Below are 72,089 nucleotides of genomic sequence, written 5' to 3'. Positions count from 1 at the left end.
TGGTTGTGCAAGTAATGTTGTTTTATTCCTAATCAAGGCATTGTAATCACATAAGGATTAGACACCTCAAATAATATGAAATAATTATGTGGAAATTGAGAATTTATGGATATGTTACCCAAAAGGGTTAACAAATAAATTGGAAAACTATCAACTATTTTTCCCATGGCATTCAGGGATCTTTATGGTCACCATGGGGGTATGCATACTTAGCCTTTGGCGACCCGAACAGGACGGGCAACGTCTTAGGTAGGTGGTTGCCTTGGGATTTGCTCTCCCAAGTGTATTCCACCAAAACAAATTTGGAATATGACTTGTACGACCCGAACAGGACGGGCAACGTTACAAGGTTTGGAAATAATGAATAAAGATTACATAATAGAGCCTTTGCATGCTAGGGTAAACACAATGCTTGTATTCAACCTGTTTTGTATATGTATGAAGTCTCTGACGTGTATTGGTTGTTCTTTGGAACCTGCTACGTGTTATCATATGACGTGCAGCAGGTTAACTGCAGGAGGGGGCTGGAGTGAGGATTCAGCTTAGAACCCTTAACTATCAAGTCTAGACTTACTTTGTAATGAGTCTAAATATCTCAGTTTATGTAAACAAAGTTTATGATGTTTTCTTTTTATTTCGTACAACTTTTAGCTAGTCTAAGAGGCCGGTGGGCTCTCGAGTTGTATGTAAAGACTTCCGCTGTTTTGTTTGGTTTTGTTTTGTTTGGCGCTGTTTTCTTTGTTGACCATATTCCTTTACCGTTGGAACGTTGACGATCCGAGTAAGGATGTGTTTATTTGTGTCCGTAAGTGAACCGGATTCATGTTTTCACATGATTTTCCGGGTCACTTTAACCGGGCCGTTACAGTAAGACATAATCTCCCTTTCCAATTTTTTGAATATGAAGGGATTAGGAGATTATGTAGTTATTTAAATCCCACGACTTAAACAATTTCACGTAATACATCTAAGTCTGATGTTGTTAAGATGTATGAAAGGGAGAAGGAGAATTTGAAATTTTTGTTAGGTTCAATTAGTAGTAGAATTTGCCTTACTTTTGATTGTTGGAGTTCAATAACCTCAGATGGATATATCACTTTAACTGTACATTATGTTGATGATAATTGGGTCTTAAAAAAGAAGTTGAATTTTTTGTTTATGCCTCCCCCTCATACGGGGGTCAACTTGAATTGTTATGTGCAAGAGAATTTTTTCACCTGAGGTGTTGTGCACATATCATGAACTTAATAGTTCAAGATGGATTGAAAGAAATTGATGATGTTGTCATTAAGGTGAGAGAATGTGTGAAATATTGTAAGGGATCACAAGCTACAAAACAATGTTTCTTAAGTTGTATTGAGCATGTAGGCCTTCAAAGCTCTAAAGGTTTAAAACAAGATGTCATAACACAATGGAATTCCACATATTTAATGCTTGAAAGTGCATTGTATTACAAGAAAGCTTTAATTCATTTTCAGAAAGTTGATGCTAACTATATTCCTGTGGAAGAATGGGCTAAAATCGAAAAAATTTTCAAGTTTTTAAAAGTTTTTTATGAAGCTACTCTTGCTTTTTCTTGGACTGAATATCCTACTGCTAACTTATACTTTCCTAATGTGTTGAGGGTGAGATTGCTTTTAAAAAGTGAGATGGAGAGTACGGATGGTTTTATGATGAAAATGGCTTGCAAGATGTATGGAAAATTTGAGAAATATTGGAGTGATTTTAGCATTATTATGGCAGTTGCTATTGTGTTAGATTCTAAGTTTAAGCTTCAATTTGTTCAATGGAGCATCAAAAACGTTTATGGTGATGGTCTTGAATATGAGGAAGAAGTGGCTAAGGTGAGGGCGAAAACACAAAAAGTTTATAATATCTATGCTCTTAAATTATCTGCAACTTCTCCAAGACAAAAATATGGAAGTTTACATGTTGGAAATGTTGAAGATGCTACCGATAAGTTTATGACCGTAAGTTTCTGATTTTTTTTCCATAATTATATAATTTTTTTTTTACCTTTTAAAGATTTTGATGTAAATGCTTGTTTTATAGAACTTTAATAGTTTCTCTAATGAGCATAGTATTGTGAGTATGAAATCTGATTAGGATATGTATTTTGAGGAGCAACTAGTGCCTCGTTCAGTTAATCTTGATATTCTTGCGCATTGGAAGGCAAATGCATCTCGTTATCCTATACTTTCTTTAATGGCTAGAGATATTCTTGTCATTCCTATATCTACCGTGGCTTCCGAATCTGCCTTTGGCATTGGTGGTCGGGTACTTGATTGCTATCGAAGTTCCATGAAGCCAAATATTGTCCAAGCTATTGTTTGTCTAAAGGATTGGACATTTGAACAAGGTAATTTTCTATATACTAATATGTCTAAGTTAATATTGGTTTTCGTTAGTTGCTTTTATTGGTGTTAATATTTTTGTTTGTTTGATAACTTATATTTTTGTTTATTAATGAAGCAAAAATGGAATCATAATTGGATGAGCTTTGTGGGATGGTGATGAAGATTAAAGTTGAAGAAGAAGAAGACATATCTTTCCCTAGTCTAAGTCTAAGTCCAAGTTTCGATCAACATGAATTCAGCTCAATAGCATCTTCCTCAGCCACCATATTTTAGATTATGATGATTTGTAGAAACTAATTATGATGCTTTTGGTTTTAGCTTGTCAACTTAAAAATTTGTTGTGATATTATGCTTGTTTGTTGACTTTTAAAGACTTTTAACTAGGAAGTATGCAGCCATCTAGCAAGATAGTATTATCTTGTTATGAATATAGTGAATGATGATAGTTGAACTTTGAAGCATGTTTATTATGAAATGTGAATGTTTATGTGTTTAATTTTTAAATTTTGAAAAAATGGGTCACATGACCTGAAGTATATGGGTCAAATGACCTGAAATATACGGGTTCAATGACCTGAAAAAACCAAATAAAATCAAACAAAAATAAGTTGGTTAAATGGGTATTTAGTAGGTTCGTTGACCAGACCTGTTACAAATCAGGTCTGAGTTTTAATTTCTGACCCATTTAATTAAACAGGTCAGGTTAAGGTAAAGGGTCAATGGACCCATTTATATATGACCCGAACCTGAAAATGACCCAACCCGATCTGTTTGACACCCCTACTCACTACTGCTTTAAAACATTCTGATTTGAAGAAGTTAATTGTCAAAATTGGGCCTGGCGAAACAATTTTTATTGAAATAAGCGCATAATAATGGCACAAATTCCATCTTGTCTTAGTTGGCTAGAGGTGTTGCATGTGCAACAGGTCTCAGGTTCGAATCCTCTTGGCATAATATATATATATATATATATATATATATATATATATATATATATATATATATATATATATATATATATATATATATATATATATATATATATATATATATATATATATATATATATATATATATATATATATATATATATATGACAAAAGTCACAATATTCACTAAACTGTAAGATAATTTAATAATTATAAGGGTTCGGGTCCGGTCTACGGGGCAGGTCCAAGGTCTCGGTCTAGAGGCCGAGTCTAGGTCCAGATCCGGATCCTGAGCCTTGGATCCGAACCCGAACCCACCAATTAATTTTTAGATCCATATCCGACCCGGATTATACGGGTTTGAAAAAATAAGGCTCACACCCTTATAAAAGGGGCGGGTCCAACAGGGTCTAGACCCATGACCATCCCTTGGAACGACAAATCATTGTTGTTGAATGACCACTCGTTCAACATTCTGACTCAAAAGCTCATTTAGGCTCAATTGTTGCCATTTTGGAAATATCATAACTTCTTCGTTACAACTCCGAATTTGACGTGTGACCAGTCGTTTGAAGCTGTTGAACCCAACTTTTAATATTTTTTCTCGGGTTGGACTACATTTCAACTCTTCCGTCATTGTTTCCTCGGTTTTGATCCATGTTTCCTCCAAGCCTTCGGGGGATATTAGACGACACCGCTGTAGCATGCTTTAAAGCTCGAAAATAGATAATCAATCTGCAAAAACAAGCAAGAAACATGCTACCCTACAAAAGGCGTAAAACCAACCAAAAGCAATGGATATGCACGGAAACCAATAAATTGATAAACAATATTATTCCCAAATAAATGGTAAAACGAGGTTTATCATGTCTTAAACATCCCTTAAAATGGCTAATTAACACGTAATTTTACATCTATGAATTTTTATGAAGCGTAAATTTTTAAAACTATAATAGTTACTGATAGTGCTTCATGCCAAGTTTCATGGTTTATGTATGTTAGTGGCTTAAAATCCTTAAAACGACCACTTAACAAGTAACACTAGTGGAAAAAAATGTATTTGCTGCTCATCATTTGCTGCGGTTTTTGTGTATTAGCAGCAAAAAGTAGGAAAATGTATTAGAAAAATATATATATATATATATAAATTGCTGCGGTTATACAGTTGACCGCAACAAATAAGCTTTCACATTGCACTAATTGCTCCGATTTATCCACAACCGCAGCAAATAACTCTTCAAAGTTTGATTAATTGCTCCGGTTATGCTTGAACTGCAGCAAATATATCTTCATGAAAATTCTAATTGCTCCGGTTATGCTTGAACCGCAGCCTTAACAAAATTTTTTATTGCTTCGGTTTTATTTTGAACCGCAGCAAATGATCGTTGGACATTTGATAAAATTAACCCGCCAGTTTCTTTTTTATTCGCATATCAACTTCTCAAATACGTTATACAGTTTGCTTTGTTCCTCATTGAAAAAACGCTTCATCTTCATCTTCATTTGCTTCGTTCCTCTTCTTCATCTTCACAAACGTATAAGATTAAGTATCAAGATTTGTGTTTGTTTCTTGTGTTCATCTTCATTTTCACAAACGGTCATTTGCTGTTGTTATTCATCATTCTTGTAGCTGTTCATCTTCACAAACGGTCATTTGCTGCTGTTCATCATTCTTAGCTTGTTGTTGTACATCTTCACAAACGGTTCATGAAGGTAAATCCTTGCTGCTGTTCTTGTTCATCATCAATCTTCGAATTTTCATAAACCCTACTATTCTTCTACTGTGTTCTTGTTCATCATCATCATCATTCTTCAATACTTAATGTGAATGGGATGTACGGGGCATAATGATAATAATAACATACATGATGCCTTAAAAATCACCTCTTTGTTCTAGTTTTTTTTACCGTCATTAACCCATAAAAATCAAATAATATCACAAAAATAAAAGATAAAAATTCATCTTCAAAACTCACGAATTTAGTAATTTAGCTAAAAATGTGGTTTGTTAATTAATTATTTGCATATTTAGTAATTATTTGTGAATGTGGTTTGTGTGTGGTTTGTAAATTAGGTTTAAATTTGTCATACTTTATGAATGTGTATGTTGTTGTTGTTTTTAAGTTTTAAATTTATCATATATATCATATTTTGTTATATTTTTAAGTAATTTCTTCATTTTATTTATGAATGTGTGGGGCTTTTAAGTTTTAAATTTATCGTAATTTTTTTTCTATTTTGTAAATTAGGTTTAATTAGGTTTGTTTATAGTTAAATGAATGCGTTGTTGATATGAATGTTAATTAGTTGTCCAAGTTTATGAATGTGATTTTATTTTTATTGTTTTTATATGAATATTAATTATGGTTACTACAATAAACATCATTTGGACAATTTAAAAAACATTGTGTTATTATTTGGGTTAATTAGTGTTAAATGAATGATTATTACTTAATTTTATGGTTAGTTAGAGTTCGTTAAGTATATATGTTTAAAAGTTGTGTATTAATTTTGTTTTAAATTAATTAATCACACTAATAAGGATGACAAAAGATCGTTCTTGGATGTATGAAAGCATTGAATCGTCGGAATTGATGGCGTATTAGAATTTTGTAGTATTACGGTTGAACATCAAGTTAGGACGGGGGGAGTTGGTTTTTATTGCCCATGTGTCAGTTGTGGCAATGTATCAAAGGTAGATAGTGTTGATATCCTTAGGGAGCACATACTTCGACGTGGGTTTAGGCCTCAATATCATGTTTGGGTTTGGCATGGTGAGGAGGGAGTTTTCAAAGAGAAAAGTGTTGTTGAGGACGTCAATAATGTGGCTGATGTCAATGAGGATGTAGTAGATCATGTTGATGGGTATGAGACAGATGAAGAGAATGTCAATGAGGATGTGGATCGTGTTGATGAGATGATGGAGGGAGTCGAGGATGAGTTAGGAAAACGTCCTCGTGTTTTTGACTTGTTGACAGAGGCTTCTCAAAAGCCTTTGTACCCTGGATGTACAAAGTTCACCAAACTAATAGCAGTGTTGACAATTTTCAACATTAAGTCAAAGTTCAATTGGAGTGACGCTAGTTTCAAAATGTTATTAGAAGCGTTAGGTGAGATTCTTCCTGAGGGAAATGAACTTCCAAAGTCGACATATTATGCCAAAAAGCTCATGTGTCCTTTCGGCTTAGAGTACCAGAAGATTCATGCGTGTTCGAATGATTGTGTGTTGTATCGGAATGAAAATGATAACATAGAAGAGTGTCCTAGGTGTGGGTTATCGAGCTACAAGCGTAAAGGGGCTCGCGATGCTAAAGGGCCCCCGGCTAAGGTATTGTGGTATCTTCCAATAATACCTAGATTCAAGCGCTTGTTTTCTATAAAGAAAGATGCGTTAAATTTGAGGTGGCATGCAGATAGGGTGAAGAAAGGTCACTTGCTCACACATCCATCTGATTCTCCGGAGTGGAAGAGTACTGATAGGTTCCATAAGACTTTTGGGGATGAGGTTCGTAATTTAAGGCTCGGACTGTGTACGAATGGAATGAACCCATTCGGCAATCTTAGTTCTCAACATAGTACTTGGCCGGTACTTTTAGTGATCTATAATTTGCCACCTTGGTTGTGTATGAAGTGTAAGTACATAATGCTTTCGCTTCTTATCTCGGGTCCTAAATAACCTGGCAATGACATAGATGTGTATCTTGCACCTCTCGTTGAGGATTTGAGAAAGATGTGGGATGAAGGCGTTTCAGTGTTTGATGCATATGCTAATGAGGAGTTCACCTTGCGTGCAATGCTTTTATACACCGTTAATGATTTTTCGGCATATGGAAACTTATCGGGGTATAAGAACAAAGGTAAGAAAGCATGCCCAATATGTATCGATGACATGGAATCCACGTGGATTCCTAAGTGCAAACACGTATTCATGCACCATCGAAAGTTCCTCCCACGAGACCACCAATATCGTAAGAAGAAGAAGTTGTTCAATGAGGAGGTTGAGGACCGTGTAGCTCATCGACCGTTGACCGGTTATGAGGTTTATGAACAGGTTAAGGGAGTTGAGACTGTATTTGGTTAAACGGGGCAAGTGCAAGGGGGTGAAGACCGATTATGGAAAAAAGAATCAATCTTTTGGAAGCTTCCATATTGGAGAGATCTACAGGTTAGGCATTGTCTTGACGTTATGCATATAGAGAAAAATGTATGCGATGCCATAATCGAGACTCTCATGAACATTCCGGGTAAGACAAAGGATATTAGGGCCGTGCGAGATTGGTTTGAATGTAAGGGTCTTCGTCCGGAGTTGTGGGCACATGTTAAGGTGAGTAAGAAAAGAAATAGAGCTGATGAAGTTGGTGGCAGTAAGAAGAAGATGAGTAACGACAAAGTTTATTTGCCTCCAGCTTGCTACACATTGTCCAAAGCAGAGAAGCGGACATTTTGTGAGTGTTTGTATGGCATTAAGAATCCGTCTAGGTACTCATCCAACATGAAGAGATTTGTGAGCCTAAATGGTGAGCTGAAGTTGGAAAGCATGAAATCTCACGATTGCCATGTAATGATGCAAGTGTTCTTACCAATTGCAATCCGTGGAATACTGCCAAAACATGTGAGATATGCTATTACCGAGCTCTGTTCGTTCTTCAACACAATTTGTAGTAAAGTTCTTAATCTCTTTAAACTTGATGCACTTCAACTCGACGTGATTGTAACTTTATGCAAGTTTGAGATGTATTTTCCACCTTCTTTCTTTGACATAATGGTTCATCTTATTGTCCATCTTGTTCGTGAGATCAAGCTTTTGGGTCCAGTTTTTTTAAGGTGGTGTTATCCTTTTGAAAGACACATGGGTGTTTTACAAAACAAGGTGAGGAATCCAGCACAACCCGAGGGGAGTATGATTCAAGGCACTGTGAGCGATGAGATTAGTAACTTTGTAGCCGAGTTTTTGGCCATGGCAAAGCCTATTGGACTTCCCACCTCTAGACATGAAGGGAGGCTTGAGGGAAAAGGAACAATTGGCTCCAAATCGGTCACACCTCCTCGAGAAAGCCTTCTACAAGCACACTTGTATGTGTTGCATCATATTCCGGAAGTTCATCCTTTTTTGAGTGAGCATTTTGATATCTTGCGCGCAAAACATCCTTCAAAAGGGGATAGGGCATTGATGCAGTTGCATAACAAGACGTTTGTTAATTGGTTTCATAATCGAGTAATATGCGAAGAACTCAAGGGTGTATCCGAAATTGTTAAGTGGTTAGCTTTTGGTCCTCGTGATAATGTCAACAAATATGAGGGTTACGATGTCAATGGCTTCACATTTTGGACTGAGGGTCAAGACAAGAAGTCATCGTATCTACAAAATAGTGGGGTTTCTATTTTGGCGTCATCTACATTTTACGCGAGTGCGAAGGATCAAGCGCCGGTTGATGCTAAATTGGTATACTACGGGCGGGTACATGAAATATGGGAGCTTGACTACTCTACTTTCAATATTGGTCTTTTCAAATGTAAGTGGGTAGATAATAATCGACGATGCATTAAAAATGACGACCCTTGTGGAATCACTCTTGTAGACTTAGCTCATTTGCGTGATAGTGAGGAGCCATTCATACTAGCTACACAAGCCAGGCAAGTATCTACATTGTCGACCCGTCTGATAAAAAATGGTCTATTGTTGTACCGGAAAAAAGAAGTATCCTTGGTATAGGTGATGTTGAGGATGAGGAAGAATATGATGCTTTTGAAGACTCCCCTCCCTTTATCAATCCAAAATCAGTGGATCAAGATGATGTAGATGTTGGTTATATACGTGTAGATCATACGGAAGGAATACATTTGAATTAAGTAATTCACAAGGTATAAATTTAAAGCTTTTTAAAGTTTTTTTGGCACTTGGTTTGTATAAATTGAAATAGCGAAAGAGTCCAAAGGGATCTTGGAGAGAGGTCGGTTCCTCAGCAAAGGTGTCGACTGGGTCAAAGTCGATGCCGAGCACTCCAATTTTGACTGATGAGGAGCTAAAAGATCTCTCTCAAGATTGCAAATGGCTGCATTATTGTGCATCTCGCATAAGTGAGGAGGACCCACTCATTCTAAATCTGCTAAAGGAGCAATACTGCTTTTTAGAGAGCCCGTTTGTAATTAATGGTCCTAGTGACATCGGGCAAGTTTTGAGAGGAGAGATGCTGAATGTAGCTTTTTTCCATGTCTACATGAGGTGATGTTCATTATCTTACAAGTTAGGCATTGTTGTTTAATTGTTTTAATAACCGAATTACTAACAAAATTTTCTTATTTGTGAGTTTAGTGCGGCTTATGAGGAGCTAAATTCTTGCGAACCTCCAATAAAAATTGGATGGTTTTGTCCAGAGTCGATTTCGGGTAGTAAATGTGTAAATGATCTAGATGACGTCAGAGCATACATTGAAACTGCTTTGACTAATTCCCTTGCATCTAAACACACATTCATTCTGGCTCCATATGTGGAATAGTAAGTTTTATTTTTTAAATTGAACTTATCTTTTGATTTTTAAAGTCACCTAAAATCTCTAATTTGTTGATTTTATATTTGCGTTTGTAGTTTGCATTGGATACTTTTGGTCATATGTCCTTTAACGAACATTGTGCACGTCTTCAACTCATTACAAAAACTTCAAATCCCACCTCGCAACACAAAATTCAAAGCGTTGTTGAATGTGTACGTAATATTAATTATTTTACCAATTTGATTTAATTAACTGTTATATATATATATATATATATATATATATATATATATATATATATATATATATATATATATATATATATATATATATATATATATATGTATATATATATATATATATATATATATATATATATATATATATATATATATATATATATATATATATATATATATATATATATATATATATAAATAGTATTACTTTTCCCATGCGTTTCAGCACAATGAAAAAAGTGCGTGGACAAATGGGATCTACATCCAGAGCCACATTTCCAAAATGGACATCAATAAAGGTACACATTCGATTTTATGCGTTTGTAAGCGTTTTTGTCAATTTCGCGCGTAAAGTAGGTCAAACTTGGTTTGTTATGCATGAAACTTGGCACACAACACTATTTGGCATATATTATTGTGTTGAAATGGTTAGAATTGAAAATAATAGTCATATGCTAGAAATTAGGTGTTAAGTTGCGATTTTAAGGAATTTTAAGCGTTTTTGTCAATTACGCGCGTAAAGTAGGTCAAACTTGGTTTGTTATGCACGAAACTTGGCACACAACACTATTTTGCATATATTATTGTGTTGAAATGGTTAGAATTGAAAATAATAATCATATGCTAGAAATTAGGTGTTAAGTTGCGATTTTAAGGGTTTTTAAGCGTTTTTGTCAATTTCGCGCGTAAAGTAGCTCAAACTTGGTTTTGATGCGAAACCGGGGATGATTAAGGCCTTGGTTATGCAAGGATTAATGTTGTGCGTAAGCTTTGATTAATGACACAGGGAAAACTAAAAATGATCATGAAAAGAACACGAAACAACCGCAAACACTTAAAGAATTCTTATCTAGCATACTGTCGAGCAGCCCTCCTTCAGCTCAGCTTCTAGGAGTCCACGAGGATTATTAGAATGGGTTTAGGACCATGATTGCTAGATCCAAGTACCAAGATTCCATTTCCACTTTAGCCTAGGTCCTGGATGCATAGGTTTGGTCTCCACGTGTCGTGCAAGGTGGTTTGGTCGCTAGTTTGCTGCTGTGTCAATTTCGCGCGTAAAGTAGGTCAAACTTGGTTTGTTATGCACGAAACATGGCACACAACACTATTTGGCATATATTATTTTTTTGAAATGGTTAGAATTGAAAATAATAGTCATATGCTAGAAATTACGTGTTAAGTTGCAATTTTAAGGGTTTTTAAGCGTTTTTGTCAATTTCGCGCGTAAAGTAGGTCAAACTTGGTTTGTTATGCACGAAACTTGGCACACTACACTATTTGGCATATATTATTGTGTTGAAATGGTTAGAAATTAAAATAATAGTCATATGCTAGAAATTAGGTGTTAAGTTGCGATTTTAAGGGTTTTTAAGCGTTTTTATCAATTTCTCGCGTAAAGTAGCTCAAACTTGGTTTTGATGCGAAACCGGGGCTGATTAAGGCCTTGGATATGCCAGGATTAATGTTGTGCGTAAGCTTTGATTAATGAAACAGAAAAAAACTAAAAATGATCATGAAAAGAACACGAAACAACCGCAAACACTTAAAGAATTCTGATTTAGCATACTGTCGAGCAGCCCTCCTTCAGCTCAGCTTCTAGGAGTCCACGGGGATTATTAGAATGGGTTTAGGATCTTGATAGCTAGATCCAAGTACCAAGATTCCATTTCCACTTTAGCCTAGGTCCTGGATGCATAGGTTTGGTCTCCACGTGTCGTGCAAGGTGGTCTGGTCGCTAGTTTGCTGCTATGTCAATTTCGCGTGTAAAGTAGGTCAAACTTGGTTTGTTATGCACGAAACTTGGCACACAACACTATTTGGCATATATTATTGTGTTGAAATGGTTAGAATTGAAAATAATAGTCATATGCTAGAAATTACGTGTTAAGTTGCGATTTTAAGGGTTTTTAAGCGTTTTTGTCAATTTCGCGCGTAAAGTAGCTCAAAATTGGTTTGTTTTGCACGAAACTTGGCACACAACACTATTTGGCATATATTATTGTGTTGAAATGGTTAGAATTGAAAATAATAGTCATATGCTAGAAATTAGGTGTTAAGTTGCGATTTTAAAGGTTTTTAAGCGTTTTTGTCAATTTCGCGCGTAAAGTAGCAACTTGGTTTGTTTTGCACGAAACTTGGCACAAAACACTATTTGGTATATATTAATGTGTTGAAGTGGTTAGAATTGAAAATCGTAGTCATATGCTAGAAATTACGTGTTAAGTTGCCATTTTATGCGTTTTAAACTGTTTTTTACACTAACATCTATTTTCTCTTAGTGCTTTCAACAACCTTTTTCTTCCGTTGACTGCGGCTACTACGCGCTGAAGTATATGGCCGATATTATACAATCCGTGAAGGAGTTTAGAGTCGAAAATATAGATGCCGTAAGTATTTGTTACGTTCTTAATTAAATATATTATTGGTAAAATATGTTTCTATATTAATATTTTATTTTTATATTATATTATAGGTTTTAAACGACATTCCGAGGGAAACACGCCCTTTGAGAAGTTGCGTGATGCGCGAATTAAAAGACAAGATTGCCGCGTATCTTGCTAATATTTGTCCTTGATAAATTGTAATTATTATAGATTATCTTTTATACTTTAATGTATATATATATATATATATATATATATATATATATATATATATATATATATATATATATATATATATATATATATATATATATATATATATATATATATATACATATATATATATATACATATATATATATATATATATATATATATATATATATATATATATATATATATACATATATATATATATATATATATATATATATATATATATATATATATATGTACGTACATAATATTATATTATATATATTTACGATCGAGAGTTTATTATTACAAAGAGATTATTGTTGATTATCTGTGATTATCATTGGATTAATCACTGTTATTACATTGTATTATTATTGGATTATTATAAGGATAAAACGGAAAAAGAAAAGAAAAATAGAAGTATTTGCTGCGGTCAGGGGCATAATCGCAGCAAATAATGCAACTTATTTGCTGCGGTTATGCCCCTGACCGCAGCAAATGCTACTCCTTATTTGCTGCGGTTTTGCCTCTGACCACAGCAAATATTGGTCTTATTTGCTGCGGTTTTTAACCGCAGCATTTGAAGTTGGACATTTGCTGCTATCACTATTGCTGGGGGCCAAAACCGCAGCAAAAAATGGCCAAAAAACCGCAGCAAACGAGGTTGTTTCCACTAGTGTAATATCATATATATGCCCATGTTTTCAAGGGTAAGCTTTTCAAAACTATAATAGTTACTTATTAGTGTTTCATGCCAAATTTTATGTAAAAAAAATCATGTTTGAACTAGTTTTTACAACTATAATGGATTAAAAAGCCTTTAAAATGGCAATTTAACACGTAATTTAACATATGGGCCCATTTTATCAAGCCTACAATTTCCAGCTTATAATAGTTACTAATTAGAGTTACATGTCAAATTTCATGTCAAAAAAATCAAGTTTAAACTAGTTTTTTCAATTTAGGGTTTTAAAAGTTCATAAAATTTCAACTTATAACGTAATTTAAAATCTATTCTATTTCTTCAAGTCTAACTATTTTAAAACTATATGTTGTACTAATTAGTGCTATATGTCAAGTTTTAAATCAAATAAATCAAGTTTCAACTATTTTTGCATGTATAGTAGCTTAAAAAGCACTTATAACTGCTGCTTAAATCGTAATTCCACATCTATGCTCTTTTTTTCACGCATAAAAATTGCAGAATTATAATACTAATTATTTAGTCTTTAATGTTAAATTTCATGTTAAACAAATCAACTTTGACTTAGATTTTGCAAGTTGGTGGCTCAATAAGCCCTTAAAACGTCTACATGATATGTAATGTCACACATATTCCCATTTTTTGACGCCTAACTATTTCAAAACTTTAGTAATTACTAATGAGTCGTTCTTGCCATGTTTCATGTCAAAAAAATTAAGTTTGACCTAGTTTTTTAAAGTGAGTGGTTTAAAACCACCATTAACCAGCTATTTAGCACTTAATTCTACATCTATGCCATTGTTCTCAAGCCTCATATATTCAAAACTATAATAGTATTAGTTAATATGCATAAATAGACTACTCACATGTTATTTGACTTCTATGCTCATTTTTTCAACCGTAGTATTTTGTAAACTATAATAGTTATTAATTTCATGAAAAAGAAATCAAGTTAATTAAATATTTCAAGTATATTGGATTAAAAAGCCCTTAAAATGACAACTTAACACGTAATGTCACATCTATACCCATTTTTCTAGCCTAACATTTTCAAAACTGTAATTGTTACTAATTAATTTCACATCTATTCCTATTTCTTCAAGCCTAACCATTTTAATCTATGTTAGAGATTAAAGTCTTTACTAGTTTTTGCAAGCTTAAATAGTGGCTTTTTAGACCCTTAAAACGGTTATTTAATACGTAATTTCACATCTATGCCTTTTGTTTTAACCCTAACCTTTTCAAAACTATAATATACTTACCAAACAATGTTGCAAGCCAAGCTTTATTTCACACAAATTAAGGTTGACGTAGAATTTTTATGTGCTTATTTATGAGCACATTTACGATTCCGTTATTGTGTCAAATCACATGTTTTCAGTTGATTCTATTCATATTATGCGTGATTTTACCTTATTCTTTTCCTGAGTTGTTTTGTGGTTATTTAAGATATTTCAAGAGCAACAAGGGTTGATTTCTGTGTATTCAAGACATTAGCATGTTTATCGAGACTTTCTCGGAAGCCTTGCTAGTTTTTGAAGTGCCCTTGGTGCCCCAAAGATGTAAGGAGGTTAGAAATGTGGTTGGCTCGTGCGAATGAGCTCCCACTTTGTCAAATGGGGCTCTTGGTAATACTCCAATGTTCTCCAATAGATGAATCTCTAAAGATTCGGTCAAATAGCCATCCATTCGTAATGGAAACCAATTCGGCCGAATGAACCTACTATTGGCAATGCTGCTGAAATGTTAAAATGAACATCTCATTTTGGTTGAATGACCCTTGGTTTAACCGAATGGGACTAAGACTCGACCGAATGGCCCCTATTTCGCAGCTCCAAGATTTAACACCTCATGTTGATAAAATGGTTTTAACTTTGAAACTTTAAAACTTTGTAAAAATGCATTATTAGCGATACCTGATTAACGTTAACTTTGACGTACCCATCAGGAACGTGTTTTCAATGACAATCCTTATGGGAATTTAATTTTATATATATATATATATATATATATATATATATATATATATATATATATATATATATATATATATATATATATATATATATGTGCGCGCGTCCTTGTCTATTTCCATATGTTTTCACTTTTAACAAACAATTATATCTAGAAAGGAAACATATTATAACCTAATTATATACATATAATAATACAGAAAAAGCTTGTCCATATGTCACACTATGAAAGAGTGTTTTTGGCACTCATTTTATGTTTTGCTTATTTTATTGTCATTGTCATTGTCATTAATGCTGAAATTTCATATTTAATTAGTTACTTTTAATTTCATCTATAAATTAAAGTTTTTTCATCTTCATATAATATAAGTTCATTATTTTGATGATTGTTGTGACTCTTGATCAACTTACGAATAAGATATGGTTTTCATCAAATCTAGTTATTATTTAAAGTTTAAAAGTATTATTGTTATTATTAAATAACATTGGAAGACTATTCCCGCAAAATTTTAAATAACAAGTCATTTGGTTACCTTTATTTAATTCAAACTCTACTATATATTAGGAGTATCAAGTTTCAAGACAAGAAGAAAGAACATTATCGATTTTAATAATAAGCCCTTTGGCTTACTAGATCTGGTTTTCGTGTTTATATAAAAATAAAGAAATCATAGTTTTGGTTATTGCATCAGTTTATTTTTTAAGTGGTACTTTTTTTTTTTACATTATTCTTCTTACTTCAATATACTAATTGTTTGATTGAGGTTAATCAATTTGCAGTTTGGTACAATTATTTCAAATGCACTCAAATACTTTCTTGATAAGTAGGAATTGGAATGCAGTTAAATACATCTAAAATAATATCGTATAACTGCATTTTGTTAAACATTGGAATATATTTTATGAAATTTAATAAGATAAAACGCAGTCTTATTCTTTGGATTAATGTGTAGCTAATTAAGTCAATAATCTTCTTGATGTATGATCTCTCATACGACAAAGATGAAGTTGTCCTTAAAGCAACCTTATTTATGGTCATCTCTACTATTAGGATGTGTTGCAAAGAAGTTATCTTTTGAAGAAATAAGATCATACATATACTTTGTACTTATAAAGTAATATTGAACATCAGTCTTTTCATTTTATATTATTAATATGATCGTATTAGGAGTATTTCTCAGAGAATATTCAAAACTTGCTTGAATGAGATTGTAATATAATATAGTATGCTGCTATTGACTATTTACATGTCATTCATAGAGGTCATGTTTGCCTTTTTGTTTAAAGATTACACTCTATTCAATATATTTTCAATCCTAAATATTTTTAATTGCATATAATTAAAAATTATAAAAATTATTATTAATAAATTTTTCATTGAGACGAATCAAAAGATATCCCACTTAACTATATTTTTTTATAAAGTAAAAGTGATTAGTAAATAATTTCATAAAATTAAATGAGACAAATCATTTTTTTATCTTTCCTACAGGTGAACTTTGTTATCATTTTTACATTAAGTTAATATACACATACAACCATTGTGTTTATTTACTATTATTATCTTTGTAAAATTATTAGTATAATAATAAAATGATAAATATAAGATTTTTTGGGGAATAATAAAATTTTACAATCTGATATTTTAATTTAAATATGTATTGTTACTTATATATATAGTAATATACATACATGTGTCGTTATTATTTATTCCGTTCGTAACTTAATTAAACCCCCTTTTTTGTAATTTAGCAAGATTGGTGAAAAATATATTATACATATGTTATAACAAAATTTTTTGGATACTTTGCATAGTACGGGTAAATACCTGATTATAATGTAATGGATAACATACACATATTAATATCCAAGGAATAATATAATGTTTATCCTCCCCTAAAAAAAGGTTTATCCTACCATATTTGATACTTTCTATTAGTGTTCCGCTTTTGTTTTTATTTTAAAAAATCGGTATATTCTGTTCAAAATTCCTCAGTATGACCACATCTCTTTACTACAAATACCAACCAACGAGGCTTAAAATTGTAGAGAGAGAAAGCTAGAGAATATCCTTAGAGTTTTAGAGAGAAAGAGAGAGAGAAACATAAATAATAAAAAAAAATCCAAAGGGAATACATAAAAAAGAAAAATGAGTGACGTAGAAGAAGAAGATCTATTACAAATGGTTCATGATTTTATGGAATCGTCAGACTCGACAATATCATCAACTTCATTACGTAAACATGATCACTATCTAATTCAATCTACTAGACACTTTACCTTACATGTAAGTCTTCCTTAAATTAAGACTTCTGAATTATTATTGGTTTTCAAAATTAAAATGATCAATTAACGGCCAAAATATGTTATTTCCTCGCTATTTGATTGCCATATTAAATGTGGCATCTGAATGAAATAGAAGTGTATAAAATTTTTATTTATTGACAGCGTAATTTTTTGGTTGAAGTGTAATATTCATCAATAACGTAATTTTATACTAGAATTTTGTTATATATTTTCTTTAGTTTGTTTTGTTTTAATTTTATATATTTTCTTCTAATGATTAGGAGATTTTAAGGAAGAAAACAGAAGGGGAAAAAGAGATTCTTGAGAAAATAAGTAAGTATATGAGAAAGAAAAAAGATTTGGAGAAAACAAGTGGATTGAAGAAGTGGATGGTTCAGTGCCTCAAATTAGAAGGACTTCGTGCTTCTTTTTGTCATACTTCTTGGGTCACTACCCCTTCTTGTCCAAGTGGTATTAATTACTCTCTTGTTAATTTTTGATTAGGAGTATTATTAATATTAGTAATTATTAATATAATCGGTTTAGAATCTCGTGTATATACACGCAGTTTAATACGGAGATACATATAAGTTAAATTCAAATAATGATGCAAGAAAAAATTAATTTTTTGTTTATATGTTTTTAATTGATATAAACGAATATGATTAAATTATGTAAATATTTTATTTCTCTAATTAAAAATTATAACGTAGATATTTTTAATCCTATCAAAAAATGACAAATAACACAATCATTCTAAGTCCTTCCACTTGTTATTATAAAATAAAATTAATAGATTATATGATTGATTACTTTAAAATTAGAAGTGATTATTTAAAGGTGATATAATTATCCTCAGATTGTAAGTGTACAATGAATTAACATAATAGGAAATTTCGGATGGTCTCAACTAAAACGTTTTCATTTGAGAGTTAGTGTAATAATAATTATTGTAATCTTTGTATTCTTTCCGTTCCTTTTTGTTTTTTCACTTTAAGTTTTTTCTATTTTATGAGAGAGAAATTTAAATTTGATTGTTGAAGCACATATTCAAGATAAAATATATTCATGTGGGATCTTATTAGATTCGTCTTGATGCAAAGAATTTTAATATATAATTTTTACAATTTTTTATTATGCATAATATAAGATATCGAGGCTCAAAATTTGCGTTGAAGTACGTGAGAAAGTAAAGTGGACAAATAAAAAGAAACAGAGGGAGTAATATCCAATTATTATTTAAAAATGAATAATTTCAAAACTTTCAAAAAATGGCCGGGTTTAATTAAAAATCAAAATTTTGAATGAGTAATTAGTTTTTTCTAAATGTTAAATTTCTTTTTTTTATATTTATTTAGAGGTTTTTTTTGTCTGTATACTAAATTTTATGAAAATTGTAATCATTTTAAAGAGGAATTCAAACTTTAGCGACATGGTGTTGTCATCTCTAAATTTTCTCGAGGAAAAGTGGTGAATGTGATGAATTTCCCAATTGATTGAAGTTGTTTACTTTAAGAAATTTTAGTTAAAAATTTTAAGTCATAGTATGGGTTTATATATTGGTTACTTTTACTAAAATAACCTAAAATATAATATATATATATATATATATATATATATATATATATATATATATATATATATATATATATATATATATATATATATATATATATATATATATATATATATAATATTTGTTATCAATGATAAAAATATTATCCACACTTCTTAAAAATTTGCGTTCTTAAAAAATTACTGGGACCTAAAATTTTGGTATGTGCTCAATAATTTTGATAACTTCTCCATTAACATGTTAAATACTGTCACTATGACCTTTTATCAAAAAAAACCAAGCCATTAGTTTATTTTATGATAATTAAGTAGTATTAGAACTCTACACATTACTCAAATCTAACTAATTTTTTTAACAAATTCAATCTTAAACCAATGAATCCATCCTTGATAAAGCCAGAAAAATTAATGTGTACACTAAAATTTAATTTAGAAAAATATCATTTACTTTTGGTTCTACATAAAAACACTAAATGGGAAATAAATCATGTACATTTGGAACTAAATATATAATTTGTTATCTTGAAATTAAATTATTTCTTATCCTCAATGTGCTTAACATTTTCCTCACTTTCTATTTTAGTTTTAAAATCAATAGTTTTTATAAAATATATTGTTCCTAATTTATTTTATATTCATAATCAGATCAAATAAAACCTATTGAAAAATAAAAATGAAAACACAGAGTATATATTTATTATTTAACCTCGAGAATTTTAATTTTAACGATGAAATAATAATAATAATTATTATAATATTAATAATAATAATAATAATAATAATAATAATAATAATGTATAGCTTCTCTTAGCCGAATTAAGGCATATTTTTGGGTTTTGTGTGTCCTTCTTGCTTCAATGCGCATGAAGAATGGGGCGAGGAAATCCTTCGTAGAAGATGGACTTCGCTTCCATACTGATGCAATTAGGTCGGATAAGATTATGTTTTTGATCGTATATTTCTCCTTTTCGGTTGAATGAAAAAAAAAAAAAAGAAAATCTTTTGTCAAAATAAAAATAATAAATAATAATGAAATGTAATCTAAAAACCGAATCTTATTAGATGTTATATTTATTTAATACTTGTTCATTTGAGCAGGAAGCTATGAATATATTGAGATAATGAAGGAAGATCAAAAAAAGGGAGGAACACAAAGAGTGATAGTGGATATTGATTTCAAGTGTCAATTTGAAATAGCAAGGCCAACTCAAAGCTACATTCAACTTTCAAGCAAACTTCCAATCATATTTGTTGGAAATGAACACAAATTAAAAAGGATTATTCCTCTTCTTTGCTCAGCTTCAGAACAATCCCTTAGAGATAGTGGCCTTCATATTCCCCCTTGGAGAAGGGCCCCGTATATGTTTTCCAAATGGAACCTTTATAATAATAATAATAATAATAATAATAATAATAATAATAATTCTATGTTAGAGAAGTAGGACCCTAGAAAAGTGATGATCAAGGGGAGAACAAGGGAATTAAGTGGTGGGGAGTCTGGATTGTCCAATCAATTTTCCAACTTGCACAGAAACTCTTTCTAGGAAATTATTTTTAGGTGTGTGACTGTGTGAGCAATCAATTTTGGCCATGTAATGATAAATTATAATTTTTTTTTATAGATTTATTGGTATTTTAAAAGATAGAGACAGATTAATAGTCATGAATAATAGAAGTATTTTGTATCTTTCAAGCTTGTTAGTATATGAATATTTAATTAATTAATGTATTATGTACAACATATATATTTTGGAGAATTATGATTGAAATAAACAAATTAGTAGTCCATGCTATTTACATTTTTGGTCTTTAATATTAGTCTTATAAAGTAAAATTTTTTAAAACAAAGAGTATAAATATACTTTGATTACCGTAGAAATATTTTCTCTCAAATTATTTAGCTAACAAGTATTATTCCAAATGGTTTACACATTAATAACAAAAAGTGTTTATTATCATAGTCTCTCTGTTTAAAAGATAATTCTGATTTTTAAAGTAATAATAAAGTTATATAAATAAAAAAATAAAGGGAAATTTCACGTGGTAATCCTGAGGTTTTGCTCCACGTGGTAACCAAAACTTTTAAAAAATCCATGCGATAAACCTAAGGTTTACCAAATTGTTCCACCGTGACCTTTTTGCGTATAAAACGTTAGTAAACGTTAATTTCAAAGCTTAAAGACTACTGCACACCTATTTATATGACTTACCATTTTAAATTTCATCAGTTTCAACCTTTTCCCCCAAAACATAAACCCTAACTCTACCATCTTTCATCCAAATCACCATTTCGAATCACATTTGCATTTGAAGGAAAAAATGTAATTTGGATGAAAGATGGTAGAGTTAGGATTTATGTTTTGAGGTAAAAGGTTAAAATTGATGGAATTTAAAATGATGAGTCACATAAAATAGGCATACAACTGCCTTTAAGCTTGAAAATAACATTTGCCAACATTTTATGTACAAAAAGGTCACGGTAAAATAATATGATAAAAATTAGTTACGATATGAATTTTTTTCAAATTTTGATTATAATGTGAAAAATTCAATACTTTAAAATTACCAAGAGGAATTTTCAAAAATAGAATAGAAGTATTACTATATCATGAAATGGAGAACGTATTTAATTTAGTGAGACAAATCCATTACGTTAGCCTCTGTTACATGTAATTATAGAACATGGAATAGATAATAGATTGTCCAACAAATTAGTACTCCTAGTACTACAATAACTTTTGTACTAGAATGCATAGCTTAAAGATCTAATATATTCGACGTTATCCACAACAGCTTATTGTTTTTTGACGGTGAACAAGAATTGGACAATTATATTATATAGTAAATTCCGAACATGTTTAACATATTTTATTGTACAAGGCTTTAATAAATTAAAGGCTTTAAATATTAAACTACGTAGTATATATTTAGTGTTTAAAAATAAAATATCGTTAAAAAAATATCATAATTTTTAAAATTGTACAAGAACTTAAAAAAGAGTTATAATTTTTGCTCCCCAATAAATTATTAGGAACAAACGATTACATTCTTACCAATACTATCAATATCTGAGGTGGGCTAACCAACAATAACATTTGATGTTTTAATTAATGTACCAAAACTAGATGTCTTATTAAAAGTAAGGCACAAATACTATGGGAGGAGGGCCACTCTTCCTCTCCATAAATATCACTATTTTTATTCGTTTTTTTGTCAATATCCTCTTTTTCTTTTTTCTTTCTTTCTTGTGGGGTAATCTTATCCAATCCCCATTTTGTTCTCATTACAAATTATGGTGCATAAAGTTGATTTAATTTGTAATTTCTTCGTTCGCACATAATGCACTATTTATTTATTATGTTTAATTTATGACTATTTTTTAATCTATATGTTAAAACGTAGTCAAATAACATCTTTTTTAATTCGTCTCAATATAAAGATTATTAATATCAATTTTTTCTAATTTTTTATTATTCGTAATCACAATTATTAAGAATTGAATTAGTATATCGAACTACATAAAAACTCAAATGGTGTAAATTTTTTGGAATGTAGAAAGTTTTAGAATAATAATGATTTCCTACATATGTTATACTCCCTCCACGCCATTTTAGTTGTCTCATTTGCTTGGGCACGGTTATTAAGGGTGGTGTGGGGTCCATTAAAAAGGTGGTAGTTGGGTAAGTATTAAAGGGTAGTTGGTTAAGTAAGGTTTATGGGGGTATATTCGTAATTACGTGTGTGAACTAAGGATATTTAGGTAAAAAAAGATTGACAAAAATAGAAATGTGACAACTAAAATTATTTTGCCAAATAAGGAAATGTGACAACTAAAATGGTGTGGAGGGAGTATAATTTTTATATACTCGCTGCATTCACTATTGTTGTCATATTTGTTTTTTTGGGATATTATCAATGGTACCCCTGCAAAATAACAATGGTACCCCAGCCAATTTCAATGGTACCCCCCAAGTATATGCTAATTATAACCGTGACACTATGAATGATTTTTCCGTTAAATGTCCGTTATTTTCTTCTTCTTCTTCCCTTTCCCCTTTCTTTTTCCTGCTCTCCTTCCATGGCTGCTTAGTATGGAATCTAAGAGACAGATCCTCCATTCTTCAAACCTTTAAGACGAGCTCCATTATTAAACCTCCCAATTATCTCACCCAAAAATTCATAATTCAAGAAAAAATTAAGAAAAAGCTTTCAAATTACAAGCCATGAATTACAAATTGCAGGAGCAATAAAATCTTTTTCATCCCAAAAAACAGCATTTTAAATTGCCAGAGACAAAATTTAAATTAAATAAAGAAATATAAAAGAAAACAATACCATAACAAATCAAATCAAAACTCTGATCCAAAATTAAACAAAAACCCAAAAATAATGAAAGCAATTAAAAAATAATCATTCCAAAATTCAAAACCCACAAAAAATTAAGTAGCAATTAAAGATCCAAAACCCAGAAATTCAAACCTGCAAAAGACTAAAAGTTTGAAAGAAAGAGATCAAAAGAAAGATATAAGCTTTGAATACCTGTTTATAAGCAATACAAATGAAAATAGACTTTCTTTAGAACATACAAATGATTTTGTTCCTTATATTGGTAGAGTTGTTCGAGAGCTTGAAATAGTAAACAATATGGTATTGAGGTGAAGCAGTCATGGAAGGAGAGAAGGAAGAGGAGAGGGAAACTAACCATGGTTAGGTCATTCGAGATTTAACGGACATTTAACGGAAAAATCATTCACAGTGTCACGGTTGTAATTAACATATACTTGGGGGGTACCATTGAAATTAGCTGGGATACCATTGTTATTTTGCCATAGTACAGGGGTACCATTGATAATATCCCTTTTTTTCATGTTTAACAATGCATCTATTCAATTATAAATTCTCAAATTGTATTTAGTTAAAAATTATGAAATATTGATATTTTTAAAATTTACATCGAAAATAATTAATCAAGATCAAACTTGACTATGTTTTAACTTATATATTAAGAATAAAATACAAATTAATAAAATCAAATGAAACGATAATTGTGAATAGGACCTAAGGATTTATTTTAGATTTATGTGTCTGGTCTAACATGTCATGTATGGTCATACCCAAAATGTCCAAATTGAATAATGGCGTATCTCACAAACCATTTGGAGTAATTGGGCATGGTTTGCATATAGTATTTTATAAGGTCGACTAGTTCGCAAAGGAAATTTACAAGAGGAAAGATCTTTCCCACCAGCTACGGATCTGAGGATGACCATATGATTAATGGGATAACTTCAAAAAAAAGTCGGTAACAAAATAATCACCAACTAAAGGAGGAGATCAATCTGGTGTCCGAATAACCCCATCATGTTACCTTAAGTAACGAGCTTGCAATGAAAGCTAAAGTATTAGCTAACATCATCGCATTAAAAAGAAAACGTGTTGTTCAACCAGTAGCAGCATGGGGTCAAAGGAGACTTAATCCAATTCCCATCCAAAGCTTTGGTGGAGAAGTAGGAGGCGAATCCTTTATACTATAGGACGAGAAGCAAGAAACTTCCTTGGAAACTACTAGGATAGGAATCTCTTTTAGGGCCATAAGAAGGAGCGAGAGAAATTAAATCTTGAGCTAAAATAGGGAATTTAGTCATCACTAAACTCGTAGTTATTAAGGGTGGTCCTCTCACATTGAGACCAACCTAAGAAAAGTGTGGACTGAAATTGAGTACCGTCCAACAAGCTCAATACGAGAGACAATTAGCTCTGTGAGGTTTTTGAAAAGGAGAGGTGTGCATAGCAGGTTGGGCAGACCTTATACAAGAATTTGGGAACACCTAGGATCCAAGAGACTAGGAACTAGAAATTCAGAGATAACAAGTACTTTAAGGGGGGAAATGATCACTACTAGCAAGGATGAATCTATAAATGTCATCCTTACCAAGGACCAAAGAAATCATAAAAGCCTTGAGAAATAAGCAGGCAACCAATAGATAAGCCAAGCTACCAGAACGTAATTCTGCCAGGAAGTAGTTGCTTCACCAGCAAAGAAGGTGAATTTTCCATCATATTTGAACTACAAGGGGGAGACCTACCCCCGGGTACATTATTTCTTCCTTAAATGATTAAATATTTATGCAAGACCATACAGAAGCCCCCTGGTAAAAAAAACTTCATCCTAATTCTCACAGGGACAACCCAGTCATGGGTACAAAATCTCTTACCTGGATCAATAACAAGCTTTAATAATCGGGCAGAAAAAATTTAAATCACTCCATAGCTAGCATAGATAAGTGAAGCAACACAAAGGTGATGCATTATAAGATTATATGTTGAGATTTGAGAAGGAAAGCCTTTAAGTTTTAACTCATAGGAAAATATTCTAACCTTCGCCTTTAGACAAGGATTGACAGAATGTAGAGATGAAAGCATAACCCCAAAATACAACAACTATTGATAATTGCTTAGGACCTTGCTAGTTGTAAGGGAGTACTTACAGTCCCACGTTGATGTAGAAGATTTCAAAGCAACCACTAGTGGATTTCAAAAGAAATCAATAGAGAAATCAAAGAAAAGGGGGTTGAAAGACTCTAAAAGGAAGAAAGGTGCTAATGATCTGGATCGAGATGATCATGGACTTGAGAATTTCAAAGAATATACCCCATTAAATAAGATTAGGGTGAAGATTTATGCACTGCATAAAAATAACAACAAATAGAAACATCCTGCACCTAAAAGCAAGCAAGAAATGATTCAAGAGCTTATTGTGATTTGCACAACTGTCTAGGGCACTGAATGGAACATTATAAGTCCTTATAAAAAGATAATATTTAGGATCTCATAATAAGAGGATTCTTCCAGTTGTACAAGAAGTGGGATAAGTCTTATAAAAAAGTACGAAAGAGAATTGTCTAAGCAAGACGGAGAAACATCAAAGAGGGAGGAAGAACATGAAGCAAAAAAGCAACAAAAAAGCTAATCTATGTGATCTTCCAAATGATGGGTGCCCAGACTATTCATCCCATCTTAAGGCAATAATTGCTCGAACGACTTATCTGATAAAACTCATAGAGCAGATGACACTACAAAAACAGTTGCACCTACCTACGCTTAAAAATGCAAATAGGCACGCTTATATGTGAGGCTGATAGATTTAGCCACGCTTAATTAAACGTGGTTTCTGCTTGTATTGGTAAATTCTTAGGCACACTTAATAAGCGTAGCTAAAGTTGCTAATAAGCGTGGCTGACAGTACCTTCAACTACACTTATAAGTGCTGGAAACTTTCCTCAATTGATAAGCGTGGCACATAACTAACATTTTTAACTAATTATAGCGGTAAATTATTTTAAATTATTATTATTATTATTATTATTATTATTATTATTATTATTATTATTATTATCACTACTACCATTACTTTTTTGAAAATAAAACTTTATTAATGTAGAAAATAAATTATACAGTATAAAATTCGAGCAAGCCTAGGAAACAAAAACACGAAACAAAACAACATAACGCAAAAGGTAGTAGCCTATACAATGTATTAAGACAAGAAAGTAAAGAAGTCCCTAAATAAAACAAAGTTGTTGAGGCAACATGTAATATTATAGCGCAACATTACACAAGAATCGGCTGTAGGCCACGCTTGGACAACAACAACACAACAAGCAGCAATGGGAAGCAACAGCTTGATGAAACCTATGAAAACAAGAAATCAATAAGTATTGAATCATACAAAAGAAAGTAAGTAAAAAATGGCACATAAGACAGTGTGACAAGATCGCTCAACATCTCAAATGTACCAACTGCACAAAAAGAATTGTGCAAAGGAATAGAGCTCACATTTAGACTTAAAAAGTAGAACAACAAAAGGCAATGAATCAGTAATGAATGAATCAGCAAAGAAATTGTGCTTATATTTAGCTTTACGTTAAAATCAATAATGCAAAACAACCAAGACCAGCAAATGAATGAAGGAAAGTTTGTGAACAACGCAAATGTTATACTTATTAATCAACACAAATACCAGACACTCACCTGGGTTGGACGCCAATTGAGCACCACAAGGCTACTGGATCAGAGGCATTCGAGTGCTTCATGTTTGATATGTCCAAATTTCATGAACATATGGGTAAGAGCTGTTGCAACACAATTATCAAACAGAATCTCAGATTTTATGACATGGGTATGGATGATTAGACCTTGGAGTAAATAGTTTGTTTTTCGTTCATCATTTTGACACAGATTCTCTTTGACACTTTGGTTGAAATTCATTCAATTTGAGTCGTCCTCAATTTGAAATAATCCTGTGAATGGTGAAGCCATGGACTTATCATGACGCAGATAATATGTGTAATTTCTTAAAAGTAGCAGCAAATTCACAAACGATAAGTTTAGACTGTAGTTAGTTCTATGAGGTTGCTCAAGTGAGAACACAAGTCCGAAACATGTTTACTGATCAAGTAAGAAAGTGCAGCACATACCAGAAAGGCACAAACTCTTTAGATTTCATTTATAAAAGGTAAAAACAAATCAAAAGCAGGTTTGAGAGGATACTTGATTTATTATGTATTCCTATAACATAGTAAATAATCAATATTTATTAATTTCTTTATCCAGGCTATGGTAATCAGATAATTGATTCATTATTCACAATCATAGTGTTGAACGAAATAAGCTAGTTCCTCATAGTCTTCTTTTATGTCTAAATGTTAAGTTTATTAGAGCACAGAATCTGTATAAAAAAAAAAAAAAAAAAAAAAAAAAAAGGCTCCTTCAAGGTTATAAATTCTTTGGGTCCCTTCTTCTTGAATGTGCTGCCATACAAATCACTATTTTACAATTAACACCAGAATGGAAAAAATAAAACAATATTTCTTCAAAGTCAATAATGGCACTAATGTTGGGCAAAGAAAATCAAGTATCCATTGCAATTCTAAACATAGAAAATCAAGATAGAAAGATGACATTTCCAGTTTTGCAATATTACATCAAATGCCATCAACAAATCAGCTCTTTCTTAATTCAAAAGCTTTAAACTGACCTTAAGAGCCTTAAATGTAATATCCATATCAGCTAAAATAAGAAGCAAATCAACCAATGAATCTTCAAACTTAAAATTCATCACAATCAATATTATTATACAATCAATCAGACCAAAAATGATAATGAACACTAACAACAAATTAATGAGAAAAAAACCTGATGAGGATCTTCAATTTGTTCTTTAATAGAAACAATTCTTCTGAGCTCATCATCTTCCTCATCCTTATCCACAACCCACCTTTTCTTGCTCAACATGTTCTGAAGTTCATCCTCATTCTAAATAAACCTTTGCCATCGCACCATTTCTCATTCTCAATAAAGCAGCAGCAACAACAAAATCAGTGGCAAACCCAATAACACATTACAGTTTCTATTACAACTATGACAATTCATTTATAAATTTGAAACAATTCCATCGCTTTATCACTTTTTAATGCAAGCTTATCACCATAATCCAACGATGCTACCTTAATCGCAGTTTTTATAAAATCCATTATATCCACCCCAGACTTACCTAAAATTGTTCTGAAATCACCCAAATCCATCTTAAAAGACACTATTTACACCAAACCTAGTCAAAATTTCCCACCTCCATTATCAATAAGTTGGTAATTTTGCAATAAACAGATATGTTAATTTATCAACATTAACCTTCAAATTTTTTGTGCTCCTTTAAATTAAGACTACAACATATAATATATTGATAAAAAAAACATTAATAAAACCTAAATTTCAACCCCTTCATTCAAAAACCTTTGCAAAATTGAGTAGCCAAGGTGGTGTTATCCTCTTGAAAGACACATGGGTCTTTTACCAAACAAGGTGAGGAATTCAGCACAACTCAAGGGGAGTATGATTCGAGGCACTGTGAGTGATGAGATTAGTAACTTTATAGCCGAGTATGTAGCCATGGCAAAGCCTATTGGACTTCCCACCTCTCGATATGAAGGAAGGCTTGAGAGAAAAAGAACAATTGACTCCAAATTGATCACACCTCCTCGAGACAGTCTTCTACTAGCACACTTGTATGTGTTGCATCATATTCCTGAAGTCCATCTTTTTTTGAGTGAGCATTTAGATATATTACGCGTAAAATATCCTTGTAAAGGGGATAGGGGATTGATGCAGTTGCATAACAAGACGTTTATTGATTGGTTTCATAATCGAGTAATAAGTGAAGAACTTAAGTGTGTATCAGAAATTGTTAAGTGGCGAGCTTTTAGTCCTCGTGATGATTTCAACAAATATGAGGGTTACGATATCAATGGCTTCACATTTTGGACTGAGGGTCAAGATAAGAATTCATCTTATCTACAGAATAATGGGGTTTCTATTTTGGCGTCATCTACATTTTACGCGAGTGCCAAGGATCAATCGCCGGTTGATACTAAATTGGTATACTACGGGCGGGTACATGAAATATGGGAGCTTGACTACTCTACTTTCACTATTGGTCTTTTCAAATGTAAGTGGGTACATAATAATCGACGATGCATAAAAAATGACGACCCTTGTGGATTCACTCTTGTAGATTTAGCTCGTTTACGTGATAGTGAGGAGCCATTCATACTAGCCACACAAGCCAAGCAAGTATTCTACATTGCAGACCCGTCTGATAAAAAATGGTCTAGTGTTTTACCGGGAAAAAGAAGCATCTTTGGTATAGGTGATGTTGAGGATGAGGAAGAATATGAAGCTTTTGATGAATCCCCGCCCTTTATCAATCCAAAATTAGTGGATCAAGATGATGTAGATGTTGGTTATATGCGTGTAGATCACACGGAAGGAATACATTTGAATTAAGTGATTCACAAGGTATGAATTTTAAGGTTTTTTATGGTTTTTTGGCACTTTCGCACATAAAGTAGCCAAACTTGGTTTGTTTTGCATGAAACTTTGCACACAATACTATTTGGTATATATTATTGTGTTGAAGTGGTTAGAATTGTAAATCATAGTCATAGTCATAGAATTGAATTTACGCTCCTATGTTTTAATATATTTCTATTCATACTCTTTCAGGTACTTGTAACACCCCTGAATTTCCGACCCCTTAACGAAACCAAAACCGTAAAGGACGGGAGGAAATTCGGGTGTTACATAAAAGAAAAAGGAATCGAATTTATATAAACGTTAAATTTTAACTTTAAAAAGGTGCGTGAAAATTTCGGCAGCATCTCTTCTAAAAATCGATCATGTGGTAGAGCATCAGCACAATAAAGCATTAAACTAATCTAAGGCATCATTGTTTTTTTTTAAAAATCTCACACCACGGCGGAATGATTCGTCGCCGACTTCCCAAATCGACATACCAAGCATGGATCGTGGTTCTAGTGTCGACGTTTGCGTTTTAGAAAGACTTAACTCCTTAAAACCATACAGAGTTATAAGCTACGCAGCGGAATACAAATATACAAAGTAGGGCACAAGGCCTCATAACAAAATATATACAACCAAAGCTTACATAAGATAACAAGAGCTACAAAATCGAAAGATAAAGGTATAACTCAGGTTATGCTTCGCCCTCATCACTCTCCCCCAATGCAATGCAAAAGAAGCTCCAATACCTGTTACGCCTGTCTATGATCCTCCTGCTGCTCGACATTCGACCAAAGGCCAATGTGTCATAGCAGGACAGTCATAGAAAGTCATCAATAATCAAACATAAACACAAACACGTACACGTCAGTAACTAGCATCAAAATAATAAGACCACCTACTAGATAACATTAATTATAAAACAACATAAGATGATTTCATAAGACGCGAGCACGAATAGTAACCGTTTATCGGCCACTTATACTTCTTAATTTCATTACGTGCTTTCCAACTCGAACCATGTGTTCTTGAGAAGAATGCAGGTCTTCACGCTCCTCTTTTTCAAACATAAACTCTTGCAAACCACGTATAGTTCTACTCGACCAAGGCATTAACAGAATGCCTAACACATGACCTTATAGAGCTTGTCTATCTTAAGGTAAGTTTGATCATAGTCTGTAATACCCTTGAGATAACTTAACCTAGGCACACTTCTCACTAGTATAAACTATTCTATCAATAAGTAGATGTTCTATCAAAGAGTAAATATTCTATCAAAGAGTAAACGTTCTATCCAGATCAACATAATTTAACACATCTTATCTTAAACGATTGGATATTTGAATTTGAATTTAAAATATATGTTAAAGATATTTGAATGATTAAATGTTATAGTATATACACACGTTTTGTTAATTTATAGTTCACAGTTATATTTGAATTTAAATTAGTTGTTAAGCTAATTAAAGTGTTTCCTATAAATAAGATGGTAATTTAAATTGATACTAAAAATAGGAAATGACTAGTTGAATTAATACTAAGTATGGGAATAAATTTAAATAAGTGTTTACGCGTTATTTAATCTGGTTTTGCTTAGTTTTCATTATCTTGTATGAGTACTAACGTGACAGCATAGTATTGGTTATCAAAGACAAATTACAGCACACAATGACGAAATTATATAAGTTGTCAGTATACGTCAGTTTGACATAAAGCTCAAGGTCTTGAAGATTGACACAGAATATCCAGATCAACATAATTTAACGGATGAAGCTTTCTTTCTCTACAAGGATGTGTTGAGGCGTAACATCTATAAATACAAGGCTTCACTTCAGAATTATGGATACACCTCTATGCACCCTTTCTCTCTTGTAATAAGATCTAGTATTCCCTAAAGAATTGTAATTCTTAGTTCATCTAGCTCTTATAATTTGTAATAGGCTTACGTGTTAAAAAAGAGTTAGATTATTTTCATATATTAATACGCCTAAGTTAGAATACTTTTCAAAGTGTTCAACTAGTAATCTCTATTGAGAGATTGAGATTTGCTTTTATTGAAGGGACTTGTAGTACAGTTTTTCAAGGAGAAGAACGTGGTGTAAGGAGATAGTGAGATCTTCTTGTTTGTATTAAAGTCGGATTAATAAAAGGCGTTGAAATCTTATGGGTTGAAAGAGAACCCATAGGCGGGGAGTAATCCGAACCTCGTTAACATACCGTGTGTTATTCTTTAAAGTTTATTTTCCGCACATGCGTTATTGTTTTACGAATTGACTCAAACTGTTCCAGAAAACAGTTTTAAAAGACTCCTCAATCTCTTGAGATAAGTTTCCAGACAAAAATTTTAAATACCCATACTCTCTATTACCCCCCCCCCCCCCCCCCCTTCTAGAGAGTATTCGACTTCCTATCAACTTTCAATGGGTATCAGAGCTGAGTTTCACATTAAAAGAGTAATATCTTGTGATGGATCCGATAGGAGAAGGATTGTTTGCGCAAGGACGTTCGTGTTCTAGACCTCCGTTGTTTTGTGGAACAAATTTCTCACATTGGAAAACTTTGATGAAAATGTTCGTGATTGATCAAAATATGGAACTTTGGGAAATCATAACTAAAGGACCTGAGGTACCCATGAAAACGGACGCTCAAGGAAATGATGTTTTGAAAACCGAATCCGAATATTCACAAAGTGACTTAGAAGCCGTATCAAAAAACTATAGGGCAATGAATCAATTATGTTGGGCTTTGAATGGTATCGAGTTCAATATAGTTTCTTCATGCACAAGTGCTAAAAAAATATGAGATAAGTTGGTTGTCACATACGAAGGAACAAGTCAAGTAAAGGAAACTAAGATCAACATCCTCAAGCATCAATACGAAGTGTTCAAGATGAAAAAGAATGAGAATATTAATGAAATGTTTACTCGTTTTACATTGATTACGAATAGTTTGAATTCTCTTGGAAAAATTTTTACTAATACAGAAAAAGTCCAGAAAGTCTTGAGGTGTCTTCCAAGATCCAAATGGGGTCCAAAAGTCACTGCCATTGAAGAAGCTCAAGACTTGAGAGTTCTATCACTTGACGATCTCCTTGGAAAACTCACAACTCATGAACTTACCCTACATGATGATGGAGAAAATGATATAATACCTTCCATGAAGAATCTTGCTCTAAAGGCAAAGAAACATCATGAATCATCAAGCGATGATGAAGAAAGTGATAATGAGGAAGATCCATTTGCATTGATCACAAAAGGTCCTAAAGAGTATTCGACTACCTATCAACTTGCTCTAGAGAGTATTCGACTTCCTATCAACTTTCACATCTAATATATATGTCAAAGTCAATCCTCAAACAATATAAAATTAAGGTAGAAAAAGATCATGAATTTCCACCAACATAAACAACAAATTAGATTCCTACTACAACGACCTACGAGGGAAGTAGAAATTACATGTTTCATACTCTAAAATTTTGAGATGGATTGTTGAAAATAAAAAATGCCTTTGACTTTACATATTTACTTTCTCGGTTCTATTCTACTAGTTACATAATAAATCTGTACAACAATTTAAAAATATTTATTTTTGTGATAAGAAGACTATTATATTTCTTATAATGAGTTATTAGGTTGGGAAAAAAAGGGATAATTATGTGTTTACATAGTAATATATAACAACTTAGCAAGTAATATATAATGATTAAAGGCTCACTTGAAAATAATGTAAATATTTAAGGGGTATAAAATTCAATTAATGGAACAAAAGTCTTTAATGATGGAGATGATGTAATCGAAATAATTGATAAATAGGTAGGATAAGAGTAAACTAAAAAAGATAAATAAAAAAGAAAGATGATTTTTTCTCATTTGGAGGAAAATAATTTTCCGACCCTCCCCTAGAGTAAATATATACCCCAAAACGAATGAACTAATTTCTTTTTAATCTATTTTTTATTACTATTAACCAATTTTTCCACCTCTCTAACTATCAAATTTCTTTAATCATCTAACTTTTTATTCCTAATTTGACTTTTATTTACCTCTTAAATTTTTGTAATCAATCTAAGCGGACCTAAATAAAAAAATGTAACAATTATGCTTTAAAGAAAAAGTATGTTCAAAAACCAAAGGAATAATTATAGTCAGTATATATATTTTGTATACATTAAATTGTTATATTGTATATTTTTAGTATTGCGATGGAAGCCCTTATTTTGAGATATATTTGACGAAAGCTTATTAATGGATTTTTTTTTTCAAAATTCCAATCAATGAGTCACCATCCACAAGGAAGCAAGACGCAAAAGGCCTATGTTCTGGGTACCAATCATTCTCAGTACAACAATCAATCATAAAAGAGTTTAGTTCTTTAGTTTACCTAGAAACCCAACTGATTTAAATCATCTCTGATTCAAGAAAAGAATCTTCCATTCTCCAAAAGAATGGTCGGATAGAGGTGTCAACTCAAATATTCGACCGGATTTCGTATTAAATGTTGAGATTTAGAGCATATAGGACTATATTCAAAGGCTTAAGACATGTACTAAGCCATCTACTAAGCAAACACGTAAAAACGGAGCCAAAACACCCTGCTCGACCAAGGTGCTCGTTCGAGAAAAAGGGTGCTCTTTCTAGCACTTCCATGCTCGTTTGAGCAAACCTGTTGTGTGCAGACAGTTTATTTCCAAAGCTTCTGTTTGTTCGTCAGAGCATTTGCTTATTTGAGCACTTAGGAATTTTCACATCAGAAAGTTTCTGGAAAGTGATTTTGCATATGCTCGTTCGAGCACTTCAGAACAGTGCATCTATTCGTGGATTAAAACTTCGTTTCATGAAGTGTTGTGTTGTTATGAACAAATATTTTACATCATTATTAACTGATAATCATCAGTTATTATTGATATATGTTTTTGGATGAATCCATATGTCACTTCAACTCTATAAATAAGAGTGAGTGCATAGAATTTATTTACATCTTGGAACATCTTTGAATAGAATTTTTGTCTCATCTTTCTCTCAATCTCTTGAAACATAAAAGAGAGTAATTAACTCTTTTATTGTTTTTCTTGTTTTGATTTCTACATAAACACATAATCATTTAATTCAATCGGTCAATACTAATCAGTTGATGTGATTGATTGTATCTCTTTATGAATTTCAATTCTCATAAACCAAGTACTTTGTGGGGGAAAATATCACAATAGGAAAGTTTGTAATCGCCTTCCATCTATATTAAGATTTTCAAGTGATATTTATTGTTGCAAACTAATCTTCTCTACGGCACTTTCCATTTCATGGTTCATTCAAGTAAGTAGATCATCGCAATACACAAAGGGGATACTACAAACATTATCTTGTATTTGTAGTTTCATTTCCACATTATTATTTGTAATAATCTATTGTGCTATTTGATGATGAAAATGTTTATGATGGAAATTACAAGTGTTAATTTTCATAATAATTTAATTAAGAAAAGAGAATAGAAATCTATTCATGTGATCATCAAGGTTAAAAGGGCAATAAAATTTCATAACATGGAATAAAAGGTACTACAATGTTAGGATTTATATATATATATATATATATATATATATATATATATATATATATATATATATATATATATATATATAAATTAAATTTTCCAATATACATAAAATATGTATCTATCAAATTTGTTTGATGATAGTATGATGTTGTTCATGTTATTTTTGATGGTATATTTTCATGGATAATGTTATAGGAAATTGATTATATTTATCAATTTGGTGGTTAGTTTTTCGTGTGCCCATATCCATTTTGGTTTTTTATAAGTTAATCAAAAATATGATTATCTTTAATCATGATAATTTTTTATAATTGATATGATTTTGGCAGTAAAGGCTACCTCACGTAAATGTTAAAGGTTGTCAACATGTTTTTTTTATTTCTTATGATTTTGTTAGTGGTTATTAACTTATTATAATAATTGTCTTATATCATAATGCTTTTTGGGTCTTGCTTTATCACATGATGTATATTTTCATTACATGATTTCATTGTAATGTATGCTTCGGTCTGATAAATTTTGATGTAGTTAACCATATTATTGGTTGGTTATGGTAGTTATTTTATAATAACTACTTTAAGTAAATGATAAATTTATTGATTTTTGTGTATCTCATATGATGAGACAAAAATTAAAGTGACATATTTTTATTTACCTAAGTTTATTATAGAAAAATAAAAGGGATAATGATTTATTTTTTGCATACTCAAATGAGTTACATAATTATCCAAGTCAATCTAGCTATATTATATGTATGATTAAGGGGTAGGATTTATATATCATATAAATATACATATTTATATGGAACATATTAAATCTGAGTTTAATATGGTTGGACCATTATTTATTATAATTAAGTTTAAATTATTATGTATAATTCAATAATGTTGAAATTATAAATAAATGGTTGTTTTTATCATTACTTATGAATATAGTTATGAAATAAATGTTATTCTAAATAAGAGAATAAATTAATTTGCATAGATTTTGCAAATTATGTTCTATGGTGATTAAAACTCCACAATGTTTTATTATTATTACAAGTTTGTAATAATATTTTTGGTATATTTATTTGATCCATATATGAATTGGATGGTATATAATTTATTCATATATTATATATGACAAGTTGTTTTATTTAAATAACTATAAAGGGATTATAAGTATCTACTTAAAAAGTATTGTTCTTTAAGAGAAGATAATGTATTTTATGCCTTAAGCATGAAATGTAGATTATGGTAAAAAAATTCCATAATGTTTAAAATTTAATTTATTGACCCGATGGGTTTATTTTAAAAGGACATGAAAATAAGGTGTGTAAATTTTTAAAGTTGTTATTCGAAAAAATGGCATCAAAAGTTTGATGAGACAGTTTTGTCCTTTGGATTCAAATTGAATTAAGCCGATAAGTGCATTTATAGAAAATTCGATGGGCAAAGCAACAGAGTCATTATATGCCTCTACGTTGCCGATATGCTCATATTTGTTACTGATTTAATATAGGTTCGAGAGACAAAAGAATTTTTGTCGAGTTCATTCCAAATGAAGGATAAAGGGGAGGCCGATGTGATCTTAGGAATCAAGATCATAAGAGATGGCAATGGAATCAAATTAAGTCAAGCTCATTACATCGAGAAAGTACTTAAAAGATTCAACATGTTTGATACAACTCCGATCTCAACCTCTATGGATCAACATGTCAAGCTTTGTAGACATGATAAGGAACCAGTTTCACAATTAGCGTATTCAAAGGTTATTGGATCTCTAATGTATGCGATGACTTCTACGAGACCTGATATTGCCTTTGTAGTGGCCAAGTTAAGTAGGTTTACAAGTAATCCAGGACGACATCATTGGAAAGCGGTTAGAAGAGTATTTAAATACTTGAAGGGTACTATGGATTGTGTTATCACTTATAGTTGAGAAACTTCAATTTTGGAAGGTTATTTTGATGCAAGTTCGATCACAAATGAAGAGGACAATTATTCTACAAGTGGTTGGGTGTTTGTTTATGGGGGAAGAGCCGTATCATGGTCTTCCAAGAAACAAACATGCATTGTTGTTTCCACTATGGCTTCTGTGTTTAGAGCGCTAGCGTCTGCAGAAAAGGAAGCAGAATGGTTACAGGATCTCACGTTTAGATACCGATACTACCTGCCTATATCACCGGTGGCAATTCATACAGATTGCAGGACGACATTGGCAAAGGCTTATAGTCAAGTGTATAACGGTAAATCTCGTTATTTTTCTCTTAGGCACAACCTAGTGCAAGGATTTATCGTTAATGAGGTCATAACTCTTAATTATGTGAACACTAAGTTCAATTTGGTTGATTTCTTCTCTAAAGCCATGAGTAGGGATTCAATTGAACAAGTGTCAATTACAATCGAATTAAGCTAACTAAAATTCAATTAATAAACCCAATTCACGAACGATTAACATTGTGTCTGAATTCAATGTGGTGAAATTCTTTTTGAGTTTTGTAAGCAACAAGTTTTAATGACCCATGGTTGCTTTGGACCGTGAATAGCGAGATAGTCATCAATTCAAGTTCTCAAGGCCCGGAGTTGAAGAGCTCTTGGTGAAGTATCCATTCGCGGGGATACTTTATACGTAAGTAGAACCTACCTATAAAAGTTTGAAGTTCTGGCCACTTCAAGTAGTCAAGACTAACATTTAGACTATGATAAACTTATGAATAGATATGGACACAGCCATTATAATGTGTTAAAGAAATGACATTGTGTTATTTGTTCTATGTGTACTTCATCTTCAAATGGTCAAAGGTGCTTTGATGCATAGAATGTGATTTTAAGATCAGTTTTTGAGAAAGAGAAGGAAAGTCCTAAAGGCTCTAAATGGAGGAGGATTGTTGACATTTAGAGCATGTAGGACTATATCCACAGGCTTAAAACATGTACTAAGGCATCAACTAAGCAAACACGTAACAAAGGAGCCAAAACACCTCGCTCGACCAAGGTGCTTGTTTGAGCAAAAGGGTGCTTGTTCGAAATCTTCTATGCTCGTTCGAGCACACCTGTTATGTGCTGACAGTTTATTTCCAAAGCTTTTGTTTGTTTGTCTGAGCATTTGCTCGTTCGAGCACTTTAAGCTCGTTTCGCCTTCAATCTATATCAAGATTTTCGAGTTACGTTTATCATTGCAAACTAATATTCTCTACAACACTTTCCATTTTGTGGTTCATTCAAACAAGGAGTTCATTTCCATACACAAAAGGTATACTATAAACATCATCTTGTATTTATAGTTTCATTTCCGCATTATTATTTGTAATATTAAATATCTCATGTCGAGTTAGTTTTGATTTTTCAGAATAATTAAATATTTGACAATATGACTTTAATTCTTATACACGATTATTTCTAATCAATTCTCATTATACTTAATTTGGATTAATCTGTGTAATTTTAGACAGCTTTAAATACCTCGAAATTTCGAACAGGAGAATGGAAATATTGGTGTACTCATTTTGCACAATCTACAGGATGTAACAATGTTTTCAAAATCTAATAAGAAGCGTTAAATAAATACATGAATCACCATCATCATCATACCCAACATATCTCCTCATATAATCAGAGTTTGGAGAGGAAAGTAAGGCGGCAAGGGCATAATCATAAAAGAGAATGCAACCTTAGAGTCTCTTGATTCGATACTCATTCAACATGCACGTAGGGATACTCATTCAACATACTAATATACAGATGTAGGCATGGCCACGGGGCGGGTTACCCGGAACCGAACCGGTCCCGAACCGCTTGGGACCGGATCCGGAACCGGAACCGTTTGCGACAGGTTCCGAACCGCCCCGAACCGCGAAACCGTGAAATCGCCGGAAAAAAAGTTGCCGGAACCGTGAAACCGCCGGAAAAAACCATCGTGAACCGGGTAAAAAACCCGCTGTTTGGAGCCGGAACCGATCCGGGAGAACCGGTCCAACGGTTCCATGGAACCGGTTCTGGAACCGGAACCGGAACCGGTCCGGTTGAACCGGCTCAACGGTTCCGTGGAACCGGAACCGGGACCGGTCCGGTTGAACCGGCCCACCGGTTCCATGGAACCGGTTCGCCAAAATATGACCGTTTGTTACCGTTAACTAGCCGTTGCATTCTCCTCTATATATACTCATCACTTTCAATCATTTTCATTCACAACTCATCTCTTCTCCTACTCTCTCTACTTACTCTCTCTACTTAATTCTTTAATTACGCAATTATTCTCTTAATTACATAATTAGTCTTTTAATTATTTCTTAATTTAGTTAGTTACATAATTAATTATTTATTTATTTCTTAATTCTATATTTCTATTATTACTTCAATATTATCAATCATGTCTTCATTTTTGAAAAAAGCCACAAAAAAAGTTACTAAAGTGGCAAAATCATTGGGAGGTTCCAGTTCGTCCAAAAGAAAGGCCACTTCTACTCCGTCGGTATCAACAACACCTTCCATTAGTAATTATAATTATGAACATAATTATCCCTAGGAGCACTCTTAAAAGACGCACAATTAAATTATACGAATCAATGCGCTATGAATTAGTTGAAATGTTTAAATCGTTTAATGGTAGGGTTAGCATAACAACTGACATTTGGTCTGCTCCCCCACATTTAGAACCTTATATGTGTGTAACAGCACACTCGATAGATCGAAATTGGATTATGCAAAAAAGAATAATTGCTTTTGAGACAATGTCAGAAAGACATACCGGTGAAAACATAAAATATAGATTAGTAGAGATATGTAGAGAATGGAACTTATTAGATAAAATATTTTGTTGTTCAACTGATAATGCAACCGCGAACATTAAATGTATAGAACTTTTGTTTAACGAACCTGCTTTTAGTTTAATCCTTGGGGGTAGCTTATTACACATACGTTGTTGTGCGCATATAATTAACTTATCTTGCCAAGCAGGCATAAAACAATTAAGTGATTTATTAGAACCAATTAGGGATATAGTGAAATGGCTTAGGATCGGAAAAATAAAAAGACGATATAAACAATTATGTGACCAATACCAACTTAAAAAATTGTATTGGTCATTAGATACTCCTACACGTTGGGGCTCAACCAACGATTTATTAAGAAAGGCGATTGCTTATCGCCCAGTAATAACACAACTATATAGTGAGTGTACAGATAGTTTCATAGCTGATGACACTTGGGAATTAGCTATAGATGTACATAACATATTAGAAGCGTATGACCACGCGACTAAGATTTTTTCTTATGTTTATGAACCGAACGTTCACTTAGTAATAAGTGAATGTATTACTATTTTTTATCATCTCCTTAAATATATACATGAAGATACTAACCCAAAATTGAGGCCGATTCTTGCAGATATGATGGAAAAATGGCAAGCATATTTTACCGATTTTCCTTATATTTATGGAATCGCAACCATTTTGGACCCACGTTTTAAAACTGAGTTCCTTACTAAAGTAATAGGATTTTATTATCAATCGTTAGATCGCCCGTCTACTGATGTACATAATTATGTAGGAACATGTAAAAAATATTTAGCAGAACTCTATGATTTTTACGCTAGTGTATATAACCCGAAACGCGATATGTCTAGGCGTGCTAGCGTTTCGGCACGTCCCTCTTACTATAATTCGGTAATATCTAACATAATGACTCAAGATGATAGTTTTCTAGGATCATCTTCTTCTTCCTCGACCTCATATTTAGAACTAGATAGTTATCTTAAACACCACTTTGAAATAGACCAAAGTATCTATGATATTTTGGAGTGGTGGAAAGAAAAATCTGTTAAATTTCCCATTTTATCGAGAATTGCAAAGGATATCCTTGCAATTCCCGCGTCAACAATTGCGTCGGAGTCTGCTTTTAGTGCAGGTAGAAGAGTTTTGGACGAAAAACGAACTCGTCTTGCTCCACATAGTATTCAAATATGTGTTTGCAAGAAAGATTGGGATCAAGCGGAGATTCGAACACAAGGACTAAGGAATGATGATGATCAAGACGACGATGATGATCCATGGATGATGATGGATACATCTGCATCATCGTCAGGAGGAGAGTCAGCGGAAGCATCTAATCAACCACATGATGATGACGAAGACGAATAGGATCAATCCGACAAACGACAACGATAAATCAACATTCAACAACTATAAATAAAAGGTATGACAAAGAACTACGTGGGCTTTGATTCCTTCGGGATACGTAGGCAGCTTAGTATTCATTTGGGTACTAGGTTCAAGTCCATTTTCTCCCTCTTTTTTTATTAATCATCTTTATCGACATTATCATTGATTCGTTTCTTATTAATTTATTTTTTTCATTCTTTTTAGTAAATATTTCAATAACCATGACAACTTGACATGCAATGAATTTCGCTAATAATCAAGTAATCATCAAAGGTACGTCCGCGATATTATAGTATTTTTTTATTATATAAATATTTAAAGAAAAAAAAAATGGAACCGATGGTCCGACCCGCCCGTCCCGTGAGTTGGAACCGCCGGAACCGCCTCATGAACCGCCAAGGAACCGTTTGGAACCGCCCGGAACCGGAACCGGAAACGGAACCGTTCGCGACAGGTTCCAAATGGAACCGGAACCGGATGGAACTGGAACGGAACCGGACCAACCCGGACCGTGGCCATGCCTATACAGATGTATAGACTAGTTCACTTATTATAGAGCAGATTTTAAGCATTTTTTGATTTTCCTTAGAACTTTGTTCTTGTTCTTACTTCTCTTTGTTAATTGAAGTGTTAAAAGAGAGTAATTAACTCTTCTTGCATCTTTAAGTTCTTAATTAATCTACCATACATTGTTGTTTCTTTGCATTCTCTAAGTGCTAAGAGACTGTTGTGTAGTTATATCTCTTTGAGAGTTTTATCATCATTTTCAAGCACCCTTGTAGGAGCAATATCACAAAAGAAAAGTGACACGCTTACTACTCATATTAAATTTCTAAGTGACAGTTATCGCTGCAATCAAATCTTCAAGAATCTCTACTTAGTGATCTTTGAAGTTCCATACAAATCTAATTTGTTGTAATCGCATTTTATATTTGTATTTAAATTATATTTCCAATATTGTCTTCAACCAAAAAATTTGTAGTCTCATGTTATGTTTTATTGTCTACTAGTGATAAACTAGTATCTAATATATATGTCAAAGTCAATCCTCAAATAATATAAAATTAAGGTAGAAAAAAGATCATGAATTTCCACCAATATAAACAACAAATTAGATTCCTACTACAAGGACCTGCGAGGGAAATAGAAGCTACATGTTGCATACTCTAAAATTTTAAGATGGATTGTTGAAAATAAAAATTCCTTTGACTTTAAATATTTACTTTCTCGATTCTATTCTACTATAGTTACATAAGAAATCTGAACAACAATTTAAAAAATAATATATTTTTGTGTTAAAAAGACTATTATATTTCCTAAAGAAGTAGTGTAATATTGTTAATGAGTTATAAGGTTGGGAAAAAGGAAGATGATTTTTCTCATTTGCAGGAAAAAAATTCCCCTACTCTCGCCTAGAGTAAATATATACCCCAAAATGAATGAACTAATTGCTATTTAATCTATTTTTTATTTCTTTTTAACCAATTTGTCCACCTCTCTAACTATTCAATTTCTTTGATCGTCTATCAAACTTTGTTTTCCTAATTTGACTTTTATTTAGCTTTTAGATTTTTGTATTCAATATAAATGGACCTTAATGAAAAACGATGTAACAATTGTGATTTAAAGAAAAAGTATGTTCGAAAACCAAAGGAATAATTATAGTCGCTATATATATCTTGTATACATTGAATTGTTATATATATATTTTTAGTATTGGGTTGGAAGTACTTATTTTGAGATATAAATTTTGACGGCCTTTTGGCTAAGATCAAGTGTAGAAATATAAATTTTGACAAAGCTTATTAATGGATTTTTTTATCAAAAAATGCTTATTTACTTCCAATCAATGAATCACCATCCGCATGAAAGCAAGACGCAAAAGGTCTATGTTCTAGGTAGCCAGAACAGTCAATCATAAAAGAGTTTAGTTCTTTAGTTTATCTAGAAACCCCACTGATTTAAATCATCTTCGATTCAAGAAATGGATCTTCCATTGTCAATTCAAATATTCAACCGAATTTCGTATTTAACATTTTATGTCGGGTTAATTTCAATTTTTAAGTAGATTTAAATATTTGATAATCTGACTTTAATTCTTATACACAATTATTTCAAATTATTTTTTATCATAATTGATTTCGATTAATCGGTTCAATTTTAAACAACGTTAAATACCTCGAAAAATTAGACAAGAGAATGGAAATATTGATGTACTCATTTTCCACAATCTAACAATGCTTTCGAAATCTAATAAGAAGTTTTATATAAATACATGAATCACCATCATCATCATACCCAAAGTATCTCTTCATATAATCAGGGTTTGAAGAGGAAAGTAAGGCGACAAGACATAATCAAAAAGAATAATGCGGTCAAAGAGTCCCTCGATTCGATACTCATTCAATATGCACGTAGTGATACTCATTTAACATACTAATATACAGATGTATAGACAAGTTCACTCATTATAAACCAAATTTCCACTCCTTAGCCTGTATAAAATTCTGAGCAGAATAAGCACTTAAATGTATTTCCGGAATCCTGCTACTCCACTTAACTCGCTTAGACGTATCAGCTCCGGCTCCTTTATTCCCGAACTCCCCATAATAAAGCGTAGACAATGCAAAACCTTCTCGAAACTGCATCCATCCCTCCTGTGAAATAAGATCCTCCATCGTACACTCTATAAACACTGTCCTCGAGTACATTTTCCACGGTCTTCCAAGGTAGTTCTTGTGCACCTTAGGATTACTTCGCCATAGTTTCATGTACTCATCGGTTCCATTAATTAGGCATTGTAGTAAGACAAACCCGGTAGCCTCAGCAGGGTCGGTCCTACCTTGGGCAGTGATGGCGTTGTTCTCACCCTTGGCGGGGTTTAGTTGTCGAGGCCTAACAAGGATTGTGCAATTTTGAAAGATAGCGGCTGCATTGCCAAAGATAAAATCTACATTGCCTTCTATGTGACATGATCGGTATAGTTGGCGTAGGGAGTGTGCATAGAGGGTATCTTGGTTGCCTAAGAACTCGCAGTCTTCAACGAGTGAGAAGTCGCTGTCTGATCGGAAGGCTACTGCTTGGTGTGCATTTGGGCCTGCTGTGTTCTGGAATGTTATGCCACTTGCCATAAATCCATCACCTTTGATACCTAATGAACATATAGAATCCAAAAAATTATGACAAGCTTTTCTTTTCTTGTAAAATTCTATAAATCTGAATATCAACTATAGGTGTTTAACAGGGCGGGTTGGGTCAAAGTGTCGGGTTACATTTAAACGGGGCATTAGAGGATTAAGTTAATAATGGGTCGGGTCATTAATGAGCCTTTGTGTAAGGGTCGAGCCAGACAGGGTTGGATAATTATAGAAATTTATTGTAAAAAATATTTTACCACTTTTTTTTTATATTTTTATATGATATTATTATATATATAGTTAAATTGACCCAACGGGCTATAAAGTATAATAAAAAAAACTATTTTATGAACTTTAAAAAAACGGATCAAATTGGGTCGTATTTAAACGGGCTTTAACCTACGCCGCCCAGTTTAACATTTTACATGACCTGCCCTGCCCATTTAAACCCAACCCGACCCGTTGAACACCTCTAATATCAACCAACTAAATCCACTTGTTGTATATTGCAATCCGTTAGATCGACGCTTTATTTGAACACGCTTACTTTTGTCCGATCCTTGGATTGTATATAAGTGACTTGATATTTTTGTGAATGAGACTAAAAGAGATTTATAAATATACAATAAACGGACAAAATTAAAAGAAGACGATGAGTATAAATTTAAATTTTAAATAAGAAACATATTCAATACTCCCTCCTATTCACCCAATGCGTACCATTTGACTTTTTATCATTTTTAGGTGGTCAAATGGGACCACATGTAAAAGAAAAAAGTGTAGTGTTTTTAAATTTTAGTAGGGTAAATTGGGTAGGTGTAACGGTGTGAAAAAGTTAAGTTTAGTAAGAATAAATTGGTAAAGTTAGCATACCCAAAGTAGAAATGACACATTTAAATTAACTTGACCAAATAAGAAAATGAAACACTTAAAATGAATAGAAGAATGTATAATACGTAGCACTAACTCAAAATCAAAATGAGGCAAAATAAAAGCCAAGCATGGAGTAGTGTACAATACTCAAGACTCGAGTCAAGAGCTTCACATAACATAATCAATCGACAAGAAGGCCATTAGCCCGTTACATAAAAAAAACCCCAATTCTTAAATTTCGCCACCCTTTTCATTTTATCGTCATCCATATTTTAATGAATTAACGAAAATAGCCCTTGATTGAAAATTTGTATAAAACACTGCAATCTCACTCAATAACACTTTTATAACTCTAAAAACAGTAAATCAAAACATAAAATTTATGGAGCTAAAGCTAAGGAATTCAAAATGCGAATAAGTTGAGGTAACTTTTAATCAAATTTATTTAAATTAATATTAGTTTATATGAAAAATTATATTATTTGTTAATAATATATATTATTAAATATATATTAAATTAATATTATTAATGTAATAAAAATTAATTTAATAATCTTTTTAGTGCCGGGAATTTATTAATGTTAATTACGTAATCGTTTCCAATCATTATTTAATATGGTAATTAGTTATTAATTTTTATTCATGTAATTGACTAAACATAATATTTTATTATTTTAATTTATTATTAATAGTTAATTAAATTATCAAAATTGTCGTAAATAGTTGGTAACCAAGTAAGAGAAAAGGGTTTTTTAAAAGCATGTTGACTGTAAATAGTTCTAGCCGACCTTACTGAAAGTGGGGTTACGTTTTCAACTAGGCGGGTTAGGCAGGAAGAGGCGGTTAGACATAGTCAGGCCAACGTTCGAGTACGCTGCACCAAGTGCGTACTCATTTTGAGGACTAGACGAGCCTGCAGAGTAATTCGGGGGGGGCTCCTGTGATGAGGATAGTGACCACGTAGGCTTTGTTAGTCAGCCAGTTGATTGAACAGTCGTGCGAGGGCATGCTGGTAAGTTTACACGGGCAGGCCCTAGTCCAGCAGGCGCTTCTTATCATGCAGAAGACAAGCAGGTTGACAAATACGGCTCCACGGGGGAGGAGGCGCCAACAGTCCGCTGAAACGAACTGACTGATCACATCACCCCAGTTCGGGGGACCCACTAACGCCCGCTTGATACCCAGCTACGAGGGGCACATAGCTAAGGTTATTTTTTAAAGATTTGAGCATACGCCTCCGATTTGGGAGTGTCGATTAGGAAGAAGTCCCTGGAGGTGATCATCAGAATGCAAGATTTGTCTGATGAGCTGTACAAAGTTTTACCTGCCACTCCCCTTAGTTGTCTGCCATACATTATACACCAGCACATTGATAGTGCTTCAATTACGGCCTTTATGGAGAGATGGCAGCCGAATACCAATACCTTCCACATGCCCTGAGGGGAAATGACCATTATGTTGCACGACATGCAACGCATTCTAGGCATTAGTTTTGAAGGTTCACTCACGGCTTAACCCGCTGATGGTGAGTGGAAGTTCGCGCTGGACGGTCTATTTGGAGAGCCCATGTTTGAGCTGCGAAGAAACGGGTACTTCATTAGCGGGATCATCAACGTTGGTGAAATTATGCACATGTGCCACCGGTCTCAAGCTTTAGAGACAGTCTACAGCCTATTACATAGCTATTGTGGGTTCAATTGCAGGATCGGCTTTAAACACTTCTTCAAACAACGAACCTTATGACCTAATCGACAAATTAAAGTAACAAGCACAGGGCAATCTATAGGTGCATTGAAGTGCACAACCGCATTTGTCAAAAATATAATCACCCAACTCTAACATACAGTTATGCTTAAGCAGCAATTGTTCCAATGCAAAAATGGATACATGTCGATATAACGGTCTCAAGAAATTATATCGCAAAGACCTTCAAATAGAATTTATGGATTCCTATAGCACTTGACGGATCCTCGATAGCTGATTTGTTATTTGTGAGTGTGCCCTTTTAAACAGGGTATCAAATGAGCTATTACAGCTACCAAGATAGTACTTGAAATACGAGTATTAGCTTTCAACTCTGTTGGTAGTCTGGTTACCCATGCGTAAACAATCATTCGTCCATGCACGCACAAATTTCTCTTTAAGTGGAATCCCCATTCCAGCCAAATATCGAACGACCTTTTTGTTCCTAACCGACCAGGTAGTCACAATCGATTACCATCTCTCTTCAAATTCGTCGAGTGTAAAACTTTCAACGAAAGGGTTCCATCTAGTTTGTTTGAATATCTGCCCTTGTTGATTTCTTTTCCTGCAACACAACTTGTCCACCATATTTTCAACGTCGTTGGCAATATGCCAAATACATAACAAATGCCGCACATCTACGTTAAACACAACGTTGAACGTAATTAAGACATATTCAATAAAGAGAATGACAATAATTAATCAACAAAACGTTTTTACCTAGAAAGACATCACGAATAGCTGCAAATAAACCCTCATCTCGATCAGTGACAATGACGCTAGGAGTCTGAGCTGTGCCAAAAATATCTCTTAATCCCTATAACACCCACGAATATGACACAGCCCCCTCATCTCGCATCGAACAGAACGCAACCAAGAAGTTGTGATTGGTTGGCGTCATTTCGATTACTTCACACAGTGGCCACTTTTGTTTATTTGTTTTGTAAGTTGTATCTATCAACACAATACACGGCCATGTGCGTATCATTTAGATAGAGGTAGGATTTGCAACTAATAATCTGCTCAATTCCCCTTCACTATCCAAGTCTGTCCAAACCACGTAAGTATGCTCTGTGGCCATATAAAGACAGTGTTGAAGAAGAGTCCTACCCTCCATCTCTTTTCTTCTAATTAACTGTCTAACATTGTATATTTGATTCATACTAGTAAAAACCAGGAAAATTTTCTCTAATTGAAGTCATGGTAAAGGCAGGTTGCATGCCGGTTGCACTAAGCTCATATGTGCTGCCGAATATCTACATTCAATTTGCCCTTACATGACCATCTCTGTACACTAAAAATCGATGGTTATGTCTACCTTTTTCCCCAGTATATACCCTCACCTCCAAGGTCTTTCTCCTGGCTTACAACTACTTGCTACAATCATAAATTTACACCGACATGTTCTACTTTTAGAGCCAGGTCGGACAGCATTATCTAGATTATGCAAATCACTCCTAATATTACCATAGCAGTGACATCTTAAATACAAACTAACTCTAGAACGTCCTTTTTGTTTATAAGAAGCACGTGTAAAATGAAAATCAATTCCTATTGCTATCTCATCGACGCAACTGTGTAATTCATCTACGGAATTAAATTCCTTATCCATAACAAATCTACCAGAGTAATCTATATTGTCCCCTAAATTTTTGAAGTCTTGCAAATGTAAAATAATTTTTAAAGGGTTTTGGAAAAATAGTTAATAATTATGTATTATTTTTATTATTTTCTTATTATTTAATATTAATTTGTTTTATTATTGTTACAATTACTTTATTTTATATTTTGTATTGTTATTATTTTAATATTATTTATTAAAGTAAATTATATTTTTTATTTAACATTAATTTGTATTATTATTATTTTAATATTAATTATTAAAGTAAATTATATTTTGTATTTATTATTGAATATTTTTATTATTAATGTTTGTATGTATAATTTTTTAATAACCTAATGTATGGTTTATTTTATATTTTAAATTTGCAGGACTTTTAAAACTTAGGAGACAATGTAGATTACTTTGATAGATTTATTACGGATAGGAAATTTGATTCCGCAGATGAATTACATAGTTGGGCCGATGAGATAACAATAAGAATTGATTTTCAATTTATATGTGCTTTTTATAAACAAAAAGAAGGACGTTCTAGGGTTAGTTTGTATTTAAGATGTCACCGCTATGGTAATATTGGGGGTGATTCACATAATCTAGATAATAATGCCTGACCTGAATCTAAAAGTAGAAGTAGCGGGTGTAAAATTTTTATTATAGCAACTAGTCGTAATCTAGAAGAAAGACCTTGGACGGTAAGTGTGTGTCCAGGTGAAAAAGAAAGACATAACCACCCGTTCTTAGTGTACAGAGATGGTCATGTAAGGGCAACTAGGATCAATGTAGATATTCGGAAGCACATACGACAGCTTAGTGCAACAGGAATGCAACCGGCCTTTATTATGAGTTCTATTAGAGAAAAAATTTTCTAGGTTTTTTTACTAGTATAAATCAGATATATAATGTAAGGCAATCAATAAGGAGAGAAGAGATGGAGGATAGGACTCCCCTTCAACACTGTCTTTATATGGCCACAGAACTTAATTACATGGAATGGACAGACTTGGATAGCGAAGGGGAATTGAGTAGATTATTAGTTGCAAATCCTACCTCTATCCAAATGATACGTATGTGGCCGTATGTTGTGTTGATAGATACAACGTACAAAACGAACAAACAAAAGTGACCGCTATGTGAAGTGATCGGAATGCCGCAACCAATCACAACTTCTTGGTTGCGTTCTGTTTGATGCGAGATGAGGCAGCTGTGTCGTATTCGTGGGTGTTGCAAGGATTGAGAGATATTTTGGGCACAGCTCATACTCCTAGCATCATTGTAACCGATCGAGACGAAGGTTTATCTGCAGTTATTCGTGACGTCTTCCCAGGTAAAAAGGTTTTGTTGATTTAATTATTGTCGCTCTATCTAGTGAATATGTCTTAATTACGTTCAATGTTGTATTTAATGTAAATGTGCGGCATTTGTTATGCATTTAGCCTATTGCAAACGACGTCGAAAACATGATGGACAAGTTGTGTGGCGGGAAAAAAAATCAACAAGGGCAGGTATTTAGGAAAAGTAGATGGAACCCCTTGGTTGAAAGTTCTACGATCAACGAATTTGAAAAGAGATAGCAAGCGATCGTGAATACGTGGTCGGTTAGGAACAAGAAGGCCGTTTGGTATTTGGCTGGAACATGGATTCCACTTAGAGAGAAATTTGTGCGTGCGTGGACGAATGATTGTTTACATATGGGTAATCAGACTACCAGAAGAGTTGAAAGCCAACACTCGTCTTTCAAGTATTGTCTTGGTAGCAATAATAGCTCATTTGATACCCTGTTCAAAAGGGCACACGCACAAATTACAAACCAGCAAGCCAGGATCCGACAAGCGCTACAGGAATCCATGAATTCTGTAGCAAGGTCGTTGCGACAACATTTCTTTAGACCTTTATATTGCCACATATCTATCTATGCTTTGGAGCAGCTACGGCTTGAACATAACCGTATGTTAGATTTGGGTGATTTTGTATTTAACAAATGCGGTTGTGTACTTCAACACACCCATGGATTGCCATGTGCTTGTTATTTACATATGTCCATTGGTTCACATAGTGCTTTGTATGTGGATGACATTCATCCATTCTAGAGTACTTTGAGGTACACAGAGGTAGGAGATGACACCGACGAAAGAGGACGATACGCGAACGTCGATGACAAGGAATACTTCCAATCTCTAGTCGATAAAGTTCTAAAATTTGATCTCGCAGTTGTATGACGATTGTCTCAGGTACTTGAGTAAGAACTACACCCTGGTGGAGCCGATATACCTGAGCCTTACGCAAGTCCACCTCGAAAGGGATGACCAACCACAAGTAAAACACTGAGAAGAAATAAAAGTGCATTTGAATATAGCAGATTATCTTCTCGTGGTCGAGGGTCTAGATCTTCATCCCGCGGGAAATCTAGTGGTAGATCTAGTAGTAGATCTAGTGGTCGAGAAATGCAATCTTCAGTTAAAATTAAGTTTAGTTTCAATTTATCCGGTACATGACTTTCCTTTCCGTTATTTAAATTAGTTTGTTAGATCTTTATCTTACTAACCTTATTGCAGATGAACCAGGAGGTAGTGATTTTTCATAATTTCATAGTCTAATCACATCCCGCACATTCTTCTTCCTTACTTGTTTTACTGGATTGATGTGTTAGGTGATGGTAACTGCGAATTTAGAGCTATTGTCATGACAGAGTTGAGAGGCGAGGAGGCATGGCCTCTTTTAAGACGTGCTATGTGTATGAAAATGCAAATGAACAGAGACCAATATCTAAGTTTGTATCTATCCCAAGAATTGTTAGAAGATGCTATATTCAGAATAGGTTCACACGGCAATAGACCTACTCCTTATATTCACTGGATGGATGCACCGATGGCATTGTACTCTGCAGCAACGTTTCTTAACATTGGCATTGATTATTATGGTTCTGCTGACGGTAACCCGATATACAACTGTTTGGTTCTTCCGTTAAGGATAACACCGGGCATACATAGTGTAAAAAAAGTTATACATATAAGTTGGGTTTGTTCAACTGTTAATGAACAACGATTCATCCCCATTTCCACCCGTCCATCAACGTTGTAGAGAAACAGTTGACAATTTTACGAGGCATATAGAAACACATTTTACTAGTACGATTATGCTCTGGAATAAACTATGTGGGCCACGACCACCACAACGTAATAACACTGCTGACGATACTGTAAATTTAAATAGTCCATAGTGTAACATTAAATTCTTTATAGAAATTGTAGATTAAATTCTTTATAGAAATTATAGATTAAATACTTTATAAAAATTGTAGATTAAATTCTTTGTAGATATTGTAGATTAAATTCTTTGTGTATAGTAACGATGTAAATTAATAAAAGCATGCATTGATGTAAACATGAATTAAATTTAATGTACAAAGCATTGACGTAAATAAAATAAACGCATTAATAGAAAAAATTAGTTTAGACACAGACTATGAAGAGCCGTGCCCCTTAAACGCTTGCCATTCGGCAAATAAATCTTTACAATCAAGGTAGAGCCGGTTCTGATCTTATCCGCCAGCAAGGTAGAGCCGACAATAACCATGTAGTAGGCTCTCGACTGGGTATTCGTGGCCTGGGACCTATGACACAGCTGCATCAGTTCAGCAACATTCACGCAACCGCTGGTGAATACACCTTTCCGCAGTATCTCAGATATGGGCTCCCCGAACGGATTGATGATACTGACCTGCCACTCCACCTCAAAAGGCTCAACCGGTAGAGAACCTTCAATAGCAATGCCCAATATTCGTTGCACGTTGTGCAACATAATTGTCATTTTCCCCCATGGCATGTGGAAGGTGTTCGTATCCGGCTGCCACCTCTCCACAAAGGCCGCTATCAAAGCACAGTCGACGTGCTGATGCATAATGTACGGTAGACGGCCAAGGGGAGTAGCAGGTAGAACATCGTACATCGCATCGGTCATATCCCTCAGACCGATAATGGCCTCCAACGGCCTCTTTCTACTACGGCATTCCAATGGCGGAGGCGTATGCTCGAAGCCGTCAAAAATAAGTTTAGCTATGTGCCCCGCATAGCTAGGTATCAGTCGCGTATCTGTCGGCTCCCCGAGCAAGGGCAATGTGATTAACCAATCCGTGCCAGCGGACTGTGAGCGCCTGCTCTCCCGTGGCGGCTCATTATCAACGAGACTACGTCCAGCGCGCTCAGATGCGCCTGAAGAACTAGGGCCCGCAAGTGCAAATCTCCCATCGGGCCCGCGTACAATTGTCCAGTCCATTGGGCGAAAATCTGGACCTTGGTATTCAACATCATCAGCATCATTATCCTCATCACTACAAACCCACCAACTACTCTGGATGCTGCTAACCTGGTCATCAACAGAGGTTCGCACTAGGTCCAGCGCACTCGGCCTTTGGGCCAAACTGTGTCTAACAGCCTCTTCCTGCCTAGCCCTCCTAGCAGAACCGGTTACCCCCTCCCATGCGAGTCCTCTCAGATTAAGGTAGGTCTAGAAACTATTACCTCTCAACAAGTGTCTAAAAAAACCCTTTTCTTTCCCTTGATTACCACTCATTTACTATAATTTTTGATAATTTAAGTAAATATTAATAATAAATGAATATAATCAAACGTTACGTTAAATTAACCACATGAACAAAAAAGAATAATTAATTAGCAACAACAAAATTTAACTAATCATTATCAACAAATAGAATGTTACAACATATTTATTATTATGATTATTAATTGTAATTAATTTTCTAAATTGACAATAATCATAATAATAACAATACTAACAAAAATAAAAACAATAATAATCATAATAATAATAACACAAACAACAATAATAAATCATAACACTAATAACAAAAACAATAATTAAAAATAAAATTAAAGGAAAATTTAATAATAATAATAATAATAATAATAATAATAATAACAATTACTATATATAATAGTAAAAATGATAAGAATAACAGTAATAATAATAATAACAATAATAATATAAATAAAAATAATAATAATTATTCTATAAAAAAAGCCACCAACAACAATAATAAAAATAATATTCAAGACAATACAAAAAAGTTAATAATAATAATTATTATTATTATAATAAACATATTTAAAATAATAAAATTAATAATTAAAACAAAAATAAAAATTTAATAATAATAATAATAACAATCACAATAATAACAATAATAATAAAAATAATAATAATAACAGTAATAATAATTATTATAATAATACTAATAACAATGATAATAAAAATAATAATTATTATTATTATTCAACAAAAAAGAAAAAAAAATAAAATAAAAAATAAAATAAAAATTTAGTCGCAGGAAACTGGGCGACCCAGCCTCAATTCAGTCGCATGAAGAATTGCGGCTGGACTCCGGTTCAATCGCACGTTTTGTGCGACTGAACTGGGGTTGGGTCGCCCAAATTTCTGCAACTGACTTTTTTTAATTTAAAATAATAAGATTTAAAAATAAATTACCTCGATTATTTGTTTGCGGATTGAACTTCTCAGTTCTTGCTCCAAAAATTTGATTTTGTAAGTTTGTTTTTTGAGAGTGATAAGAAAAATTTTCAGTAAGATTGTAGTATATATAGGAAATTTTAAGTCTAATGGTAAAATTATAGTTTTTTCATATTCAAGGATAAATTCGTAATTTTAATAAGGTTAATGATAAAATGAAAAGAGCGACAAAGTTTAAAAATTAGAACTTATTATCCATAACCTTTTTTGACTTTTCAACCCATAGCTTTTGGCATTGCAATGACCATTTGCCACGTATACTGTTTATGTCATCTTTCCCAACCTCTTCATTGACTCTTCCACGTCTTTTCACCTTCTAAACTCTTCATTGATTCTATTTTGATTAAAAATTTTATACTTTTATGTTTTAATTTACTTATAATAATTTTTAACGTAGTTTAATAAATTAATTTTTAATTTTGTATGATAAAAAATTATAAAAATTTAATCTTAATAATCTTTATAAATAAGATAAATCAAATAAGATTTCATTTGATTATATTTTAACTTATAGATTAAAAACTAATTACAAGTTAAAAATAATAAATAAATATTGCCAAATTTTGTAATATTGCAACTAATATAAAACATAAGTATTAAAATACATAACAAGGTATCTCTTTATTATGTTTGTTATATTAAATTTTTATATAATTTAACGTGTTATTTTAATTATTTATATATTGTATTATATATTTTATAATTTATTAGAAAATTAATATTATAAAATATGAAATTAGCCTTAATATATCTTACCGTCCACAAAGCTAAACTGGAGCATCCAGCCAAAATTAATAAATGAAAATAAAAATCTGCAACATAACATAAATGAAGAAAACTTACCAACAGTAGCAGTATTGTAGGTACTAATCCCCATAATCCCAGTATTAACATCTCCTGTAATTACAGTTTTACCCTTTCCATTTCCCAAAAACACCAAATTCCTTTTCTCTAACCCCACCCTCACAATTTCTTCATACACTCCTTCTTTTATGTAAATTACAAATCTATCCTTCCCGTTTACCTTCAACCAAGCTGGTGCGTCATCAACCGCGTCTTGCACACGCACGTAACATCCACGCGCTTTTCCTTCTTTACAAACAGTTGCATCCACTTTCCCTTCTTTTCTCACTCTCCCTATCTCAAACCTGAGCTTTGAACCCGACCCGGATTTCTCCCAAAAACCGTCTCGCTCCGTCAATGGAGGACGCCACGACGTCGTATCATCCCCATAGTTAGCAAGCGCGTGCATCATACTTAGCGCGTTGCTGGTAGTTTGCATGAGAGTAGAGTTAATGAAGATCATGGTTTTGTCAACCACGCGCGTGCCATTCACGTACGAGAGTTCTGACCAGCAGTCATATTGGTATGTTAACGCGGCGCTAGCCCAAGCACGTGCATCATGGAGGGTGTCTCGTGAGTTGAGAGCATTTAAGGATGTTTTGGTTCGGTAAGAGGATAGAGTGAGGTAGTCTTGGCACGTGTGGGAGGCCATTGTACGGTTGTGGTGGTTTGGGAAGGTTTGGAGGATGGTTTGAATCATGGATTGGGCTTTTCGGATATGGTTGGAAGTTAGAGAAAGTGTGGTTTGAATGAAATGGGCTGGGTTTGGGTTTGGGTTTGGATTCGGGTTTGGGTGGGAGTGGAGGAGGGAATTTAGGCATGTTTGAGGGTATTGGGTGGATCGGCATATGGTTTGGATGGTTGTGAAAGAGAGAGAAAGGTGGATGAAGGTAGAAAGAGAAAGCAGGAAGAGTGAAAAATGGAGGAATGAAGTCATTATGGTGATTTAAGTGCATGTAATGAAGTGAAGAGTGAGATGAAGTTATAGAGATTCAGAAGTGGAGTGATGTGAAATTATATAAAGCAGTGAATGATTGAGAATTCACTAAAATGGACAAAAAGAGCATTGCCGTGTTTATTGTGTATCAATAAATGTTTGATTTGAATTTTTGACAATGTTTCTTCGTTTTTTTTTTTCGTTTTTATTTTATTTTTAATTGAAATGTTAAAATATAATTAAATAAAAAATTTTTTATTTGCTTTAATTTAACTTTTTTTATACTAATTTTTTATTGAAACTGTCATACTATGAGGCGGTTTCAATTGGGGCACCCAAATTCTTTAAATAAACGCCAATGTCATGTACAATTCAAATTTCATTATTTTTTATGTGGTTTTACTAATGGGATGGTTGTATGGGCCCATCTCACGGTGAGACGGTCTCATACAAAACTTATTGATTTTATAATATTAAATTTTTAATTTTGTATAATTAAAGATATTGAGAATTGAATTAATGTATTAGAGTGCAAAAACCTAAATAGATAATTTGTATGAATTAGATGGAGTAGGAAATTTGCCATATTTTTTTTTAAGTTTGTCGATCAAATTTACCTATTTTTTATTTTTTATCATTATTTATTTTTGTTTATTAGTTTCCATTTATATATTTAATTTAGATTTTCATCAATATAAATATTTCTCTTATTTTTGAATCTTTTCCCATATTATGGCGGAAAAAAAAATAATTTCCACTTTCATTATGTGGGAAAGTATTTCCCACAATACCGTCCACGTAGAAATTTTTTTTTTTAATTATTTTTCAGACAAAATCGCCACTCGAGATGGCGGTTTGCCTTGAGCACCAAACCGCCACATGGTCAAGGCAAACCGCCATCTCATGTGGCGGTTTGGTCCTTGGTAAACCGCCACTTCATGTGGCGGTTTGCTTGTGGCCTGAAATTTTATTTTTTTTTCATTTTAAAATAGTGAACGCAACATGCATTAAACTAGTTCAATACCATCTATTCCATAATAATCAATTACGAACCGGCTTGATTTGAAAAAATTAATTATGAAAATAATGCAAAGATATATTACAATTATGGAAAGTCATACAAGATGTTCAAGTCATATAAGAATATACAAAGTTTGTTAAACTACAACCCCCGGCCCCTTTTGTTTTGCGCATCGGTGGATGATGATGGTGTGAACTCGTCAACATCCGCAATGACATTAAGAGCAAGAGCTCGTCGTTGACTAGCACGCTGATATGTGATAATCCTTTGCGGAGGCGATGGATGTGGAGGAGGAGTGGTAATGGAAGCTGGAGGAACGAATGGCAACATAATAGCGGATGTCGATGGCGATCTGGAAGACCGACCTCGAGTAGATGAACGCTGGTGACCTCTTGTGGACCGAGAACTGGATCCTCTGGACGAGCTACCTCGGTGGGCTGAACTCCTTGGAGAAGGAGTGTGGAATGTGTCATCTACCTCGCCAATGACGGGTGGAGTCGGTATGAGGTACTCATAACCCGCCTGACTCAATGCATCGGTCAACAACGCGTTGATGGAGCCTAAGGTCTAAGAACATAGCCGATACCCCACATCAACTGGCGATGTAGCGGCCCCTTGAATCTTGTCATTACATTGTATGAGCACTGATCAGATGCGCTCAGCCTGTTTGTTATCATTATATTGTTAAAAGTGTCACTTAAAACTATTACTATTTGTTATGAGTGTTGAAAGAAGACGTACCAGTAACGTAGATGTCGGATGGTAATCTGATCTTGGCTGCGCAAATGTGGTGTTCGTTAGGCGTAATATGGAGATACGCCTGTACCAACTCATGTACATAGCAGACCTATGACCTGTGAAGTTATCTCCTCCAACCAATCTAGATGCTCGGTCATTCCACGAATCTACATGCGATCTATGTCGTACAAGGTAGTTCTTGTCCCCAGTCCTCCGATCGATCGCATGTAGTTGAGGTTGGGTGTCACAGGCTTGCGGAATTACCTGCTCCAAACCGAATTGACGCATGACACGATCCGGGAGATGTAGCTCGACGATGTCAAAGCAAATAAGTGGACAACGCGATCTCCAAATCTCGTGGCCGGATATACATATGTGCGGCAGAGCGTCCATCTTAGCCGCTGTGTAAGGCTGCCATGTCATCTGTAATAGAAATCAATATGCTTAGTAATGTATACAATTTATTCATAACTAATACAAATAGTAAATGTTAATAACCTGCTCGTCCCGTTGTCGATCTAGTGCGTCTCTGTAGTAGACGAGAGTATGTGGGGAGTGGGATCTCAAAAGATATACGCGAAGCCAGCTGCAAACAAATAAACATTGTTTAACATTTTCATGTATCATAAAATAGTGAAATTATGAATTTGAATAGTAAATTGAGTGTTGCTACCTTAACGCCAAAGGATCCATCACGCGCCGATGCTGTGACCCTAACACCGGTTCAAAATCATCCGCGTCATCTTCCTGATCATGTTGCCCATCCGGTCAAATCGTCCGAATAATGGGCCTCCCTATATGAATGTGCTCCCATGACCATATCTGTAACAGCATCAAGCAGCCACCAATGTCCTTGGCACCCTTATGAGATCTTCGACATAAGTTACGATACAGATACGCTAGGGTAGCACTTCCCCAACTGTACTCATCTACGCGCTCCAAGTCTCCCAGTAGTGTAACACCCCTGAATTTCCAACCCCTTAAACGAAACCAGAATCGTGAAGGAAGGGAGGAAATTCGGGTGTTACATAAAAAGAAAAAGAGAAAATACTTAACATAAATGCTAAGGATTAATTAAAAAGGGTGAGTGAGTTGAAATTTCGGCAGCATCTCTGCTGAAAACTGAGGATGTTACTAGAATATGTATAGTTATAATTGATTAACATGATTAAACTAATCTAAGGCCTATAACGCCTTTCAAAAGAATACGTCACGACGGAATAAATCATCGTCGGCTTCACAAAACATCAACTCTAACGAGGATCGTGGTTCCAGTGTCAACGCATCGATCTGACGGATACTAAAGGAGTATTCTCCCTACTGTACATCCAAAACTACGCAGCGGATCTATGGATCATACGAGGAGTCACGTGGCTCCATACAAAAGAAATTTTACAACCCCAAAAGAAAACTGTACAAGTATCATAGAAGCTACAAGCGTTAAGACAATTTTATATACAATTGTTACGTTCGTACTCTGCTCTTTCCCCAATGCAAAGCAAAAGAAGCTCCTATACCTGTCATGCCAAGCTATGATCCTCCTGCTGCTCAACATAATGACCATAGTCATATGCGTCATAGCAGGAACATCATAGAGAGTCATGAGCAAACAACAACAACATGTACACGTCAGTAATGATGAACTTATAATAATTGAAATCATTAAACAAAACAATAGACAACGATATAGTATGGCAATAGCAAGTCTACTCATCTGTTTGAACACCTCTATCTATTCATAATTTCTCTTTCAAACTACTAATCTCTCGGAATATATTCAAGGGTAGTGAATCCTTTCTCTATTCATGGCATAGTGACACGGCCAAGGGCGTTATCGGCCATCCGGCGCCCATTGGCAAAGTATGAGCTCATGCCCCCTCCAGCTGACCCTCTCGGGTCCTACCTTCGGGAAAAACTAACACACTGGGGTACGAAACCAGTGAAGAGGCCACCATATTGGGGTTTGCAAGGCCCACATGGTATCACCTCGGTCAAGGAGCGGTATCGGACATCCGGCGCTCAATGACCCAAGCATGCTCATACCCCCCTTACGGTGGTCCCGTCGAACCTCACCTAGGGGACTATTAAATCAACCGGACATAATCCAGTCAAGTCACGCCAATTAATCGTACATCAAGGCTCAATAAGCAGGAAATCACTTCGACACCACACATAGCTACGGTGCGTTCTCTACTATTTAGAAATTTGTTCTCATAATCTCTTAATGTTTCCATTCTACTTGCCTATTTCACTAATATGACTATACACTAGTATAATTTACTTTCTGGCGCTAGATAATTCTAATGCAATGCATATAATCATGAAATATGGATAATAATTTGAAACAATGAATATGATAATCAATTACTGCGTGTACGTACCTGTAAGCGTCACTGCACGACCACAAGTTACAAAAATCACCCAACTAAGGGTCTACTTTCCTCTTATAAACTGAGAACCTATACAAGTTGGGAATAGAACTTATAAGTTCTCTTAACTACTTGGGTATACCAGCAAGAAACCAAGTAACCACTATCATCCATTCACGACAAGTTTTCAATTACTTCTAGCACGTACGCATCTCATTCAACATCAAGCATAATCGTCAATTCAACAATAACACAAGTTTTTCCATCGGCAAAGAATAAAAGGATCATGTCGACTGTTTCATTATGCCAACTAATTTTGAGTTATAACGGTTCACATCATCTTAATATAAGGCGACGATTCACACTTAATGTTGATGTAGTGCTAATATGACGACAACGACGAGTCTTAAAGTTATCACATCACAGCATCATTCATTATATTCTCTAAGGTTAGAAAGAACTAAAATCAAGCATCATAACAAGTAGCTTTAATAATTCTCAACAGTTGACACTATGTTCATAGCCTTACTAATATCATTTAATTATACTTCGATAATCTAACGAGGGCACTTGTAATCAACATTAATAATTTCTTTTACTTCAACAAGGCCAATTAAGACCACCATACCTAACAAAACTCCCACACTCAACACAAATAAGGTTACTCATTACTAAGACACCATCAAAATAGCACACTACCATTATTTTCATTCATACTTCAAACTCTAAGTCAAAAATATTTTCAATTCATCAAACATACTCTTACCCACAAACAGATTCTATGAAAATAATACAAAGCTCAACACTATTTATTCATATTTCTAAAACCTAATTCATGAATGCATTCAAATCACCAATCCAATTATCACTCACAGCAAGATTTAATAACCATCATACAAAGTTTAACACTTTTCATCCATATTTCAAAAACCCAATTCATATACATTCAAGTCATCAATCAACTTCTTACCCACAACAAGATTCAATGAAAAATCATACAAATTTAACACCAAGTTCATAAACTTAGTAAAATTCTAATTAGTTACTAGGAAAATTACTTAGAGTGAACTTGAGAGGCTTATAATGGGGTAACAAGAAAAGGAGTAAAGACTAGACGGTTGAGAGGGACACCACGCGCCTGGCCGTGGCTGCTGGTAGCGGCCGCCTTTACTGCAGAATGGGAGGAAAACGCAGCCTTACTGCTGCTTGCGAGGAGAAGCGTACGCGGAGGCTGCTGCTTGTGGGGAGAGGCGAAGGCAGCGCAAAGGAGAAGGGAGAAGGAAGCGCACGGGAAGAGAGGAAGAAGGAGAAGGAGAAGGAGAAAACAGCTTGTCTTCAATGTTTAGGGTTTCGTGGGTCTTTAACCGTTTTCTTCTCCTTTTTTTTTTTAATTATTATTATTATCATGCTTATTTTATTTATTTTTATCTCGGTTCATTTTGTTGCGAGATCCAACTAAGAGACTCACTTTCGCGGCCTCACACATTTTAATAAAATAATCATTTCGATTCGAGCCTCTTTATTTAAGAAATCGTAACTATATTTTTGATATATATATATAAATTAACATTTAAATTCATGTATGCAAGAAATTTATTAAAACTAATTTCAGAAATAATTAAATATAATCGTAAAATCTTTAAAAACTATTAAAATATTAAATTATTACGTCATTAAAATCTCGGGGTGTTACAGACTACCCCCCTTAAAAGGAGTTTCGTCCCCGAAACTAGCGCAACCAAAGTACTAATTGTGGAAATTTATATTTCTAATAACTCAAGAAGGTGTATTAACGATTTTAAGCCTAAGGAATTAACTCAAAGATCGTGACCTTGTTGATACTATTATACTCGCTCTATCCAAATATTTATACATATTTCGTTCCGAGCATTCATAATCATCTAAATTAACTCAAAACCCAAACAAAGCATGTAAATGTCACACAGTTAACTTAACACAATCAATCAAAAGCAGGTAGAAATCATACAATTGACTTGACATGATCAATCAAAAGCATGCAATTTTGTAATAAGTCGGTATCATAGAGGAGCAAATGAATGCAAACGCGCGGAGTTCTATCACATTCTGCCCCCCTTAAAAACTTAGTTACGACCCCGTAAATTACTAACCTCAAGAAAAAGGTGTGGGTATTTCTCACGCATGGAATCTTCAGTTTCCCACGTTGCCTCCTGTGTGCGCTGGTTAGCCCATAGAACTTTCACCATCTTTATATCTTTTCTCCTCGTACTACGCACCTTAGAATCTAAGATCTTGATAGGCTTTTCTTCATAAGATAGATTCTCATCCAGATCTAAGGGTTCGGGATCTAGCACATGAGATTTATCGGGAACATATCTCTTCAACTGCGAAATGTGAAACACATCATGCACCTTACCCAACTCATTGGGTAATGCTAGTCTGTAAGCGACCTTTCCTACCTTCTCTGTGATCTCATAAGGTCCTATAAACTTGGGGCTCAACTTCCCCCTCTTGCCAAACCTCATGACTCCCTTTATCGGTGAAACTTTCAATAACACAAAATCCCCTATGGCGAACTCATCAGGTCTCCTCTTAAGATCTGCGTAGGACTTTTGTCGATCCTGGGCCGCTTTAAGTCTTTCTCGAATCATTTTTACCTGATCAGTCATCCCCTCTAACATAGCCGGTCCTAGAGTGACAGATTCACTGAAATCGTCCCAACATACAGGATTACGACAACGACGACCATACAAAGCCTCAAAAGGTGCCATCTGGATGCTTGCTTGGTAACTATTATTGTATGAAAACTCCACCATATCTAGACACTCATCCCAAGATCCTTGCCTATCCAAGGCTACTGCTCGCAACATATCTTCAAGTGTTCTATTCGTGCGTTCAGTTTGCCCATCAGTAGCCGGGTGAAAAGATGTGCTCCTAAGAAGTTCCGTACCCAAAGCTTTCTGAAATGCTTCCCAGAATTTCGACACATATCTTGTATCACGATCAGACACTATAGATCTTGGGACACCATGGTATCGTACGACATTCTTAAGGTAAGCTCGAGCCAACTGATCCATATCCCACTGATTATTCATCGGAATGAACTTAGCACTCTTGGTGAGTCTATCCACGATCACCCATAACGTATCATTTCCTGACCTAGTCCTCGGTAAACCCAAAACAAAATCCATGGATATGTCATCCCATTTCCATACAGGAATATCCAGAGGTTGTAGCAAACCTGCAGGCCTTTTATGCTCGCTCTTTACCTTCTGGCAAGTCAAACACTTGGAAACAAACTCAGCAATATCTCTTTTCATTCCCGACCACCAAAATGTCTGCTTCAAGTCTTGGTACATTTTGTCTCCCCCCGGATGAATAGTGTACTTTGAGCTATGAGCCTCAGTCAAGATCTTATCCTTAAGCTCTGTGCAAGTAGAAGGTACACACCATCGACCCTTATATCGAATGCTACTATCCTCGAATATCATGAACCCTTCAGCTTTCCCTTCTTTAACTTGCTCTCTTGTTTTCTCCAATAAGGAGTCACCCGCTTGATTTGTTAAAATTTCCTCAAAAATTGAAGGTCGAATGGATAAGGCTGCTAACCGGGACTCTAGCTCCCCATGCTGTACAATCTCGAGATTCAATCCTTCCAAGTCTCTCTGCAACTCTCTAGGAACAGTCAAGGAAGCTAAGGAATGACAAGTCTTCCTTCTCAAAGCATCGGCTACCACATTGGCCTTACCCTCATGGTAATTAAACTCCACGTCATAGTCGTTAATCAACTCTAACCACCTTCGTTGTCTCATGTTCAAATTTTGTTGTGTATACAAGTATCGCAAGCTTTGATGGTCAGTATAAATTTTGCACTTCACTCCATACAAGTAATGTCTCCAAATCTTCAAATCAAAGACAATGGCTGCTAGTTCTAGGTCATGAGTCGGATAATTGACTTCATGCGGTTTAAGTTGTCGTGATGCATAAGCAATAACCTTTCGATCTTGCATCAACACACACCCTAACCCATTTTCGAGGCATCACTATACACAAGATATTCGGACGTGCTGTCTGGAAGGGTTAAAACCGGTGCAGTAGTCAATCTCTCCTTTAATGTTTGGAAGGCTCCCTCACACTCTTCAGTCCACTCAAATTTCTTGTCTTTCTTCATCAAATTAGTCATCGGTCGGGCAATCTTTGAGAAATCCTTAACAAATCTTCTATAGTAACCAGCCAAACCTAGAAAACTTCGAATCTCGATCACATTTTTCGGTGTAGGCCAATCCCTCACCGCCTCGATCTTAGCTGGGTCCACGGTAACTCCCTCTTTGGATACAAAATGCCCCAGAAATGATACTTTCTCAAGCCAAAACTCACACTTAGAAAATTTGGCATACAATTGATTCTCCCGAAGTATCTGCAACACTTGCCTCAAATGTTGCTCGTGCTCTTCCTCATCCTTTGAATACACCAAGATATCATCAATGAAGACTACGACGAACTTATCAAGACATGCACTGAATATCCGATTCATCAAACACATGAATGCTGCTGGTTCATTTGTCAGCCCAAATGGCATTACTGTAAACTCAAAATGCCCATAGCGAGTCCTAAAGGCCGTCTTGGGTACATCTCTCTCTGCTATTCTCAATTGATGATAGCCAGACCTCAAGTCAATCTTCGAAAACATTCCGGCTCCCTTAAGTTGGTCAAACAAGTCATCAATTCTCGGTAAAGGGTATTTGTTCTTCACAGTAACCTTGTTCAACTCACGGTAATCTATGCATAGTCTCATACTCCCATCCTTCTTGCGAACAAACAACACAAGTGCTCCCTAGGGCGAAACACTCGGTCGTATGTACCCTTTCTCCATCAACTCTTCTACTTGTTTTCTCAATTCTTCCATCTCTGTTGGTGCCATCCTATAAGGCGCTTTAGATATGGGTCCTGCCCCCGGTATTAAGTCTATGGTAAATTCAAAGTCCCGAGTAGGTGGCATTCCTGGTATTTCGTCTGGGAAGACGTCCATAAACTCGTTTACGACGGGAACGGTCTCAAGAGCCACAACCTTCTCCTCTAATCTTCGAACGTGACACAAGTAACAAGGTAATCCCTGCCTCAGCAATCTCTTCATTCTCAACGAAGATACTATGCTAGCCCGTAACCCCGAAGTGCCCTTGTTATACATTACCCTTTTTCCCTTAGGTCCCACAAGCCTCACTTCTTGTTTGTCGCACTCAATTTCTGCCTTGAAATGACCTAACCAATCCATCCCAAGAATGATGTCTAAGTCATCCATGTCGAGCTCATAAAAGTCACTAGGGAAAACAACTTCTCCTATGGTTAAAGGAACTCCTCTATATAACCTAGTACACTGAAATAACTCCCCCGATGGAATCGCTACTACATTAGAGGTGGATTCAGGGTTCTTTAATCCTAACTTCTCGATCTTTGATGTGCATACAAACGAATCAGATGCTCCAGTATCAAACAATACTTTAACAGGTACTGAATTAACAAGGAACGTACCTGTCACCACATCCCTTTCCGACTCTGCCTCCTTACTGCTAATAGCTGTCAACCTCCCGGTAGTTAGATGAGTTACTGTTGTGCTGGCTCCTCCATTGCCATTCCGATTGTTGTTCCCATTAAGCCCTCCGGGCTTGAAGCTACTTTGAGGTGTGCGGTTTCCATTCCAATCCCTCTGGTGGTACAGCTTCCTACTACCGTGGTCGTTCCCATTGTTGTTATTTCTGAAATTCCCCGGTCTGGAGCTTTGTTGCCCATTAGGTTGTTGAGCTGGATGTCCATGCTTCGCAAAGCACTCATATTCTCGGTGTCCTAGCTTGCCACAATATTTGCACTCTACCAAATTTCCATTGCAGTCCCCGGGTGATTGTTGGGACACTTAGAGCAAAAGAAGACTCTCTCCTTGCCATGACGATCCCTGATCACCTTCCGATCATTGGCACCTCCCAGCTGAGGCTTGCCATTTCTCCCATTTCCGGGGTGTTGGTCATTGACGCTTCGATGTTCTTGTTATGGTGAAAATTATTTTGTTGATGAAAATTCTCCTTCCTCTTTTCCCCACTAGGGGCTGTTCCACTACTAGTCTCGGGCCCTTTTCCTTTGTCCATCTTGAGCAAACTTCCGACTTGAGCTGCTCTCTGATACATTGCATCCAATGTGGTGTATCGGTCACTATCAATGTGGACCTCCACCTGATTCACTGATCCCAATTCAAATCGTTGCATCTTCTTTTCTTCGGTAGGGACGTCGTCAGGGCAGTATTTGACGTATTCCATGAATTTCTTATAGTATTCGTCCACGGACATCTCTCCCATCTCAAGCCTGGCAAATTCATTGGACTTCTGCTTCCTGATATGCAGTGGGTAGAACTTTTCTCGAATCATCGTCTTGAAATCCTTCCAACTTAGCGGATTATCGGAATCACTCATCACACTATCTCTTGCATTCGACCACCAATAATCTGCCTCTTCTTGAAGGTAGAATGCAGCCTGGTCTACCCTCAAGTGCTCTGGGCATTGTACCACGTTGAACAATTTGTCAAATTCCCGTAACCAACTTTCCAAAGCTGCAGGTTCCCCAGTCCCTGAGTACGTAGGAGGTTTATTCTGAGAGATTCTCTTGCTCATGGAGGAAGCTGTCTCTGCGATCGGCTTGGACTTTGACCTCCTTTCCTCGGCCAGTTCCATAACCAGCTCACGTAGTGCCTTGTTAGAAGAGCGTTGTCTTAAACGTTTGCTAGATAAAGGAGGCATTTCCTGTCAGCATCATCCAACACGAATATAAGTTTATTTCCCATCTATTCCAAAAAGGCGAGAAAATGTGGGGTCGAAGATATAACTCATGATCGAACATATCTACATGTGTACTCCTACCTCTATGATAATCAACCTTAGACAATACTACACTTATCTTAAAGAATTTCAAACACGTACTATATACACTTGTCTTAAAGAATTTCGTAAATGAACAGTTAATAGACGGAATTCGCATATAAGAAATGAAAATTGTCATGTATAGATTCTCAAGTACCCAATCACGTACGTATTAACCTTCTCGTACCAATAAGGTTCAATTAACATCACATTTAAGCATTATTATACAAATTTAGTAGATTGTACCAAAAGCTTCACTAACACTTAATAATACTCAATATTGCAAAGAATGTAATTAGCATCTGTTAAACAAACTCAAGTTCACAAGGAAGTCGTAAGTATGAGCAGCTCACACTTATGATTATAATATCAAATTACTTAACTTATTCTACTTATGCACATGTAACAATCATCACCACGCAAAACATAGGTCGTATATCTATCCCAAATCTACCCCAGCTCTCACACGTAACGTTAACTTCAAACGATTCCTTAAAGACTTAAGAATACGAGCGTCAAAGTAGGAACCACTGGCTCTGGTAACCACCTGTAACACCCCTGAATTTCCAACCCCTTAAACGAAACCAGAATCGTGAAGGAAGGGAGGAAATTCGGGTGTTACATAAAAAGAAAAAGAGAAAATACTTAACATAAATGCTAAGGATTAATTAAAAAGGGTGAGTGAGTTGAAATTTCGGCAGCATCTCTGCTGAAAACTGAGGATGTTACTAGAATATGTATAGTTATAATTGATTAACATGATTAAACTAATCTAAGGCCTATAACGCCTTTCAAAAGAATACGTCACGACGGAATAAATCATCGTCGGCTTCACAAAACATCAACTCTAACGAGGATCGTGGTTCCAGTGTCAACGCATCGATCTGACGGATACTAAAGGAGTATTCTCCCTACTGTACATCCAAAACTACGCAGCGGATCTATGGATCATACGAGGAGTCACGTGGCTCCATACAAAAGAAATTTTACAACCCCAAAAGAAAACTGTACAAGTATCATAGAAGCTACAAGCGTTAAGACAATTTTATATACAATTGTTACGTTCGTACTCCGCTCTTTCCCCAATGCAAAGCAAAAGAAGCTCCTATACCTGTCATGCCAAGCTATGATCCTCCTGCTGCTCAACATAATGACCATAGTCATATGCGTCATAGCAGGAACATCATAGAGAGTCATGAGCAAACAACAACAACATGTACACGTCAGTAATGATGAACTTATAATAATTGAAATCATTAAACAAAACAATAGACAACGATATAGTATGGCAATAGCAAGTCTACTCATCTGTTTGAACACCTCTATCTATTCATAATTTCTCTTTCAAACTACTAATATCTCGGAATATATTCAAGGGTAGTGAATCCTTTCTCTATTCATGGCATAGTGACACGGCCAAGGGCGTTATCGGCCATCCGGCGCCCATTGGCAAAGTATGAGCTCATGCCCCCTCCAGCTGACCCTCTCGGGTCCTACCTTCGGGAAAAACTAACACACTGGGGTACTAAACCAGTGAAGAGGCCACCATATTGGGGTTTGCAAGGCCCGCATGGTATCACCTCGGTCAAGGAGCGGTATCGGCCATCCGGCGCTCAATGACCCAAGCATGCTCATACCCCCCTTACGGTGGTCCCGTCGAACCTCACCTAAGGGACTATTAAATCAACCGGACATAATTCAGTTAAGTCACGCCAATTAATCGTACATCAAGGCTCAATAAGCAGGAAATCACTTCGACACCACACATAGCTACGGTGCGTTCTCTACTATTTAGAAATTTGTTCTCATAATCTCTTAATGTTTCCATTCTACTTGCCTATTTCACTAATATGACTATACACTAGTATAATTTACTTTCTGGCGCTATATAATTCTAATGCAACGCATATAATCATGAAATATGGATAATAATTTGAAACAATGAATATGATAATCAATTACTGCGTGTACGTACCTGTAAGCGTCACTGCACGACCACAAGTTACAAAAATCACCCAACTAAGGGTCTACTTTCCTCTTATAAACTGGGAACATATACAAGTTGGGAATAGAACTTATAAGTTCTCTTAACTACTTGGGTATACCAGCAAGAAACCAAGTAACCACTATCATCCATTCACGACAAGTTTTCAATTACTTCTAGCACGTACGCATCTCATTCAACATCAAGCATAATCGTCAATTCAACAATAACACAAGTTTTTCCATCGGCAAAGAATAAAAGGATCATGTCGACTGTTTCATTATGCCAACTAATTTTGAGTTATAACGGTTCACATGATCTTAATATAAGGCGACGATTCACACTTAATGTTGATGTAGTGCTAATATGACGACAACGACGAGTCTTAAAGTTATCACATCACAGCATCATTCATTATATTCTCTAAGGTTAGAAAGAACTAAAATCAAGCATCATAACAAGTAGCTTTAATAATTCTCAACAGTTGACACTATGTTCATAGCCTTACTAATATCATTTAATTATACTTCGATAATCTAACGAGGGCACTTGTAATCAACATTAATAATTTCTTTTACTTCAACAAGGCCAATTAAGACCACCATACCTAACAAAACTCCCACACTCAACACAAATAAGGTTACTCATTACTAAGACACCATCAAAATAGCACACTACCATTATTTTCATTCATACTTCAAACTCTAAGTCAAAAATATTTTCAATTCATCAAACATACTCTTACCCACAAAAAGATTCTATGAAAATAATACAAAGCTCAACACTATTTATTCATATTTCTAAAACCTAATTCATGAATGCATTCAAATCACCAATCCAATTATCACTCACAGCAAGATTTAATAACCATCATACAAAGTTTAACACTTTTCATCCATATTTCAAAAACCCAATTCATATACATTCAAGTCATCAATCAACTTCTTACCCACAACAAGATTCAATGAAAAATCATACAAATTTAACACCAAGTTCATAAACTTAGTAAAATTCTAATTAGTTACTAGGAAAATTACTTAGAGTGAACTTGAGAGGCTTACAATGGGGTAACAAGAAAAGGAGTAAAGACTAGACGGTTGAGAGGGACACCACGCGCCTGGCCGTGGTTGCTGGTAGCGGCCGCCTTTACTGCAGAATGGGAGGAAAACGCAGCCTTGCTGCTGCTTGCGAGGAGAAGCGAACGCGGAGGCTGCTGCTTGTGGGGAGAGGCGAAGGCAGCGCAGAGGAGAAGGGAGAAGGAAGCGCACGGGAAGAGAGGAAGAAGGAGAAGGAGAAGGAGAAAACGGCTTGTCTTCAATGTTTAGGGTTTCGTGGGTCTTTAACCGTTTTCTTCTCCTTTTTTTTTTAATTATTATTATTATCATGCTTATTTTATTTATTTTTATCTCGGTTCATTTTGTTGCGAGATCCAACTAAGAGACTCACTTTCGCGGCCTCACACATTTTAATAAAATAATCATTTCAATTCGAGCCTCTTTATTTAAGAAATCGTAACTATATTTTTGATATATATATATATATATATATATATATATATATATATATATATATATATATATATATATATATATATATATATATATATATATATATATATAAATTAACATTTAAATTCATGTATGCAAGAAATTTATTAAAACTAATTTTAGAAATAATTAAATATAATCGTAAAATCTTTAAAAACTATTAAAATATTAAATTATTACGTCATTAAAATCTCGGGGTGTTACAAGTAGAGGGAGATAGATCAACTGTACCGAGTCGCCGCTCTTGTCTGGAAACAAGATGCATCCAAACAGGTACAAGATGTAAGCTCACGCATGTCTATCAACCGTCACATCATCCGCGTCATCTTCAAGCGCGCTAAAATGCTGTCGGAGCCAAGTTAGCTTCAATGACGATCCAACAATAATCTTCGGCTGTGTGGGGTCTTGAGGGTTTTCAAGCCAAACCCCTAGTAGCTCATGAACTATTGCTGACCAATTTCCCTCTCCATGACCAATTACTGCTTGTCCTTCAATGGGCAGTCCCATGATAACTGCCACATCTTGCAACGTGATCGTTGCCTCGCCAACTGTGAGGTGGAACGTATGTGTCTCCGGCCTCCACCTCTCCACCAATGCAGTGATAAGTATGAATGTATCTGAAACCAGCTAGTTCGACTACCTCTAATACCCTGTCATCCACCTCCCACTGTAATGTAGTCGCCTGGTAGTGCTGACGAGTAACCAATTGGGCAGTGGAGCCCTCCCACGTAGCTACGCTCCTGTGTGTCGCCTGAAGCGTAAGCACTGATGGATCAACTGGGCCCGACATCGCCATGATCGCTGTTACATACATAAGTGTTATAAAAATCATATAAATATCATGACTTCCCTCGCATTATCCAAATTTGCAACCAATTCAACATGTTTTTCAATGGGATAATGATCTTTCATGTGATTTCCCCACCAATTTGCTACCAATTTGCAACCAATATCATGACTTCCTCACCCCAATACACTATAACGGGAAGTGTAAATTTAAATACAAGAATTTGTGATACTAAGGTATTAGAACACTTGTTATAAGGTTCATTTCAGATATAAAAGCTAAAAATACCATGAATATATACAAAAACCATTAACTAACCCTACAAAGTAATAAACTTTCATTGAAGCATTTCATCAAACACTTTATATGCATACAAA

At 34.3% G+C, this 72,089-nt stretch overlaps 3 protein-coding genes and 1 long non-coding RNA gene across 4 annotated transcripts; 1 reads left to right on the top strand and 3 right to left on the bottom strand.

Annotated features, from left to right (window-relative positions):
• The first annotated feature begins 17,161 nt into the window (after positions 1-17,161).
• LOC130821342 (uncharacterized) lies at positions 17,162-20,935 on the top strand. The gene is made up of 3 exons (XM_057687049.1): positions 17,162-17,564; positions 17,845-18,034; positions 20,237-20,935. The coding sequence occupies exons 1-3, from the start codon at positions 17,427-17,429 to the stop codon at positions 20,578-20,580; spliced, it is 672 nt and encodes a 223-aa protein (XP_057543032.1). The 5' UTR covers positions 17,162-17,426; the 3' UTR covers positions 20,581-20,935.
• A 5,628-nt stretch (positions 20,936-26,563) lies between these two features.
• Positions 26,564-29,270, bottom strand: LOC130820765 (uncharacterized). The gene is made up of 3 exons (XR_009045250.1): positions 28,334-29,270; positions 27,170-27,438; positions 26,564-26,830 (listed from the first exon to the last, which is right to left on the bottom strand). It is a non-coding gene; the product is annotated as an uncharacterized LOC130820765 (long non-coding RNA).
• A 14,617-nt stretch (positions 29,271-43,887) lies between these two features.
• On the bottom strand, positions 43,888-56,545 carry LOC130820525 (probable pectinesterase/pectinesterase inhibitor 51). The gene is made up of 2 exons (XM_057685936.1): positions 55,449-56,545; positions 43,888-44,838 (listed from the first exon to the last, which is right to left on the bottom strand). The coding sequence occupies exons 1-2, from the start codon at positions 56,383-56,385 to the stop codon at positions 44,156-44,158; spliced, it is 1,620 nt and encodes a 539-aa protein (XP_057541919.1). The 5' UTR covers positions 56,386-56,545; the 3' UTR covers positions 43,888-44,155.
• Positions 56,546-65,326: 8,781 nt separating this feature from the next.
• On the bottom strand, positions 65,327-69,222 carry LOC130821579 (uncharacterized). Its single transcript, XM_057687369.1, has 4 exons — positions 69,121-69,222; positions 67,849-67,941; positions 66,465-67,277; positions 65,327-66,337 (listed from the first exon to the last, which is right to left on the bottom strand). The coding sequence occupies exons 1-4, from the start codon at positions 69,220-69,222 to the stop codon at positions 65,327-65,329; spliced, it is 2,019 nt and encodes a 672-aa protein (XP_057543352.1).
• Between the last annotated feature and the right edge of the window lie 2,867 nt (positions 69,223-72,089).

Source organism: Amaranthus tricolor, chromosome 8, assembly GCF_026212465.1.
Source record: "Amaranthus tricolor cultivar Red isolate AtriRed21 chromosome 8, ASM2621246v1, whole genome shotgun sequence".
NCBI lineage: Eukaryota > Viridiplantae > Streptophyta > Magnoliopsida > Caryophyllales > Amaranthaceae > Amaranthus > Amaranthus tricolor.
The sequence above is the reverse complement of the archived record's forward strand: the minus strand, read 5'-3'. Positions and strand labels throughout refer to the sequence as shown.

What these genes read in the sequence shown, in the direction of transcription:
- LOC130821342 (XM_057687049.1), top strand. Translation starts at nt 17,427, where the DNA reads ATGAGTGACGTAGAAGAAGAAGATCTATTACAAATGGTTCATGATTTT. An exon ending in CTAGACACTTTACCTTACAT is followed by an intron (nt 17,565 to 17,844) that starts GTAAGTCTTCCT and finishes TCTAATGATTAG; the next exon opens with GAGATTTTAAGGAAGAAAAC. An exon ending in TACCCCTTCTTGTCCAAGTG is followed by an intron (nt 18,035 to 20,236) that starts GTATTAATTACT and finishes TCATTTGAGCAG; the next exon opens with GAAGCTATGAATATATTGAG.
- LOC130820525 (XM_057685936.1), bottom strand. Translation starts at nt 56,385, where the DNA reads ATGACTTCATTCCTCCATTTTTCACTCTTCCTGCTTTCTCTTTCTACC. An exon ending in CTACAATACTGCTACTGTTG is followed by an intron (nt 44,839 to 55,448) that starts GTAAGTTTTCTT and finishes TATGTTCATTAG; the next exon opens with GTATCAAAGGTGATGGATTT.
- LOC130821579 (XM_057687369.1), bottom strand. Translation starts at nt 69,222, where the DNA reads ATGGAAACATTAAGAGATTATGAGAACAAATTTCTAAATAGTAGAGAA. An exon ending in CCTGCTTATTGAGCCTTGAT is followed by an intron (nt 67,942 to 69,120) that starts GTACGATTAATT and finishes GGGGTGTTACAG; the next exon opens with GTGGTTACCAGAGCCAGTGG. An exon ending in CGTTACGTGTGAGAGCTGGG is followed by an intron (nt 67,278 to 67,848) that starts GTAGATTTGGGA and finishes TGATGCTGACAG; the next exon opens with GAAATGCCTCCTTTATCTAG.